This window comes from Sorex fumeus, unplaced genomic scaffold (genome assembly GCF_029834395.1).
Source record: "Sorex fumeus unplaced genomic scaffold, SorFum_2.1 ptg000054l, whole genome shotgun sequence".
NCBI classification, from domain to species: domain Eukaryota; kingdom Metazoa; phylum Chordata; class Mammalia; order Eulipotyphla; family Soricidae; genus Sorex; species Sorex fumeus.
The window spans coordinates 45449455-45521543 of NW_026606111.1; the positions used below are offsets into that span (position 1 = coordinate 45449455).

General features: G+C 39.3%; 2 pseudogenes; both read right to left on the reverse strand.

Annotated features, from left to right (window-relative positions):
* Positions 1-9448: 9448 nt before the first annotated feature.
* LOC130033796 (uncharacterized) lies at positions 9449-9545 on the reverse strand (annotated as a pseudogene).
* Positions 9546-67271: 57726 nt separating this feature from the next.
* Positions 67272-67365, reverse strand: LOC130033812 (uncharacterized; annotated as a pseudogene).
* Between the last annotated feature and the right edge of the window lie 4724 nt (positions 67366-72089).

Here is a 72089-nt window from a genome sequence, read left to right on the forward strand (position 1 = left end):
AGTTCTGAGCCTATTTTTTTGCATGTATCCGTACAGTGATGCCAACACATTTTATTAAAGAGGCTTTCCTTACTCCACTTCACATTACTTGCACCTTTATCAAAGATTAGATGAGCATATGATTGAGGAGAGATGTCAGTGTATTCAACCCTGTTCCATTGGTCTGCAGTTCTGCCTTTGTTCCAGTACCATGCTGTTTTAATTATTACTGCTTTGTAGTACAGTTTGAAGTTCGGGAGGTTGATTCCTCCCATTTTCTTTTTCCCAAGAATTGCTTTAGCTATTCGTGGGGGCTTATTGTTCCATATAAATTTCGAGAGTGTTTGCTCCATTTCTTTGAAGAATGTCATGGGTATCCTTATAGGGATTGCATTGAATTTATACAATGCTTTCGGTAGTATTGCCATTTTGACAATGTTAAGTCTCCCGACCCATGAGCAGGGGATATCTTTCCATTTCCTCATGTCCTCTTTTATTTCCTGAAGTAGCGTTTTGTAGTTTTCTTTGTACAGGTCCTTTACTTCCTTAGTTAAGCTGATTCCTAGGTACTTGATTTTCTGGGGCACAATTGTGAATGGGATTGTTTTTTTCATGTTGCTTTCTTCTCTCTCACTGTTTGCGTATAGGAAAGCCATGGACTTTTGGGTATTGATTTTATAACCTGCAACTTTACTATACGAGTCTATTGTTTCTAGGAGTTTTTTGGTGGAAGTTATTGGGTTCTCTAAGTAGAGTATCATATCATCTGCGAATAGTGAGAGCTTGATTTCTTCCTTTCCTACCTGAATGCCCTTAATATCTTTTTCCTGCCTAATCGCTATTGCAAGTACTTCCAGTACTATATTGAACAGCAGTGGAGAGAGTGGGCATCCCTGTCTCGTCCCTGATATTAGAGGGAAGGCTCTCAGTTTTTCGCCATTGAGGATGATGCTTGCTGTAGGCTTGTGGTAGATGGCTTTAATTATGTTGAGGAAGGTCCCCTCTATACCCATTTTGGCTAGGGTTTTCATCATAAAGGGGTGCTGGATCTTATCAAATGCTTTCTCTGCATCTATTGATATGATCATATGCTTTTTATCTTTTCTTTTGTTGATATGGTGGATTATGTTGATTGATTTCCGAATGTTAAACCATCCTTGCATCCCTGGGATGAATCCTACTTGGTCATGGTGTATGATCTTTTTGATGAGTAGATGGATTCTATTTGCTAGTAGTTTGTTGAGGATCTTTGCATCTGTGTTCATCAGGGATATTGGCCTGTAATTCTCTTTCTTTGTGGTATCTCTGTCTGCTTTTGGTATCAGTGTGATATTTGCTTCGTAGAAACTGTTCGGAAGTGTTTTTGATATTTCAATTTCGTGGAAAAGCTTAAAGAGCATCGGGAGTAAGTCCTCTTTAAAGATTTGGAAGAATTCACTAGTGAATCCATCCGGGCCAGGACTTTTGTGCTTGGGGAGACTTTTTATTACCATTTCAATTTCCTTGATGGTGATAGGTCTGTTCAGGTATTCCAGGTCTTCTTGATTCAGCCTTGGGAGTCTGTAGGAATCTAGGAATTTATCCATTTCCTCGAGGTTTTGATGTTCCGTGGCATAAAGCTTCTCAAAGTACTCCCTGAGGATCCTCTGAATTTCTGTGGTTTCTGTTGTAATGACCCCCTTTTCATTTCTGATTCGGTTTATTAGGGTTTTCTCTCTCACTTTCTTTGTGAGTTTTGCTAGAGGCTTATCGATCTTGTTAATTTTCTCGAAGAACCAGCTTTTGGTTTCATTGATCTTTTGGATTGTTTTTTGGGTTTCCATCTCGTTAATCTCTGCTCTAAGTTTTATTTCCTTTCTCCTGTTCGGGTTGTGCTCCTTTTTTTGGTCCTTCTCCAAGCTCTTAAGCTGTGAGGTTAGGTTACTTATGTGTGCTCGCTCCTCCTTCCTGAGGAATGCTTGTAGAGCTATAAACTTTCCTCTTAACACAGCCTTTGCTGTGTCCCATAAGTTTTGGTAACTCGTGTTCTCATTTTCATTCGTTTCTAGGAATCTTTTGATTTCCTCTTTGATTTCCTGTCTAATCCACTCGTTGTTCAATAGTGCGCTGTTTAATTTCCAGGTGTTTGATTTAGTTTTCTGTTTTTGTGTGTGATTTACTTCTAATTTCAGCGCATTATGGTCTGAGAAGATTGTTGATACAATCTCTACCTTCGTTATTTTATGGAGGCATGTTTTGTGGCTCAGCATGTGGTCTGTCTTGGAGAATGTTCCATGTACGCTTGAGAAGAATGTGTATTCAGCTTTTCGTGGATGAAGTGTCCTGTATATATCTACTAAGTCCCTTTCTTCCATTGTTTCCCTCAAATGAAGTATGTCCTTGCTAAGCTTGAGTCTGGTTGATCTATCAAGAGGTGACAAAGCAGTGTTGAAGTCTCCCACTAGTATTGTGTTGCTATTGATGTCTTTTTCCAAATCTATGAGTAGTTGTTTTAAGTACTTTGCTGGTCTCTCATTAGGTGCATATACATTTATTATTGTAAGTTCTTCCTGTTGTACAGATCCTCTGATCAATAAGAAATGGCCTTCACTGTCTCTTATGACCTTCCTCACTCTGAAATCGATGTGGTCTGATATAAGGATGGCTACCCCAGCTTTTTTATGGGATCTGTTTGCCTTAGGATTGTTTTCCAGCCTTTGACTCTGAGTCTGTGTTTGCTTTGACTATTGAGATGCGTTTCTTGCAGGCAGCAGAATGTTGGGTTCAATTTTCTAATCCATCCGGCCACTCTATGTCTTTTAATTGGTGCGTTTAGCCCATTGACATTGAGAGAGATTATTGTTATGGGATTTTGTCCCATTGTTCTGTTAAAGTTTGGTGTATTTGAGGGGCCTTTCTTGCCTTAAAGTAGCCCATTTAGTTGTTCTTGTAACCATGGTTTTGAGTCTATGAAGTTCCTGAGCTGTTGTTTGTCTGTGAAACTGTGTGTTGTTCCTTCTATTATGAATGAGAGTCTTGCTGGGAAAAGTATTTTTGGGGAGGCATTTATTTCATTGAGTTTTTTTACTATGTCCCACCACTGTTTTCGGGCCATGAGGGTTTCATCAGAAAAATCAGCTGTGAATTTTAAGGATGCTCCTTTGTAAGAGATTTCTTTCTTCGATCTTGCTGCTTTCAGAATTTTGTCTCTGTCTAAGGTTTTGGTCATTTTGATCAGAATGTGTGTTGGGGTATTTTTATTCGGATTTCTTCTAGCTGGTACCCTTCGGGCCTCCTGAATGTGGTCACAAGTTTTCTTCAGCTCTGGAAATGTTGTAGCAATGATTTCTTTGACAGTTTCTTCTTCATCGAGGTTTTCTTCCTTTCCCTCTGGGACTCCAATAATTCTTATGTTACCCCTCTTGGCTTCATCACGATCTTCTCTTGCCATCTGTTCCCGAATTGTGAGTCTCTTTTCCATTTTCTGCTCTTTTCTGGAGAGTCTCTGAACTTCATCTTCGAGCTCACTGATTCTGTTCTCAGCCGCTCTTACTCTGCTGCTGAGGCCTTCTACTGAGCTTTTCAATTCGCCTACGAGATTTTTCAGGTCTGACATTTCTGATTGCATTTTCTTCATTTCTGCCTTTAGATCCTCTTGTCTTCTATTGGCATTGTTTTCCATTGTTTCCTTTAATTCCCTAAGCATCCTAAGTAGCTCCCTTCTGAATTCCTTGTCAGAGAGGTTGTCTAACACTACAGTACTGTTGGTGTCATCTGGGCTCGACTCTTCAATATGAAAGTTTGGTGGGCTTTTGCGTTGCTTTACCATTGTGAGAGGTGTGGTTTAGTCCTTCACGTTCACTGTTACTATTCTGCTTGATATGCAGTGTGAGTTAAGATAGGCTTATGAGTTATTGGCTACTGTGTTTCTAGTGTCTGAGCTAAAATAGAGAAGTTTCCATCTAAGAAGTTAGCTTATGGTTCCTATGGCATATGTAGTGGGAAAATATTTCGCGGCCACGTCAGCGGCCGCGGCTCCGGAAAGAGTCCCTGGCACTGGGCGAGGAGTTGGGAAGGTCTCCTGTTTGGAATTGGAGCCGTTCAGCTTTGTTGTCCAGAGCTGGGCCTCTGTTTCCGTCCCACGCAGATCAGGGGTTGAAAAACGGCTGTCTAGGGGCTGTTTCTAGCTGCGCGTGCCCAGAAAGTGACCCAGGCCCATGGGGGCGGGCTGTACCTGTTGGAATTAGAGCCGTTCAGCTTTGTTGCCCAGAGCTGGGCCTCTGTGCCCGTCCCACGCAGATCAGGGGTTGAAAACCGGCTGTCTAGGGGCTGTTTCTAGCTGCGCATGCCCAGAAAGGGACCCAGGCCCTTGGGGGCAGGCTGTACCTGTTGGAATTGGAGCCGTTCAGCTTTGTTGCCCAGAGCTGGGCCTCTGTGCCCGTCCCACGCAGATCAGGGGTTGAAAACCGGCTGTCTAGGGGCTGTTTCTAGCTGCGCGTGCCCAGAAAGGGACCCAGGCCCTTGGGGGCGGGCTGTACCTGTTGGAATTGGAGCCTTTCAGCTTTGTTGCCCAGAGCTGGGCCTCTGTGCCCGTCCCACGCAGATCAGGGGTTGAAAACCGGCTGTCTAGGGGCTGTTTCTAGCTGTGCGTGCCCAGAAAGGGACCCAGGCCCTTGGGGGCAGTCTGTACCTGTTGGAATTGCAGCCGTTCAGCTTTGTTGCCCAGAGCTGGGCCTCTGTGCCCGTCAGGGTTTTTTTTTTTTTTTTTTGTATAGTTCCTTAACCTTTTTAGTTGATTCTATTATACTCTATTTTCTGAGGTATTATTGTGAATGGGATTGTTTTTCTCTATCTCTTTTTTCTCTTTCATTATTAATATATGGGAAAGCCATGTAGTACCAGATATTGATTTTGTAATATGCTACTTTACTAAACAAATCTATTGTTCCCAGGAGCTTTTTTGGAGATTCTTTGGGATTTTCTAAGTATAATATCATGTTATCTCCAAATAGTAAAAGCTTGAGTTCTTCCTTTTTTATATGGATGCCCTTGATATCTTTTTTTTTTTACCAAAATCATATGGCAAGTACTTCAAGTACTATGAAGAATAGGAGTGTTGAGAGTGGGTAACTTGTTTTGTGCCTGATTGTATTCTGGAATTCTATTTCATTGATTTCTGCTCCAAGCCTTTGGTTTTTCCCCGTTGAGAATAATACTTGCTGTGGGTTTGTGGTAATTTGCTTTGACTAGATTGAGGAAAGTACTTTCAACTCCCATTTTGTTGAGAGTTTTTCATCATGAATGGGTGCTGGATCTAATCAAATGCTTTATCTACATCTATTGATATGATCATATGATTTTTTATCTTTATTTTATTGAGATGGTGTATTCTGTTGATTGACTAGAGAATGTTAAGCCATCCTTGCATCCCCAAGCTAAACCTACTTGGTCATAGTGTGTGATCTTTTGTTGAGTTTCTAGATTCTCTTTGCTGGTATTTTCTTGAAAATTTTTGTATCTGTATTCACAAAGGAAAAAGGTGTGCAATTTTCTGTTTTTGTGGTGTCTCTGTCTATTTGAGTATTAGGGTGATCTTTGCCTCATAGAAACTATTTGGGAGTATTTATGTTTCTTCAATTTCCTGGAAAATCTTAAAAATGTTGGAAGCAGTTCCTCTTTAAAGGTTTGAAATAGTTCACTATTGAATCCATCTGGGCCCTGGATTCTGTTTGGGGGTATAATTTTGACCATCATTTCAATTTCCTTGGTAGTGATAGGTTCAAGTATTCCAAATCTTCTTGGTTCAGCCTTGGGAGGTAATTGGAATCCAATAATTTATCAATTTATTCAAGATTCTCTCATTTCCTGCTGCAAAGATTCTCAAAATAATCTCTGATGATCCTGTGGATTTCTGTACTTTCTATTAGGATACTCCCCTTTGCATTTCTGATTCGATTTATTAGAATTCTTTCTCTTTGTTTCTTTGAGAGGCTTCTCATGGTTTATTGATCTTATTTATTTTCTCAAAGAACCAGTTTTTGTTCTTATTGGTCTTCTGGATTGTATTTTGGGATTCTAGCTCATTGATGTCTGGTACAAGTTTTATTATTTCCTTCCTCCAGCCTAGTTTGGACTACTTTTGTTGGTTATTTTCCAAAATCTTTTTTTTTTATTTTTTTCATTTTTTTTTTATTTATTTATTGAATCACTGTGGGAAAGGTTACATAGCTTTCAGGTTTAGGTCTCAGTCATGCAAATATCAAACACATTTCCCTTTACCAATACTTATTTTTTACCATGAAGAACCCCAATAAAACCCCACCCTCCACCCCTCCCCGTCCCAGTGAGGCAGATGAATTCTAGTTAACACTCTATCTGCTTTGATTAGATTCATTGTTTCAATAAAAGATTCACCACTATTATTTAGAGTTTACACGCCCCCCCCAAATCAGACATGCTGAAAAAGCATTGTGAAGTGATTTGCTTTCTACAGCTGGGTTCAAGAATTAAATGTTGGTTTTGGATTTCTGCTATTTTACCTATTGACCCTGGAAGTATTTCTACTGAAAGTCAGATAGTTAAGAAATTGGTTTCTGTGTTCTGGAGTCGTGGCCGTGCTGGAGAGCCGCTCGCGGGGGGCAACCGGTGGCCTCGGTAGGGCGTGAAGGGCGGAGCGAAACGCCCCCCTTCCCATGAGGTTTTAGTCGCCCCCACACTCCCGGCTCATACCTGCTGTCCACAAGGCTCCCATGTGGCTGCCATCTTTCTTTCCAGAGAGGAGAGGGCGAATGGGGCAACACCCTTTCCCCTCCGGCAGACTTGATGGGCTGGATCAACGCATAGTCTGTTCACTTTTCTGCTCCAAGCTGCTGGGTTCTGCATTAAGTCCTTGTGCTTCTGGGGCCATGGCCGTGCTGGAGAGCCGCTCGCGGGGGGCGACTGGTGACCTCGGTAGGGCGTGAAGGACGGACCGGAACGCCCCCCGACCCATGAGGTTTTAGTCGCCCCCACTCCCCCGGCTCATACCTGCTGTCCACAAGGCTCCCATGTGGCCGCCATCTTTCTTTCCAGAGGGAGGAGGACGGAAGGGAGCAACACCCTTTCCTCTCTGGGCAGAAATGATTGCCTGGATTAACGCATAGTCCTTTCACTTTTCTGCTCCAAGCTGCTGGGTTCTGCATTAGGTCATTGTGCTTCTGGGGCTGTGGCTGTGCTGGAGAGCCGCTCGTGGGGGGCAACTGGTGGCCTCGGTAGGGAGTGAAGGGCGGACCGAAACGCCCCCCTTCCCATGAGGTTTTAGTCGCCCCCACACTCCCGGCTCATACCTGCTGTCCACAAGGCTCCCATGTGGCCGCCATCTTTCTTTCCAGAGAGGAGAGGGCGAATGGGGCAACACCCTTTCCCCTCCAGCAGACTTGATGGCCTGGATCAATGCATAGTCCGTTCACTTTTCTGCTCCAAGCGGCTGGGTTCTGCATTAAGTCCTTGTGCTTCTGGGGCCGTGGCTGTGCTGGAGAGCCGCTCGTGGGGGGCAACTGGTGACCTCAGTAGGGCGTGAAGGATGGACCGGAACGCCCCCCTTCCCATGAGGTTTTAGTCGCCCCCACACCCCCGGCTCATACCTGCTGTCCACAAGGCTCCCATGTGGCTGCCATCTTTCTTTCCAGAGGGAGGAGGGCGGAAGGAAGCAACACCCTTTCCCCTCTGGGCAGAAATGATTGCCTGGATTAACGCATAGTCCTTTCACTTTTCTGCTCCAAGCTGCTGGGTTCTGCATTAAGCCCTTGTGCTTCTGGGACTGTGGCCGTGCTGAGGAGCCGCTCGTTGGGGGAAACTGTTGACCTCGGTAGGGCGTGAAGGACGGACCGGAACGCCCCCCTTCTCGTGAGGTTTTAATCGCCCCCCCACACCCCCAGCTCATACCTGCTGTCCACAAGGCTCCCATGCGGCCGCCATCCTTCTTTCCTGAGAAGAGAGGGCGAATGGGGCAACACTCTTTCCCCTCTGGGCAGAAATGATGGCCTGGGTTAACTCATCGTCCGTTCACTTTTCTGCTCTAAGCTGCTGGGTTCTGCATTAAGTCCTTGTGTTTCTGGGGCTGTGGCCGTGCTCCAAACTTAACTCTGATTTTCAGGGAGAGAGATTGGGTGGTTTACTTCTCATTGATCACTTTGTATATAGAGAGATGTCCACGCGGCCGCGCGGTTTTGAGAAAAAGTCCTCGTTCCCGCATACTCGAGCTGTGTTTGTAGAGGCTTCTGGTCACCGGGGTTCCATCTGGGGGAGGCGGGATGCGGCACCTACTCCATCTGGAACTTGCCGGTGATCTCGGCTCTTTTTGGAGCCTGTTTTTTCTTTTTTTTTTTCCTCCGGGATCCCGCACCCTCCATGTGTTCCTTCTCTTATGCTGAACACTTCAAAGATGGCGCTGGGGGGCGGGCTGTTGGCGTGACTTCCGGGATCAGAGGTTACCTGGGAGGTGTAGTCCGGCAGATTTGAGGAAAAGTCCTCGTTCCCGCATACTCGAACTGTGTTTGTAGAGGATTCTGGTCACCGGGTTCCATCTTGGGGGGGGGGGGGGGGCGGGATGCGGCACCTACTCCATCTGGAACTTGCCGGTGATCTCGGCTCTTTTTGGAACCTGTTTTTTCTTTTTTTTTTTTCCTCCGGGATCCCGCACCCTCCATGTGTTCCTTCTCTTATGCTGAACCTATTTTCCAAAACCTTGAGCTCTAAATTATTCAGGTAGGCCCTTTCTTTCTTCCTGATGAAATCTGGCAGAGCTATAATCTTTCCTCTTAACACTGCTTTTGCTGTGTCCCACAAGTTATGGTAGCTCGTGTCCTCATTCTCATTTGTTTATGGAAACTTTTTATTTCCTCTTTGATTTCTTCCCTAAGCCAACGGTTGTTCATTACTTCCCTTAAAGAAAATATTTCCTTGCTGAGCTTCAGTCTGTTTGATCTATCGAGAAGTGACAAAGAAGTGTTGAAATCTACTACTAGTATTGTGTTGCTATCAATGTTTTTCTATAAGTTTATTAGAAGTTGTTTTAACGTATTTTGCTGGTCTGTCATTAGGATCATATACATTGAGGAAGGTGAGTTCTTTCTGATGTACATATCCCATGATCATTAAGAAATGACCTTCACTGTCTCTGATAACCTTTAGCCTGAAGTCCATGTGGTCTGATACTAGTATGGCCACTCCAGCTTTGTGGAGGTGATATTTTCTTGAAAACTTGTTTCCCAGCCTTTTACCTTTAGCCCATGGGTGCTTTGATTGTTCAGACATGTTTCTTGCAGGAAGCAGAATGTTGGGTTCAGTTTTCTAATTCATCTTCCTATTCTGTGCCTCTGAATTGGCACATTTAGTCCATTGACATTGAGAGAGATTGTTGTTTTGGGGATTTGTGCTCTCTTTATGTAGAATTTTTGTACTTCTGGGGATTGTCTTACCTTAAAGTAGACCTATTCATTCTTCTTTTAACAAAAATATGGAATGCTTTACAAGTTTGCATGTTATCTCTGTGCAAGGACCATGCTCATCATTGTATCATTTCAATTTTAGTATATGTGTTATCAAACCTAGTAGGAGTTAATTTTTCCATATTTTTCGCTTCTTATTACTTTGAGTGTTGTCCTTCCTCACTCCTATGGCAGACAATGATTCCTAATCAAGGAATGTATTTCAAAGCAGCATGAATAAATAGATTTAGAACTTTAATGTCCCAGAAATAAAAATATGGTTTTTACTATATTATCGTTTACCATACCCTAGGCATCAGTTTTACAAAATAATTCTTTTGGAAGATGGTATATGAGTTTGTTTAAGGTTGTTCCCTGAATCCTTCATTAAGAACATTAAAATAGAGCCTTTTGCTGTTCTCACCTCAGTCCTGTGTACATCTCCAGGAAAAGGTGGATGGTGTTGTCTGCACTTTGACCACCTTGAATGTATGTAGTATTTTTCTCCTGAAGGAAGAGGTGAGGATCATATTGATGATTTCATTCCACCTTATTACAAGTTCAACTTGAACGGAAGGTGAGACTCATGAGGCTCCTATAAAGGACAGAACAAAGGGTCTCAGTGAAGTTTAATGGCCAACTCACATTAACAACATAGATGACTCAAAGTAACCTGTGTGCATCTTTGTGTATAGTGAGTTTCATATCTACTGATAGTGATTCTCAGTCATGACACATGGGCAAAACAGACCTGTAATTAAAAATCTAGTTCTCTGAGCAGAGTGGGGTCTCTGAGGTGATTGAACAAGTGTGTAGTAATTTATTACTAAGCACATAAGTATTTTGAATGATGTGTACTTTTCGATCTAAAATTAATTCTAAATATGTCTAAAATGACAGTGTCCTGACCTCGCACATGGCTTTCCTCACCGAGGCCCCTTGGAGGTGCCGGGGTGAATTTCCCTCACCGACCTGATTAGAGCCCCGGCAGCTGAAGACCTCTGCAACAAGCCATAGGTACGCTTAAGACCACCCTTCCCAAGCTTGAAGGAGCCTCATGCATGAAGGAACTGAAAGAGGAACCCAGATGTGCGGGACTGGGGGATGAGAACTCCATGGCTGCTCAGATCAAGACTGTGCCCCCTCCTTTCAGATCCCCCATCTTCTAATAATTAAGTGCTACAACCACGAACTGCCCCTGGATCCATGTAATGCCATCAATGGCCAACATCCTGAGACTGGATCTTATTTAGAAAACAGCAACTCTGATTGTCCAGTTCTCACTCTCAGAGGACCTGGTAGGCTTCTGTGAGTATTTTGCCCGCATGGCGGAGTCTTTGTTTCTGGTCACTGTTTCTTTTGAGGTACAGAAGCTGCTTAATTTAAGATAGTCCCCTTTGTTTTTCTCTGTTTCCAGTTGCTTGGCAAGTGGCGTGTTATATTTGAAGATACCTTTAGTTTCAATGTCGTGGAGGGATTTGCCGACCTTGTCATCAATGAACCTGAGGGATTCTGGTCTGATGTTGAGGCCTTTGACCCATTTTTATCTGACTTTTGTGCATGGTGTTAGGTAGAGGTCTGAGCCATTTTTTTTGCATGTAGCTTTCCAGTTTTTTCTGCAACGTTTGTTCAGGAGGACTCTCTTGATCCACTTCACATTTCTTGCTCCCTTATCAAAGATTAGATGATTATATATTTGAGGGTGTGTGTCAGTATATTCAATCCTTTTCCATTGGTCTGGAGCTCTGCCTTTGTTTCAGTCCCATGCTGTTCTCATTATTATCGTTTGTAGTAGAGTTTGCGGTTGGGGAAGGTGATGCCTCCATTGTCTTTTCCCCAAGAATTGCTTTAGCTATTCGTGTGCGTTTGTTGTTCCATGTGAATTTCAGGAGTGCTTTGAAGAATGTCATGGGTATCTTTACAGGGATCAAGTTGAATTTTTACAATGCTTCGTGGAGAATTGCCATTTTGACAATGTTAAATCTCCCATTCCATATGCAGTATATATGTTTCCATTTCCTCGTGTCTTTTTTAATTTCCTGATGTATAGGTCCTTTACCTCTTTAGTTAAGCTGATTCCAAGGTTCTTGATTTTCTGCGGCACGATTGTGAATGGGATTGCTTTTTCATGTCACTTTCTTCTCTCTCATTACTTGCATATAAAAAAGGCATAGACTTTTGGGTATTGAGTTTATAGCCTGCAATTTTACTATAAATGTCTATTGTCTCTGGGAATTTTTCGTAGAGATTTTAGTATTCTCTGAATATAGTATGATATCTTCTGTGAATAGTGAGAGATGATTTCTAACTTTCAAACATGAAAAACCCTTAATATCTTTTTCTTATCTATTTTCTCTTCCAAGTACTTCCAGTACTACATTGAACAGAAGTGCCAAAATGAATTTTTACTTAGCACATTCTGTCTGTAAATTTCTATGCTAAGAACTGTGGAATAAACAGTGATATCTTAGTAATTTACAAGTAAATTATGAAGACAGATAATTTAAAAGAATTTCGTTGTATAAATTTCCAAAATGTGTAGTTTTTATTAAATATATTAAGAATAAATCGTAGGTCTTGATTATACCATGAAGATTATTTTCCTGTTAGAAGTTACCCTTCTAAAATGCAAGAAAGAGACACATTTTGAAAATGTTGATTATTCGTTCATTAATTCAAAGAATATTTGTTAGTCTGGTGGTGCAGTGCCTGCAGGAAGTCAACCTGTACCCTCAGGTGAGTACATCAACAGTCTGATGGTGTCTTCATGCTTCCTGATAACCTCAAATGGCCACTGTGCCTCTGGCTGGCTTCCAACAACTCAGGACTACGTTTCCCGAGAAATTAAACTCCCAAAAGATATGTGGGAGCCATGTTCACAAACCACCCCTGGCTCAGCTATACAAGCTAATGCATTGGTCTTGTTTCAGAGACCCATAGACAAATCTGGAACATATCAACAGCCACTGTTAACCTTGGACCTGCAAAAGGCTGAACACACTAGGGTAAATCGGAGGGAGGCAGGTTAGTTTGGTGCCCACCCAACCAGAACCCAGTGCAGCCACTTGCTCCCACAATCCAAAATCGCCACCATGCTCTCCTCTGGTTTCCATCGTCTCAGGATGGCTCTCACTGAAATATAAAAGCTGAAAATTCAGATATGCGGGTTTTGTGACTGAAATCTCCAGGCTTTCTCTGGGCAGAATGGGAATCCCACCCCCACTGCCCTGTACTTATGGAAGCCTCAGCATTCATTTCCATACCTCAAAGCTACTCCAGGCTTACCTTCCTGATAAAAATGCTAAATTCCTTGAACAAACATGATGACCTCTTAGTACCTGTACGAGACCCTTAATGCACAAAATAAAAAGGAGACAGAGAGAAAGAATTAAAGAGCCTGCCATAGAGACACACTGGGGGTGGGTGTAGGGTGTTGGGGGATGGTTTTAGGGAACCAGGAATATTGGTTTTGGGAAATGTACACTAGAGAAGGGACGGATGTTGGATCGTTGTATGACTGGAAGCAAATTATGAATAGATTTGCAATGGTCTATCTCACAGATATTGGATAAAATATTAAAAATATATATCCTTCATTTGTACCTCAGAATACTGATGGAACTTTAAAACCCAGCATATGTATTTTTGTGTTCTCTGTAGGAAAAAAAATGTTTCTCAGCTGTGTGCCAATAGCTTGTAGAAATCTAAACCCAAAGATATATCAATGACTGTGTTTGGCATGAATACTGTAATTGCAGCTATGTTATGTTTTAGAATCAGTTCATGCACAAGACCTCAAGAGGAGCAGTGGCAACGTGCACCAATGTTGAATGGATAATGTTTCAGGAGCTTACAAGGGAGATGGGAAGATTTGGCATGAGTAAAGGGAAGAAACAGAAGAGTGAAGTACTAATAAGTATCATGAGAAAAATGCAAGGGAGGACATTTCCTGGCAAGTGTCACACTCTGTTGAGCTTCTGGTGAGGATAAGTATTAGAAAGTATCTTTCACATTTAGTAGTAAAAAGGTATATTTGATGGTTGTATTTAAAATTTACTTTAACTATTAGAATTACCAAGAGATACAAAGTTACAAAGGTGCTCATAATTGAGTTTCAGTCATCTAATGTTCTAGAACCTTTCCAGTATATTGGGACATTTTTGAAGGAATATCCCTGGTGCGAAGACTAGGGCATCTGAATCTTAACACATTTCACCAAATATATGATCTGTACTCACATGATTTACACTGTCTCCCCTGCTCTTTGATTTATGTTTTCATGCAATATTTCCTTGTGAACCTCACCTCAAGTGAGGCTCCCTATTTAAGACAAGTACATGTTTCTGGGGCACTACATATTTTTTGGTTGCTGGGAGAGTCTGTAAAGCAATGCTCAGGAGGTGTGGGGGCCCCACAGACAATTTTCAGAAAACGTGGCTATGGTGCTTGGGGTCCTCTGAGGCTATACAGCCTTTGATACTCTGGCAATCAGGTGGTGCTGGGAGTCAAATTGAGTGCATGTGAGACAAGTTCCATAAGCACTACACTATCTCCTGCGGCCCTGGGTATTAGATTTATGTCAGCATTCTGAGGTCCTCCCTTTTGTCAGAAAGCAGGGACTTGTGCAGGAGAAAGTGGAAGAGACTTTAGGGTTTAGCTAGGTTGACTGAGTAGCTGGTGATACCATTAAGATTGGAACATAAAGTAAAAATAAAACAAGAGCCCCGTGCCTTTTCCCGCTGAACTCGACACCCTCCACAGGAGTACACCTGCGGGGAAAACCTGCAGCAGCTCCTTTGGACTATCCATCACCTTATCAGACCCTCCCCTCCAGGTGCGTAGAGGGAGCACCAGCCGGTTCACCACTCCTCCACTCCTCACCCCCAGCCCCCCGCCTTTTCCTGCAGAACTGGACACCCTCCAGCAGGGGAAACCTGAGGCAGCTACATGGGATTTTCCATTGCTCTTCCTACATTCCAGGATCCTGGGTGGGAGTGACCCTGGGATCAGAAAAGAGAGCCAAGAAAATACAAGAAGAAAAGAGAACAGAATTTTAAAAAGCTACAAAAAGAAGATTCACAAATAAAGGATTCAGTGGATGAAATTAAAAAGTTAGTAAGTGCCCTGAGCAATAGGATAAGTGCAGCTGACGAGAGGATCAGCGAGCTTGAAGATGAGCAACAGAAATCCCACTGGGAAGAACAAGCAATAGGAAAAGACCTTAAAATGGCTCTAAGTAGAATCAGAGACATAGTGGATGACGCCAAGAGGAACAACATTACAATCATTGGTTTACCAGAAGGACAGGGAAACAACCCCAATGAAAAAGCTAGAGTAAAAGAAACCATTGCTGAAAAGTTCCCAGATTTAAGGAAAGCAGACATCCAGATCCAAGGAGCCAGAAGGGTACCAGCTAAAAGAGACCCCAGAAAAAACACTCCAAGCATATCATAGTCAGAACGATGGATGCTGTGGACAGAGACACAATATTACAAGCAGCAAGGTCAAAGAAGGAAATTACATACAAAGGAGCACCCTTTAGATTCACAGCAGACCTATCAGTGGAAACCCTCAAAACCGAAGGCAATGGTTGTATATAGTGAAAAAATTCAAAGAAATGAACGCCTCACCGAGAATACTCTATCCAGCTAAACTCTCACTCAAATTCGATGGAACGATACACCACTTTTTAGATAAACACAAACTCAGGAACTTCATACACTCAAAACCAAATCTAAAAGAAGAACTAAAGGGGCTCCTGTAAGAAAAGAAGGAAAACACGTGTAAACACAATCAACTCCTACAGGAAGATGGCAGAAAACCCCATGACAATACTCTCCCTTAATGTCAATGTCTAAATGCACCAACCAAGAGACACAGAGGGGCAAAATGGATCCAGAAACTGAAACCAGCATTCTTCTATCTACAAGAAACTCATCTGAACAATCAGAGCAAACACAGACTCAAAGTGAAAGGATGGAAAACAATCCTGCAAGCAAACAGCTCCATCACAAAAGCTAGGATGGCCACACTAGTATCCGACAACATTAATGTCAGGCTGAAAAAGATTAGAAGGGACAGCCAAGGCCACTTTCTCTTCATCAAGTGATACATACAACAGGAAGAAATCATACTCTTATATGTATAAGTACCTAATGAAGGAACAGCTAGATACTTAAAACAACTGCTAACAGATTTTAAAGAGGAGAGTGCTAGCAACACAATAGTAGATGGAGACTTCAACATCGCCTTATCACCTCTGGATAGATCAACAAGAACAAAACTCAGCAAGGAAACATTGGCTTTGAATGAAGAAATAGAAGAGAAAGTACTTATAGACCTATACAGGGCTTTACACGCCCCAAAGAAAGAATACACATTCTTCTCCAGTGCTCCTGGAACAATTTCCAAAATCGGCTATGTGCTAGGCCACAAAACATACCTCAATAGAATCAGGAAGATACAAAGAGTATCAACAATCTTTTCAGACCATGATGCACTGAGGATAGATGTGAATCACACACAGACACGGACAACCAAATCGAACACCTGGAAAATAACCAAGTCACTGCTGAACAATGTGTGGGTCAAGAAGGACGTCAAGGAAGAAATCAAAAGATACCTGGAAACAAATGAGAACGAAGACACGAACTACCAGAGCTTATTGGATGCAGCTAAAGCCCTATTAAGGGAAAAATTCATAGCTCTGCAAGCATATCTATGGACGGAAGAAAAGATGCACATAAGCAACTTATTTCACAGCTCAAGATCTTATAAAAGGATCAAGAAAAGGAGCCTAAATCGGGCAGAAGGACAGAGATCATAAAACTTAGAGCAGAAATCAACGACATGGAAACCTAAGAAACAATCCAAAAGATCAATGAAACCAAGAGCTGGTTCTTTGAGAAAATAAACAAGATAGATAAACCACTAGCAACACTCACAAAGAAACAGAGAGAGAGAAAACTAATAAACCGAATCAGAAATAAAAATGGAGATATCACAATGGAAACCAAAGAAATTCAAAAGATCATCAGAGACTACTTTGAAAGTCTGTATGCCAAGAAAAAAGAGAAGTTAGAAGAAATGGATAAATTCCTGGATTCCAATAATCTCCCAAAAATGAGTCAAGAGGATATAAAATACTTGAATAGACCTAGTCATAAAAATGAAATTGAAACTGTAATCAAAATTCTTCCCAAAAACAAAAGCCCAGGTCCAGACGGATTCACTACCGAATTTTTCCAAACATTTAAAGAGGATCTACTGCCCGTCCTCCTCAAACATTTCCAGGAAATTGAAAAAACAGAAACTCTCCCAAACAGTTTCTATGAATCCCATATCTCTCTAATACCAAATGGAAACTAAGACACCACGAGAGAAGAAAACTACAGGCCGATATCACTGATGAACACGGATGAGAAAATTCTGAACAAAACACTAGCAAGGAGAACTCAGCAGCTCATCAAAAAGATCTTACACCATGACCAAGTGGGATTCATCCTGGGGATGCAAGGATGGTTTAACATTCAGAAATCAATCAACATAATCCATCATATCAACAAAAGATAAAAATCATATGATCATATCAATAGATGTAGAGAAAGCAATTGAGAAGATCCAGCATCCGTTTATGATGAAAACCCTCGCAAAATTGGGGATAGAGGGGACTTACCCCAATATAGTTAAAGCCAGCTACCACAAGCATACAGCAAGCATCATCCTCAATGGGGAAAATCTGAGAGCGGTCACCCTAAGATCAGCAATGAGATAAGGATTCTGACTCTCTCAACTGCTGTTGAACATATTACTGGAAATACTAGCAATAGCAATTAGGCAAGCAAAAGAGATTAAGGCCATCCAAATAGGAAAGGAAGAAATCAAGCTCTCACTATTCGCAAATGATATGATATTATACTTAAAGAACCCTAAAAACTCTACCAAGAAACTCCTAGAAATGATAGACTCGAGAGTAAAGTTAAAGGTATAAAATAAATACCTAAAATTCCATGGCTTTACTACACACAAATGCTGAGAGAGAAGAAAATGACAAGATGAAAACAATCCCATTCACATTTGTGTGCCAGAAAATCAACTACATAGGAATTAGTTTAACTAATGAAGTAGAGGAACTGTACAAAGAAAACTACAAAACGCTGCTTCCTAAAATAAAAGAGGAAGAGAGGAAATGGAAAAATATCCCCTGTTCATGGATCTGGAGAATTTATATTGTCAAAATGGCAATACATCCAAAAGCACTGTACAAATTCAATGCGATCCCTATTAGGTTATGGATGACATTCTTCAAAGAATTGGAGCAAACACTCCTGAAATTTATATGGAACAATAAGCCCCCACGAAGAGCTAAAGCAAGTCTTGGTTAAAAGAAAAAGGGAGGAATTAACCTCCCGAACCTCAAACTTTACTAAAAGTAGTAATAATTAAAAAAGCATGATACTGGAAAAAAGGTAGAGCTCCAGAGCTATGGAATGGGGTTGAATATACTGACATCTCCCCTCAAACATATGACCATCTAATCTTTGAAAAAGGGGCAAGAAATGTGAAGTGGAGTAAGGAAAGTCTTTTTAACAAATGGTGCTGGCAAAACTGGACGACTACGTGCAAACTACTGGGCTTCGATCTCTGCCTAACACAATGTACAAAAGTAAGATGAAAATGGATCAAAGACCTAAACATCAGACCGGAACCCATAAGGTACATTGAAGACAAAGTTGGCAAAACCCTCCAAGACATTGAAGCTAATGGTATCTTCATGGATGTCACATCACTGGCCAAGCAAGTGGGAATATCTTAAACTAAGAAGCTTCTGCACCTCAAAAGAAACAATGACTAAAATACAGAGAGAGTCTACAGAATGAGGAAGGATATTCTCCAAATACACATCTGAGAAGGGGTTGATATCAAATATATACAAAGTACTGATTGAACTCCACAAGAAGAAAACATCCAACCCCAACAAAAAATGGGGCAACGAAATGAACAGAGACTTAATCAAAGAAGAAATCCGAATGGCTAAAAGGCACATGAGAAAATGCTCTACATCTTTAATCATCAGGGAGATGCGGATCAAAACAACAATGAGATATCATTTCACACCACAGACACTGGCCCACATTCAAAAAAACAAAGGCAACCTTTGTTGGCACGATGTGGCGACAATTGGACCCTCCTTCACTGCTGGTGGTAATGCCGACTGGCTCAACCCTTTCGGAAAAAAGTAGAGATGATTCTCAAAAAATTAGAATTTCAGCTCCCATTTGACCCACCAATACCACTCCTGGGAATATACCTCGGAGAAGCAAAAAAGGATAGTCGAAGTGACCCCTGCACTTATTTTTTCATTGCAGTAAAGGTAAGGTAAAGGTAAAGGCCCTCCCGTTGATCGTCGATTTGCTCGAGCGGGCCCAGTAATGTCTCCATTGGAGACTTTGTTGTTACTGTGTCTGGCATATCGAATACACTCGGTAGCTTGCCGGGCTAGCTAGAATATGGAAAAAAACCCGATTGCCTGAGAATAGATGACTGGTTACAGAAACGTTGGTACATCTACACAGTGGAGTACTATGTGGCAGTTAGAAAAAAATGAAGTCATGAAATTTTCTTACAAGTGGTACTGCATGGAAAATATTATGCTAAGCGAAATGAGTCAGAAAGAGAGGGACACACATAGAAAGACTGCATTCAACTGGTTAACATAAAGTAGCAAACTAAGAGAATAACAACAAGAACAGCTGTGATAAATACCAGGTTCTTCACTCCATGGCTTAGATACCAGCCTCATACTCTAGGGGTAAAGGCAGCTCAGATAGAGAAGGGAGCACCAAAAAAAGGGTGCTGAGAAGATCCACCCAGAATGGGAGATGCATGCTGACAGCAGTCTATAGACAGAACATGATTGCCACCCAAAGTCTCTCCTACAGATTATAGCACCGAAAAGGAAAGATAGAAGAAAAGGGAGTGCCCTGCCACAAAGGCAGGGCAGGATGGGGGATAGGGGGTGTGAGTGATACTGGGAGTGGTAGGGGTGAAGGATGGGCTCTGGTGTTGGGGTGGGTACTCAATCATTGTATAACTGAAACCCAAGCACACAACTTGTAAGTCCACAACTGTAACTCATGGTGTTTAATAAAACAAAACAAAACAAAATAAAACAAGAGAAAGGTCTAACAATAGCAAACAGGATTGTAGTACCCAAAACATTTGGAAACAGGAACATTGGCAAGTATTTTTAAATAAGCATCCAGGAGAGGATGTAGCATTGTGAGTGAACAAATCTACTGTATGGATTCATCTCATCCTCGAAATGGAAAATGACAATGTGTTACAGTTACAAATTTTCAAATAAGATATATATACCATCAACTTTTTGCTGTGTTTCTATGCTTTGCCAAGTATGATTCTAATTTTTAAATTTACTTCAATAATTAAAACAGTATTGGCCTGCATTAATCATTTTAATTAATGTTTTATTGAAATGTTTTTAAAATTATTAAAAATGTTTTATTAAAATGTCATTTTAAAAAACAAACATATAGTCCAAACAGCTATTGCAGTATGTAGAGGGTGTGTACCTTGTATGCAGATAACCTGAGCTCAGTCCCCAGAACCCTGAGCATGCCAGGAGTGATCTCTGGCTACAGAGTGGGAAGTGAGCCCGGAGCACATCTAGGTGCACTCCCCTCCCCACAAAAAAGGAAGAAAAGAAAAGAAAAACATATAAATGATTCTTGAGTAACATAGAGAATAAGAGTGCTAACTCCTATATAACTTTTGAAAATCGTCAAATTTAAGAGATAGTCTGCTATTGGCCAAGAAGATGGTTTTTTAAAATACAAATTATCGACCATCTATCTTCACTCCCATTCCTTCCCATTCCAGTTGTCGCATGATGTTCTCAAGGGTGGTAATGAGGAGTTTCGGTGAAATGGTATCACCCTGCCGCACCCCTCTCTTGACATCAATGATCACTACTTTGTAGAATGGTGAGATCCTGGTAGTGAATCCGCAATACAGCTCACGGAGGATCCTGATGTATTGGGCTTGAATACCCTGATTGGCTAGGGCTTCAATGACCGCTTCCATCTCAACAGAAGCAAAAGCCGTCTTTAAATCAATGAACATTAAACAGCGGCCTCTTCAACTCCCGAGAAACCTCAATGAGCTTGGTTATCGTGTGGATATGGTCGATGGTGCTGAATCCTTTGCGGAACCCTGCTTGCTCGTATGGTTGTCCTTCATCTAGTGTTCTGCCAATCCTATTTAGGATGACTCGAGTGAACAACTTGTAGATGACAGACAATAGGCAGATCGGGTGATAGTTGCCAATGTCATGGATGTCTCCCTTCTTGAACAGTAGTACAGTCCTGCTGGTTTTCCATTGGGACGGAATCTTGCATTCAGACAGGTAGCAAGTGAAGAGCCAAGCCAGTGTATTGATGAGTACTGACTGCAGGTTCTTCAGGTGTTCAGGTCTGACCTTGTCTGGGCCGGGTGCTATTTCTTTCTTTACCGATGAAATGGAGTGTCGGATTTCGGAAGGGAGAACTTTGGGAACTACATATCCATCCTGTGGAATTTGGTATGTCGGCAAGTGGACATGGCTATCGAAGAGATTTGAGTAGAAGTCATGGATAATCTTCTCCATTGCCGTTCTGGAGGATGTGATGGATCCATCGGGACGTCGGAGGGCAGTCATCTTGGTCTTATAGTTGGCGAAGGACAGGCAGGCGTTACGAATACTTTTCCCGGCTTCTGCCGCATCTACCAGTACTTCTGCTCTTCTCTCTTTGAGGTCTTCTTTGTTCGCATCTCTGCACTGCTTTGCGAGCTTGAACATTAGCTTGCGGTTCCCTGAGGCATGCGCCAAACCACGCTGGCAAATTAGCTCAAGTGTTTTCGAAGATAGGCGATTTTTATTGGCTATCTCTCTCTTGGCGTTCCTCGCACATTCATGGAGGTGCTGAACCAGTCGATCGTATTCCTCGTCAATGTTGTCAACAATGGCATCTTCACATGTTGCCGCAATAGTAGCAAAGAGTTCCCAGTTGGTGGTCATTCTGGGAGTTCTCTTTTTGAACTTTTCAGCCCTTTCTCCCCGCTCTGTGAAGTAGAATTTTGCACGAAGGAGACGGTGGTCCGATGCCGTTCGAAATTTTGGGACAACAGCAACATCAGTCAGGCAAAACCATTGATTGAATATGATGTGATCTATTTCGTTGGGGAATCGTCCACCGGGGACTCCCATGTCCATCATTTAGATTCTGCCTTCTGGAACTGTGAGTTACCATGAATGGTCTTGGTCAACATGATGGATTCAGATAGTCTCTCACCCTGTTTGTTCCATTCTAGGCCATGGATCCCGATGTGAAGTTCTTCAGCTGATCTTCTCGGTCCTATCTTGGCATTAAAATCACCCACAATGATCTTGTAGAAGGTGTGGTCTTCTTTATAGAACTCCTCTAGCTCCATGTAGAACTTCTCTATTTCTCTTTCATCATAATGAGATGTTGGTGCGTAGACAACGAAGATAGTGTGGTCTGTAAACCTGTAAATTTGATACATTTAAAATTTATAATGGATTTTACAATAGTCTTTCAATTATGTATTTACATTAGTCCATATACAAGCATGATTTTTAAACAATAAATTTCAGTGACAATAAAATTTTGGAGTTTTTCATAATTGTAATGATTTACTGCTCAGTCTATATTGATGTGAACATTTTTATCTATTTGTCTAATTTTCTGATTGTTTATTTAATATCAGTAGTTAACAGCTAAATTACCGATGACTGATTATGTGGCTCAGGGCTAAAGCACTTGGGTTGCGTGTATGAAACTTTGGGTTGGCCTCCTGCAAGGCAAATGCCGTACCCACTGTGCTGCAAAAGTTATATAAAATATACTAATAATAAGACCTAATGATGTTGGTGAAGAGTGCAATATAAATGATTATTTAGTAATTTTCTTGATTTGTTAATGAAATGTGTAAGCTCTTGATTATAATGGGAGTATTTTTCTAACATAAGAGTCTGAGGAAGGTGAAACTTTTATAACTGTCCTGTAGGATTCCATCTCCATAGCCTGCTTCATTCTACCTCTCTCTCTATCCAATCCAGTCTTCTTCTTGGGAATCTGACCTCCTGATTGGCTAGCCTCTACCTTTCAACTGCCTACTTTATGACATCATTCTCCCACCCAACCAACCACCAACTGGTAGAATCTTGGGGTTGGTACCGCTTGACCTTGAGCCTGGAAGGTGGTGGCGGAAAGAGATGGTCCTAGGAGAGTTAATGGAGTGATGGATGGATGGGAAGGAAACCGGGAAGGGTAGGGAGTTGGACAGCTGGTGATCAGCATGGGAGATTTGGTAGATGTTTTCTAAATACTTTAACATGTTTTTCGTAAATGATATGCAAAACAAAAATACGAAAATAAGATAGGTTCCAAAGAAGAGGTTACATATAAGACCGAGAGAGCTGAAAGGGCTGGCATTCCTTCTGGAGCTTTCAATCATACCATTTACTAAAGATGATATTTTCACATCATTTAGCTGTGGAGAGGAATAGTGAGAAACAGAATGCCACCAGAAAAGCAATCTGGATGACCACCTTTCATAAATGCCAGGTGAAATGTGTTCACATGTATCCCAAGTGCAAGTGGATTAACTGGAACATATATTTCACTAAGTCTGCTTGGTACCAGTAACTTCTTTGGAGGACATGGAGGAAAACAAATGCAGTTTCTGACAGACCTGAGACTAAACTGCTAACAAATTTTCCCAGGAAAGGGTAGTTGACTGGCTGGGAACAGAAAAACTTGAAAAGTGTTTTGCTACATTTCATGTATGGCTTGAGGAAAATGATCCCAGTCATCTCTCAAAACAAACAAGCTTCAACTCCCTTCAAGGACAGTTGTATTCAGTGAGGAAAAAATGCAGGGAGAAAAGTCTGAAATGATGGGAAAAGAGACAGTAAGTGCAAAAGGAAGGACTTGAAATTTGGGTTCCTCTGAAAACAAAGCTTGAAACCACAAGATCTGGTGAGCACACGTTTTACTGGGAATGGGATCTGAGGAGGATAGGAATGATATCAGGGATGTGAACAAGGAACATCCAAGTTAAGGAAGACTTAGCTAGCTGATTACCCCATGGGCAACATGGTTCCAAGACTACCAGAACTTAGCAAGGAATTTACTTTAATTTTCTTTCTTTTATATGGTCACTTACAACATGTATTCTTTGACTTCTTCAACAGAATTTGCAAATGATTTTTAATTATTAAAAAAGTTTTATTAACATGTCTTTATTAAAAGGAAACATATAGGCCAAAGAGCTAGTGCAGTATGAAGAGGGTGTTTACCTTGTATGCAGCTAACCTGAGCTTAGTCCCCAGAACCCTGACCCTGCCAGTAGTGATCTCTGGATACAGAGTTAGAAGTGAGCCCAGAGCACATCTGGGTATGCTCCCCTCTCACAAAAAAGGAAGAAAAGAAAAGAAAAACATATAACTGATTCTTGAGTAACATAGAGGTTAAGGGTGCCAACTGCTATATAACTTTTGAAAACCCCCAAATTTAAGAGATAGTCTGCTGTTGACCAAGAAGATGATTTTTTAATAATATTTACTCACATTGTCTGCAAGTAATGCTATTTGTGGCCTGTAAATCTGTAAATTTTGATACATTTTAAAAAAATTATAATAGATTTTATAATGGACTTTATAATGAATTTGTATTTTAGAGTAATAAGTGATAAATTGTCTTTCTGTTTTTGTGGGGTATTTTGACCATAGTATGTGGTGCTTGGGACTTCTGACTCTGTGCTCAAGTGCCATTCCTGGTGATGCCAGCCATTAAGTTCAGTTGACTGTGTTCATGGTAAGTGCTTTAACCCCTCTACTAATTCTGGGGGCCCAATCAAATAAATTATCTGCATATATTTTATACATGCTTGGCATACTTTGTCTTAGATTTTTTGATATTTCGAGGATATATTGATCGTCTTTAATTATTTTACATCAATACCAATCTCCAAAAAAGTTTCAAAATATAATTATTGACAAAAAATCATATAGAGGTCCAAATTTGTATTGTTGATGGGATAACTATATTAAGAAGAAAATAGAACCACAATAAACATACAAGTAAAATGAAGGTACATTTCTTTGGAGTCTTTCAATTATGTATTTATATTTGTATATATACAAGTATAATCTTTGAAAAATAAATCTCAGATACTATAACATTTTATTGACTTTTTTTATAATTGCAATGTTTTATTGCTAAGATGATATTGTTGTGAACATTTATATCTATTTGTCTACTTTTCTGATTGTTAACTTAAGATCTGATATTAAAAGCTAACTTACTAGGGCTCGAGCCATAGCACAGCTGGTAGGATGTTTACCTTGCAAGCGGCCGACCTGGGTTCAATTCCCAGCATACCATGTTTCCCTGAGCACCGCAAGGGGTAATTCCTGAGTGCAGAGCCAGGAGTAATACCTGTGCATCGCGAGGTGTGACCCAAAAAGAAAAAAAAAGCTAACTTACTTATGACTGGGTATGTAGCTCAGGGCTAAAGCACTTGGCTTGCAAGTATGAAATTTTGGGTTCTATTCCTCACACTATAGAAAAAAAACCAAAATCACTGACTATGGTTGAAAACATATCTCAGTGGTAAAATATTTGCCTCACATTTGTGAGGTTATGGGTTTGATCCCTGAATTTCCATATACGCTCACAAAAGCTAATTTACTTAAAGAATATTAAACTGCTTAAACCCAAGTACATATTGCCGTACTATTATACAGATTTATTTCTCAATAAAATAACTTGAAAAGGTCTATTTTTAGCATCTTTGCTAGGAAAAGATGTTACCCGATTTTTAAATGTTTGTAATTTGGGGACACATTTTAATTTGTCATTTTATTTTTTGCTCTTTGTCTACTAGTGAGCTTGAAAATTGCTCTTGTGTTTACGAGGAATTTACACTTCTTTCAATAGAGATTATATGATCATGGTTTATGCTTATTTTTTCTATACAAGTTTAATAGGTAAATATTGATTTATTTCACAGCAGTAATTTATTAAAAACATTCATCATTTGCCTATCATATTAATTGCCATTAGTTGTTTGTTTTGCTTGTTTTTTGATCACTTAGTTTACATTTTATCTTTTCTTTCAGATTGTAAGATTTTCACACAAATGAGCATATGTTTTTCTTTATATTCTACAGTTTTAGATTGAGAACAACTGTTTGTTTTGTAAAATAAGATACTTGTGCATTTACAATTTCTTCTCATTATTTTTACATTTTAACACATCTCGATTCATCTACAATTTGTCATAGTAAGTGTTGTCATATTGAAAGAAACCATCATTATTTTCAATCATAGCACTGTAGCACTATCCTCCCGTGGTTCGTCCATTTGCTCGAGTGGGCACCAGTAACTTCTTACAACAGATTGTGAGACTTGTTGTTACTGGTTTTGGCCTATTGAATACGTCATGGGTAGCTTGCCAGGCTTTTGCTATGAGGGCAAAATATTCTGGGTATCTGGGTATCTTGCCGGGCAGAGGAATAGGAATCAGGTTTGGCCTCCTGCAAGGCAAATGCCCTACCCGCTGGATGTAAACGTTATATAAAAATACTAGGAATACCGAATGTTGTTTCTTTAACAGTGCAATAAAAATGATTATTTAGTAATTTTCTTGATTTATTAAAGAAATATGTAAGCTCTTGATTATAATGGGAGTAGTTTTCTAACACAATAGTCTGAGGAATTTGAAACTGTTATAACTGTTTTGTAGGATTCCATCTCCCTAGCCTGCTTCATTCTACCCCTCTCTCTTATCCAATCCGGTCTTTTTCTTGGGAATCGGACCTCCTGATTGGCCAGCCTCTACCTTTCAACTGCCTACTTTATGACATCATTCTCCCACCAAACCAACCACCAACTGGTAGAACCTTGGGGTTCCCATGCGGTTGTTTGTAAAAAATTCGAATCATCCTGGCAAGTGACCAGTGACCAATGACCAATCACCATTGACCAGTCATCTGTACTGGACACTTGTGGTCATAAGCCGCTGCAGTTTACTGACTTACTCTCATACTGTCTCCTCGTCTCGTCTACCTTTCATCGTTATTTCCTCTTCTCTGACCATGTCAGGTAAGGAATAATACTTTTCAAAGATTTTCATTAGATTTATCATCCCTAAACTTAGCAGTCTAGTAAAAACAACATGTTCTAGTGAAAGAAAGTATTCAAGTTGAATTTTATAAGGCTCATTTTAGTTGACTTTGACATTTGCTGTGTGATTTTATACATTGGCTTTCTTTCTCTCACATACAAACTGTTTTTCCTCATTGATTACTTTATATTTTTGACATATTTATGAGCTCAAATACAAACATATATATATGTTGATTCTCTGTGTTTCTTTTTACTTTTAATCGTGTATTTTACATAATATCCTTTGAAAAAAGCAAATCAGAGAGAATATTTTTACAGAAAAAGAAAATGTAGATGCTGTGGAATCCTGCTGAAATATACTCGCATGTTTTCTCTGTAATGGTCTCTCCTCATGTATTTGTACCTCAGTATTTTAAATATAGTACTATTACACAGTAATAATCATTTATCTTTGAATTTTCTATTTAAACCAGGTAATAAGAAAATTTGGGGCATGGGGAAGGTGTGGAGTGCTGAGCGATAGGGAGGCAAGCCCTCAAAGGTAAGAAAGTTTGGGATCACTTTCATCAAACATTGACCAATCTAAACCAAGACGATATGAGGGAGAATAAAATAGGAAAGAAAGAATGAAAGAATATGGATGGCAATTATCAAGGAAGGGGAAACTGTCTGGATTGAATGTTGAAGAAAACCAAGGATTTAAAATCAAAAAAGAAAGAATATATGTTAAATATGCTGAGGTAAATACACTGAGAGCAAGTCAAAGCAATTTACTTCAATAAATGCTAGGACTAGAAAGTATTCTGTTCCTTGAGTAGGGTACCAGAAGGAAAACCAGTATATCAGAAAGGCATCCTTGGTGACTTTTTCCCTTATTATCTCTTTGAACACAGTACTTGGTACTTGACAATTTGGAATATAAACATGCATCAGAAATGATGAATCCCATAAATAGCTAATAGTGGTTATCTAGGTGGGTGGAAGAAATAGAATCTTCAATGTTTTATGACATTCTGGTTTTTAAGTACATGTACGCGTTGCCTGTTGAAATTTAAAAAATGATATTTTCTAACTTGATTCAGGAGATTTGATTCATTTTTGTGGTAATTAGGTTCCAGGTTTAAGCTGCTTGTCATCTTTACAAATATTATTTCATGTGATTTTTTCTACCTAACATGAGAGTAGTTTGATAATAGTCAACTTCTGTTTTAGATCCTAAGAGGAAATAGGAAAATCAAGCCTCACATGTAGAATTACACATTTTTGTCATATTTGTTAATTTTGATTGTTCCTACATTAAAAATATTTAATGGGATTTTGGTGCTCATTTATTAAACATTGAGAAGAACGTTTTCCAGGTTAATAAAGTTAATTCTACTCTAGGTTTTGAAAGTAAATTTGCAATATTTTGTGATCATTTTTTATATGGTCTTTTATGTTGTTTGTGTGAAAAACTGAAATCATATGCTATGTTTAAAACGTGTTGTTTGGTGGATAATATTCAGAGGTATTGATGAGAATAATTTTTGTAATTACAAAGTTTCTCTATTTTACTCATTTAAAACATTTCTTACCTATAAATACAATCACGTTTATTCCTATTTTCTTTTTGTTATGTAGTTACTGCTAAATCCTTTCTCTTTAATGGACTGGTAAGTTGTGTACTCAAAAATCAACTTCTATTCCGTTTTTTGGCTAGCAGTTTTTTCAAAAATAGAATACACTCTTCATATTGTATATGTGGAATAATTTATTAATAACCTTATTGGACTGTTTTATTTGGTTTTGTTTGAGACCACATCCACAGTTATTAAGGCTTTACTCTTGGGTCTGCTCTCCATAACTTACTGTACTATGCTGCTTGCTATAGAGTCCAGATTTCATTGATATCTATATACATCTTTTTCAGCTCTGTGGTACATATTTTTCACGATGTTTTCTTTATACTTCCTCCTATGTAAACCACATGACTTGGAAAAATTATATTTATGTATGCATAATTATTCTTAGAGTTATTAGTAACTACATTGTAGATAAACAATTTAAGACACAGAATTTAAATAAAGTTTTCCTTCCAAAACATTTCTTGGGAAAAACTCAAGTAGTCATTTTTGAAGTGGATCAAAAATCAGGGTAACCTTCTATGCATCAACAAGATTAAGTCATATGTGAACCGTAACTAACAGATCTTCATTGCACAAGTCAAAGGGAAACCTGTTGATTACAATGGTAAGAGTTGTAAAGACTCCAAATGCCTATATTAATGTAAGGTATCTTTCTAACCATTTCTGCATTGTAGTGACAATGCAGAGTCCTGGAAAAAAGTCCACATGCTTAGGTTCCCTAACTTGGAAATTCATAAGGGGAAGAGAGATAGTACTGTAGGGGATAAGGCACTTGCCTTGTACACAGCCAATCTGCTTGGATCTCTGTTACTGCATACACTCTTCTGAATGTTACAAGGGGTCACTCCAGAGTGCAGAGTCAGAAAGAACCCAAGATCACTGTCAGTTATTGGTCAAAACTATACTCCTTAAAATGCCCAATAAAAATTATTGGAAAACATGAAGTCTCTTTGTCATTTCTGGCCCTCAGGTTTCTTCTTGTCCAGAGAATGTTACCCACTCTTAGACTTCCTAGTTTAGAAAAGCTTGCCTTATAAGAAATAACATATGAGTCAATAGGAGAACAAGCTACAGGCATTGCTAGTGTAAGGAGAAACTATCTGTAAGCAAGAAATCCAAGAACAGACATGATCACCTGGTTCTTCTACAGTTCTGTGTTCACTTTGGGAGCACGATACCAAATACACAAATTGCCAAAAGGTTCCAAGCTTTGAATCACACTAAATTGTTATAACTTTGGAAACTCAGTTGACTGTTGGTACTAGAAGCATCTCGATGGCTTAAATTTTAAGTTCATATTGTTCCTCTCATCGTTGAAGGAGATTATAAGTCTCACAGATTTTTTTCATCACCCTCTTGTTCCTTACAGTAAATTTTTCAAAATCCTTCTGTATTGGGAACTGCCCATACTCTGCAGCTTTCCCTTCCCGTTGTGAATGATGCAGCTTCCCTAACAGGAAGTGTCTGCAACTACTCCAGAATATCTGCTCCTGCTGGTAGTTCTGCTTGGCTCCTGCCCTCAGCCTCTGGCACCTCTTTCCAAACAATGATGGGTAGTGCCTATCATTACCAACATTTCAGCACAACAATGCTATCTGGAGTGTTTCACCAGAGTTATATATCCATCTCAGCTCCTTCCTACCCGAGTGTTTTGGAATGGGATATTGCAGGAAGGGCTGAAGAGAAGTCTTCCATGGGACACTTTTCTGTGACTGTCCTTGACCAAGACACTGCTGTCTCTTCCATGTCTAAGGCAGCTCGTTGTAAGAGTACACTGGACACGTACAACACGGTATCTGTGTACCCATCACTTTCTGCCAGTCTTGTTGAGAGAAGACCATCTCCGGTTCCACATCAGAGTCAAAGCCTGTCACTTCCCTAACAGGAACGAACCCAGGTGTATTACAATCATCAAGGCACTCTGGGAACTGTCCTTTCTGGCCTGCAGTCCTATGACTCCATGTCATACATAGAGCAAAGTGGCTCTGCCCCCCAAGCTTACAGCAACTCATCTAGAGAAATGGTTATTGTTCTGAAGGAGGTCCAGCCCCCAAAATTACTAACCACCAACTTCCTCCTCTGGAATCCACTTCTCTGTGTCTGCTCAACCCCTCACAGAATCGAGATATCAAGGTGAGTTAAACTGAGAGAAGGGAAAGAAAACACAAAAATTGGGGTCAAAAAGAGGAAAACTGTCCATAGACAGGTGGTATTTAAATACATTGAGATTTTTAAGTTTATGAAATGAAGTTAACTAAGTTCATGTTTACACCCCTCACTCATTATACAGCATGTTATTTTTGCACTCAACATAAGAGCTCCTAATGGACATTGGAACATGTGATAGTATAATGGACAACTAGGTTTCATATTATGAAGTTCAGGAGCACACAAAAGAATGCCACATTTTTTCCCTAGTTATTTCAATTATTTTTTAATTTTTATTAGTTAAACATCATGAGGCACAGTTGTAGACTTACAAATTATTGTGCTTGGATTTCATTTATACAATGATGGAGTACCTATCCCTCCACCAGTGCCCATTCTCCACCATCACGGATCCCAGTATTCCGCCGACCACCTATACCCCATCCCACCCAGCCTCTGGGGCAGGGAATGCCACATTTTTCACTGTTCTATGTCAGAAGTCCTCCAGAATTACGACACTAAATGCAAAATACATGTTTTAAACTAGTATTTTGTTATTTTCTTAAGAAGTTTCAGAACTCCTATTGTAATGGTACCACTTTAACTTTCCCTTCCATTAATGAACAGCAAGGTTCTGAATATACTTGTGTTTCAGAGATTTTATCTCAAATCTTCAAATCTAGAATCTGCACTTCAGCACAAATATCATGCTGAAGGAGTGCTTCATTCATACTCTTATTCTATGATATTAACGTCCTTTTATTTTTCTATGAAAGTGACTAAATTGAGAGTAAAACACATTACAATGCTAATTTCTCTATGGAACTTATTAGTTTAAAAATCTTTATTTTTTTTTTTAAAAAAAGCTTTTGTTTGGAGGACATTGAATCTGCGTCATAGCACGAAGTGCTCAGGAATTACTCCTGGGTCTGTGCTAGAGATCACTGCTGAATGTGCTTAGGAGATCATACGTGATATGAAAGATCAAATGGAGGTCAGCTCTTCGCAGGGCCAGTGCCTTACCAAATGGACTATCCCTCTGTCCAAGTCTCTTATTTTTTAAGTTAGTTTATACAGAAACTCTTTCAAATACAAAGAAAACCAAAAAACAACAGCACCACATGACAAACAGTAAGAACTACAACAGTTACCTAAAATCTTCTAGCACAGGGCCTTGCCATGATCCGTAGAAGAGCCAGTAACAATTCCTTGTCTATTGATGGTAGGTGCACAGTTGTTGCAGCAGTAGTTTTGTGCAGGGAATATCTCATTTTGCAGGGACTGATTTCTTCCTCGGTTCCTTTTTAGTGATGAATTTCCTGGAGATGGAGACTTCCGTGGCATCGAACTTCAGGTCAGACATTTGGTCTGACAAAAATTTCCGAATTGCCCACATATTGCAGTAGAAGGATTCAAAGACTTGAGAGGAATCCACCACCTGACTTGGGAAAGTTTCCATAATATCTCCAACCCAAATTAACCTGTCGCTGACCCAACTCCAACTCAGGAAAAAAAAGTTATAAATTTTGATCAGATGAAATCTGGGCTTTCAAAAGCTCTGGAGACGTACCAGATCCCAGTAGACCTAGATCAATGAAAAGATCTTCAGGTAATGAACACCACTGAGACCATCACTCTGAAGCAGGTGCAAGAAAATTCAAGTAGCACTAAGGGGACCTCCCATGCGAAACAGAAGAACAAAAAGGAGGCTTCTGAACCTCTTGAGGGAGAACCAAAGGCCAAAATCCAGACAAAAGTCCAAGAATGCTTGCTATGGGGAGCAGGGATTGTTCGTAATGCTGCAGTCAGTGATAGGTGTCCTGTGACCACAGCCAAAACTAACAGCAAACCTCAAAAAGCTGCCTCCAGCAGCATCAGCAAGACAAAGAGGCATGGGCAGGAGAAGATGAAAAACACCAGAGAAAACTCTAAGAAAGCTAAGAAGTGTAAGCAGCCAGGGAACAAGGTCAAGGCAGAAGAAAAGCCCACCATTGGCAAGATGACACACAAGAAAAGTCAACCTGAGCTTTGCCAAGAGGCTGTTAAAAAGTCCCGTCACTACCTAGGCATACAGATGCTGAATTTTGTCAAAGTTTTTCATGCTCTGGGGAAGAAGAGTAATCCAAAAACTGGAATCTATTCCTTCCAGGTCCTGGGTAGCTCAAAGAGGCCTGAAGATGTCAAGCCACCCTCAGCTGTCAAGCCATGCCTAGGTGCTACATGGGATGGAAAAGTCCTTGAGAAAACTCAGGTCAAAACAAAGTACAGAAACCAAGTAACAGTGCCGAAAAACGCTCATATCCATCCCAGTCTGAGCTGCCACCTCCTGGGAAGGTCAAATTGGTACCTTTGACTTTTCTTACCATGGAGAGGCCGCAAGCTCGACCTGTTTCTCCAGACGACAATCTGTGGCCTCACATCGTCCTGCTGCAGCTTACCCTGCCAAGCCTGGCTCTACCAATGCAGCTCAGGCAACTGCTGCCAATTCTTCCCGGTCAACCACTGCATTTTTGTCTGGTTCTGCCAAACCTGCTCAGTCCATTTCAACCAACCCATCTCGACCAGGTTTGCTGAACCCTAGTAGCCGGTGTATTCTTCGTCCTGCAGCTTCTACACCTACTCCATACAAGACAGCAGCTGGCACTTCTCTACATCGGGAGCCTTCTCCTGTATCTGTGAAGAAGCGACTCTCGCCACCCATACATCAGAATCAGTTTCTCCTCCAAGACTTCCGTTTCCAACCGATTCCATGGAGAAAGCCCAATGTTCCCAGCCAGTCATGTCAAAGCCCATCACCAAAGAGCAGAGACCAAAGCGTGAGGCTATGAAAAGGAAGGCTCAGCAGGAGCTTGAGAACGATGCCAAACACACCTCTTTGGGGAAAGTGCAGTTCTTTATTGAGAGTGAAAAAGAGATGGACATCTCTCTCTAATATGGCTATGTAATGTGAGTAGCTGGAATGGTAGGTTCCACTTGAGGTACCAGATGGTTGCCTTAGACAAACACTGAAATGCCATACACAGTTTATTAATTCTAATACCTTTTTAACAAATTGATGAGATGCATCTTAGTTAATTGGTTGCTAATAAAGTTTCTGAAGTTTGAGATGCTTTCAATTGTGGTTGTTTTTGGGAGGGGCAGGGGTTGAAGGATGGCATGGGAAATAATGGGAAGGTATAGAGAGGACAAAGGGGGAATAGACAAGACTATGAGAAAGAGAAACTTGGTCCAGGGTTCTAAAGCCCATCAGAGGAGAAACTGCATGGGCCTGATGAAGAGTGGGGAGCTCAAATTATATTACCTTGAGGGGGTTCTCTGTGGTCTTCCATGGTACCAGGTGCCTGTAGCCTTCTCTAAACATCGCTATTAACTGCAGCTCACACAAGAACCAACGTTATCAGTGTCGTTGGGGCTGCGTTGGGGGATGTACCGGACTAAGACATGCGCACTAGGTCACCACCCCCAAAGCAGCCGGTACCGCTTGACCTTGAGCCTGGAAGGTGATGGCAGAAAGAGATGGTCCTAGGAGAGTTAATGGGGTGAGGAACGGATGGCAGGGAAACCGGGAAGGGAAGATAACTGGACAGCTGGTGATCATCATAGGAGAGTTGGTGGATGTTTTTTTAAATTACGTTAACATGCTTTTCGTAATTGATAAGCAAAACAATAATACGAAAATAAGATAGGTTCTAAAGAACAGGTTACATATAAGACCGAGAGAGCTGAAAGGACTGGCATTCCTTCTGGAGCTTTCAATCATACAATTTACTAAAGATGGTATTTTCACATCACTTAGCTGCGGAGAGACATAGTGAGAAACAGAATGCCACCAGAAAAGCAAACTGGATGACCACGGTTCATAAAAGCCAGGTGGAAGGTGTTCACATGGATCCCAAGTGCCGGTGGGTTAACAGGAACATATATTTCACTAAGTCTGCTTGGTACCAGTAACTACTTTGGTAGAAATGGATGAACACGGATGCAGTTTCTGACAGACCTGAGACTAAACTGCTAACAAATTTTCCCAGGCAACGGTCGTTGACTGGCTGGGAACAGAACAATTTAAAAAGTGTTTTGCTACCTTTCATGTATGGCTAGACGAAAATGATCCCAGTAAAATCTCAAAACTAACAAGTTTCAACGCCCTTGAAGGAAAGTTGTATTCACTGAGGAAAAAATGCTGGGATAAAAGTCTGAAATGATGGGAAAAGAGACAATAAGTGCAAAAGGAAGGACTTGAAATTTGGCGAAAACAAAGCTTGAAACAACAAGATCTGGTGAGCACATGATTTACTGGGAATGGGTTCTGAGGAGGAAAAGAGCGATATCAGGGATGTGAACAAGGAACATCCAAGTGAAGGAAGACTTTTAGCTAGCTGATTACCCCATGGGCAACATGGTTGCAAGACTACCAGAACTTACCAAGGAATTGACTTTAAGTTTCTTTCTTTTATATGGTCACTTACAACATGTATTCTTTGCCTTCTTCAACGACAATTTGGAGTGTTCGTTTCTTTCTCAATATTCTGTTCACTTGTGTAAGCATCTTTAACAACTGCTGGATAACACAAGTATTTGATCAGACTTATTTTGTACTATCATCTTTAGTTGAGATTACTGACAACTAGGTCTAAAGTGAAGTTTGCTTTGATTGGTAGAAGTAGAGTAGCGAGGACTAGGGATGGAATCAGAGATTATAGGGTACCACATTCAGTTCCTAATAAAACAAGTCAAGGACAGTGTCCCAAATAGACTCTTGAAAAAGACACCCATCTCTGTTTAACATGTAAATTCAGCATATTATATATTAAATTAAAAATGAATGAATATTCCTGTATTTAGTCTTTTAAAGACATTCAAGGTTGGTTCAGGAAACAAACACTGCCTATGAAATAATAACAACTTAATCATAAAAACCTGATTACTACTTGAGTTTCCAAGAATGTCAGTGCTAAGAATGATTTCCCTTGATCTCCCTAGTGCATATGATAGGCATATGAATACATCTGTGTGAATAAATAATTGGTATCAAATTTCGAGTCTCACCATACATGGTTGTGGGTATTGTGAAATAGTTTTATATATTTTCGTAATTTTGCAATAAGATCTCTGGGTGTCAATCCTTGAATCATAAATACCTTTTCGTATGCTCCAGCACCACCTCCTCCCACCTTGATTACTATATATATGACCTCCTAAGGAGTCATTTGCTTTGTCCACTTTGTTTTAGTCCTTCTCTCTCTCTCTCTTTTCAAAGGTGAGTTATCTGTTTCAAATCAAGGTGCATGTATTTTGTGTGGCAGTTTTAATCTTTATGAGTGATTTAAAATTTCTTCATTTATTTTTTAATTGAATCACCATGAGATGGGCCATTGCAAAGCTATTTAGTGCAATTTAATTTTTAATCCTTTCAGTGAAGCCAAGTAAAATCTCTTACACGTGAAATTCAGAATTTCCATATTTCATGTGAATCAAAACTGATTGTTCTTGTGTGTTTTTTTTTATATTTTTATTATTTTTATTGATAGAAAAGGTATCACCAAATAATGGGTGTTGGGAGGATCCTCCCAGGATGGGAGATGCATGCTGAAACTAGACTCTAGACCGAACATGATTGCCACTCAATACCTCTTTTGGTATGTTTTTTAGATAATTCTTCCCCTTCTCTGTTTGCTTAGGACCAGGAATTTGCCTCTCCCCTCCCTGTTCTTTCAGGAAGCCAGAGAGACATCTTCAGGCAGGAAGAGCATGAAATTTACATAGAAGTGGTACTTCATGTTAAGCGAAATGAGTCAGAAAGAGAGGGACAGACAGAGCAAGATTGCATTCACCTGTAGAACATAAAATAACAAAATAGGAGACGAACTCCCAAGAGTGGCCGAGATTAGTGTCAGGAATTTTTCTTCATTGCTTGGAGACCAACCACACACGCTAGCAGAAAAGGCAGCTCAGATAGAGAATGGAGCACCAAATAAAGGGTGTTGGGAGGATCCTCCCAGGATGGGAGAGAGTGCGGAACATAGACTAGAGACCAAGCATGATTGTCACTCAATGCCTCTTTTGCAAACCACAACACCTAAAAGGAGAGAGAGAGAACAAAGGGGAATGCCCTCCCACAGAGTCAGGGTGGGATGAGGGGATGGGGGGTGGGAGGCATACTGGGATCCCTGGTGGTGGGAAATGGACACTGGTGGAGGGATGGGTATTTGATCATTGTATAAATGAAACCCACGCACAAAAATTCATATGTCTACAACCGTACCTCATGGTGTCTCACTAATAAAAATTTAAAAATTAAAAATAAAAAAATTGGAACATAAAGTAAAAATACAACAAGAGAAAGATCTAACAATAGCAAAGAGTGCTATAGTACTCAAACGTTGAGAAACAGGCACATTGGCAAGTATTTTTAAATACACATCCAGGAGAGAATATAGCATTGTTCGTGAACAAATGTACTCTATGGATTCATCTCATCCTTGAAATGGAAAAGGACAATGTGTTACAGTTTCCAATTTGCAAATAAGATCTATAACATCTATTTTTTGCTATGTTTCTATGCTTTATTGAGTATTATCCTGATTTTTAAATTTACTTTAAGGATTAAAACAGTATTTGCCTGCATTAAACTTTTTTTTTTTCCCCTTTATTTTATTTTATTTTTTTTAAAGTTGTAGATTTACAATTTTTTGTGCTTTGGTTTCAATTATACAATGATCAGATACCCATCCCTCCACCAGTGCCCATTTTCCACCACCATGGATAATATCCCTCCCACCCCCATCCCCCCATCCCCCCGTCTCTGTGGCAGGGCAATCCCCTGTGTTCTCTCTCTCCTTTTGGGTGTTGTGGTCTGCAAAAGAGGCATTGAGTGGCAAACATGTTCAGTCCATAGTCTACTTTCGACATGCATCTCCCCTCCTGGGAGGATCCTCCAAACATCCTTTATTTGGTGCTCCCTTCTCTATCTGAATAGCCCTTTCCTCTAGGATACCCGGCTGGCCTCTAAGTTATGGAGTAATCCTCCTGGTGCTGATCTCAGCTATTCTTGGGTATTAATCTCATACTTTGTTACTTTATATCCCCCAGATGAATGCAATCTTTCTATGTCTATCCCTCTCTTTCTGACTCATTTCGCTTAGCATGATACTTTCCATATTGTACCACTTGTATGTAAATTTCATGACTTCATCTTTTCTAAGAGCTACATAGTACTCCATTGTGTAGATGTACCAAAGTTTCTTTAACCAGTCATCTGTTCTTGGGCATTCAGGTTTCTTCCAGTTTCTGGCTATTGTAAAGAGGGCTGCAATGAACAAACAAGTGCAGATGTCACTTCGACTATACATTTTTGCCTCTCTGGGATATATTCCCAGGAGTGGTATTGCTGGGTCAAATGGGAGCTCAATTTCTAATTTTTTGAGAATCGTCCATACTGTTTTCCAGAAGGGCTGAACCAGTGGACATTCCCACCAACAGTGAAGGAGTGTCCCTTTCTCGCCACATCCACGCCAGCATCGGTTGCTTTTGTTCTTTTTGATGTGGGCCAGTCTCTGAGGTGTGAGATGGTATCTCATTGTGGTTTTGATCTGCATCTCCCTGATGATTAATGATGTAGAGCATTTTCTCATGTGCTTTTTTGCCATTCGGATTTCTTCTTTGAGAAAGTTTCTGTTCATGAAATGGAAAAGGACAATGTGTTACAGTTTCCAATTTGCAAATAAGATCTATAACATCTATTTTTTGCTATGTTTCTATGCTTTATCGAGTATTATCCTGATTTTTACTTTAAGGATTAAAACAGTATTTGCCTGCATTAAACTTTTTAATTAAATGTTTTATTAGAAATGATTTTTAATGATTAAGAATGTTTTATTCACATGTCCTTTTCAAAAAGAAACATATAGGCCAAAGAGCTAGTGCAGCATGTAGAGGGTGTTTACCTTGTATGCAGCTAACCTGAGTTCAATTCCCAGAACCCTGAGCTTGCTAGGGGTGATCTCTGGATACAGGGTCTGAAGTGAGCCCGGAGCACATCTGGGTGCGCTCCCCTCCAGACATACAAGGAAGAAAAGAAAAGAAAAACATATAACTGATTCTTGAGTAACATAGACGTTAAGGGTGCTAACTCCTCTATAACTTTTGAAAACCCCCAAATTTAATAGATAGTCTGCACTTGACCAAGAAGATGGTTTTCTAATAGTATTTAATTCCATTGTCTGCAATTAGTACTATGTGTGGCCTGTCAATCTGTAAATTTTGATACATTTAAAAACTTTTATGGATTTTATAATAGACTTTATAATACATTTGTATTTTAAGGTAGTAAGTGATAATTTATATTTCTATTTGTGTGGGGTATTTGGGCCATAGTATGTGGTGCTTGGGACTTCAGACTCTGTGCTCAAGGGTCATTCCTGGTGGTGCCAGCCATTAATTTGGGTTGACAGTGTGCATGGTAAGTGCTTGAACCCCTATACAAAGTCTGGGGTCCAACCAAATCAGTTATCTGCATATATTTTATACATGCATGGCATACTTTTCCTTATATTTTTTTATATTTCTAGGATATATTGATTATCTTTAATTACTTCACATCCCTACCAATGTCCAAAAGTTTTCAAAATACAATTAATGAAAAATATCATATAGAAGTCCAAATTTGTATTGTTCATGGAATAACTATATTACGAAGAAAGTAGAACCACAATAAACATGCAAGTAAAATGCAGGTACATTTCTTTGGAGTCTTTCAATTATGCATTTATATTAGTCTCTATACAAGTATGATTTTTAAATAATCAATTTCAATTACTATACAATGTTTATTGAGACTTTATAATTGTAATGTTTTACTGCTAAGATGACATTGATGTGAACATTTATATCTATTTGTCTACTTTTCTAATTGTTTACATGAGATCAATTCTTTTTTTTTTAAATTTATTTATTTTATTTTTGTTTTTTACAGTTGTAGATTTACAATGTTCTGTGCTTGGGTTTGAATTATACAATGATCAGATACCCATCCCACCACCAGTGCCCGTTTTTCACCACCATGGATAATATCCCTCCCACCCCCATCCCCCCATCCCCCCCTGCCTCTGTGGCAGGGCAATCCCCTGTGTTCTCTCTCTCCGTTTGGGTGTTGTGGTCTGCAAAAGAGGCATTGAGTGGCAAACATGTTCAGTCCATAGTCTACTTTCGACATGCATCTCCCCTCCTGGGAGGATCCTCCAAACATCCTTTATTTGGTGCTCCCTTCTCTATCTGAACTGCCCTTTCCTCTAGGATACCCGGCTGGCCTCTAAGTCATGGAGTAATCAACCTGGTGCTGAAATGAGATCAATTCTTAACAGCTAACTTACTTGTGACCAGATATGTAGCTCAGGAAAAAAGAACTTGGACTGCGTGTATGAAACTTTGGTTTCTGTTCTTCGCACTATAGAAACAAAAGCAAAACCATTAACTGTGGTTGGAAATAGGCCTCGGTGGTAAAATATTTGCCTCACATTTCTGAGGTTCTGGGTTTGATCCCTGAATTTCCATCTACACACACAAAAGCTAACTTACAACTAAGTCTCACACTGGAGACCTAACTGGGCCCCTCAAGAAAATCGATGAACAATGGGAGGAGAGTGACAGTGACACTGACTTAATGAACATTAAACTGCTTTAAGCTATATATTGCCTAACTATTAAAAGGATTTAATTCTCAATAAAATAGCTTGGAAAGGTCTTTTTTCTAGCACCTCTGCTAGGGAAAGATAGCACCTGATTTTTCAATATTTGTAATTTGGGGGGACATTTTAATTTCTCATTTTAATTTGTGCTCTTTGTCTACTAGTGAGCTTGAAAATTGCTTTTGTATGGTACTACATGGAAAATATTATGCTATGGGAAATGAGTCAGAAAGAGAGGGACAGACATAGAAAGACCGCATGCATCTGGGTAACATAAAGTAACAAAACAAGAGACTAACACCCAAGAACAGCTGTGTTAAATACCAGGTTGTTCACTCCATGGCTTAGAAGCCAGGTGAACTGTCTAGGGGTAAAGGCAGCGCAGATAGAGAAGGGAGCACCCAATAAAGGGTGCTGGGAAGATCTGCCCAGGATGGGAGGTGCCTGCTGAAAGTGGTCTATGGACCGAACAGGATTACCACCCAATGTCTCTTCTGCAGACCACAGCACCCAAAAGGAGAGATAGAACAAAAGGGAGTGCCCTACCAAAGAGGCAGGGTGGGATGGGGGATGGGGCTGGTGGTGGGATGGGCACTCCATCACTGTATAACTGAAACCCAAGCGCAACAACCTGTAAGTCTACAACTGTACCTCATGGTGTTTCACTACTAAAACAAAACAGAACAAAACAAAAATTAAAAAAAAATGCTCTTGTGTTTACTAGTCATTTACACTTCTTTCAATAGAGATTATGTGATCATGGTTTATGCTTATTTTTTCTATTCAAGTGTAATAGCTCAATACTGATTTATTTCACAGCACTAATTTTTTAAAACCATTCATCCTTGGCCTATCATATTAATTGCCAGTATTTGTTGGTTTTGCTTGTTTTTTGATCACTTAATTTGGTTTTTGTTCTTTTCTTACATATTGTAAAATTTTGACACAAATGAGCATATGTTTTTCTTTATCTTCTACAGTTTTAAACTGAGAACAACTGTTTGTTTTGTACAAATAAGATACCTGTGCATTTACTATTTCTTCTCATTTTATTTACGTTTTAACACATCCTGATTCATCTACAACTTATCCTAGTAAGTGTTGTCATATTGGAAGAAACCACCAATTTTTTCAATCATAGCACTGTAGCACTGTCCTCCCGCGGTTCATCCATTTGCTCGAGCGGGAACCAGTAACATCTTACAACAAATTGTGAGACTTGTTGTCACTGGCTTTGGCCTATCGAATACGTCATGGGTATCTTGCCAGGCTCTTGCTATGTGGACGAGATACTCTGGGTAGCTTGCCGGGCAGAGGAATCGGAATCAGGGTTGGGCTCCTGCAAGGCAAATGCCCTAACCGCTGTGCTGTAAACGTTATCTAAAATATACTAGTAATACCAAATGTTGTTTCTTTAACAGTGCAATATAAAGGATTATTTCGTAATTTTCTTGATGTGTTAATGAAATAGCTAAGCTCTTGAGTATCATGGGAGTATTTTTCTAACACAAGAGTCTGACGAAGGAGAAACTGTTATAACCGTCTTGTAGGATTCCATCTCCCTAGCCTGCTTCATTCTACCCCGCTCTCTATCCAATCCGGTCTTCTTCTTGGGATTCTGACCTCCTGATTGGCTAGCCTCTACCTTTCAACTGCCTACTTTATGACATCATTCTCCCACCAAACCAACCACCAACTGGTAGAATCTTGGGGGTCCTATGTAGTTGCTTGTAAACAAATTTGAATCATCATGGCAAGTGACGAGTGACCAATGACCAATCACCAGTGAGCAGTTGTCTGTACTGAACACTTGCGGTCTTAAGCCGCTTCAGTGTTCAGACGTACTCTCGTACCTTCTCTTCTTCTCGTCTACCTTTCATCGGTATATCCTCTTCTCTGACCATGTCAGGTAAGGAATCATACTTTTCAAAGCTTTTCATTAGATTTATCATCCCTAAACTTAGCAGTCAAGGAAAAACAGCACGTAGTAATGAAAGAAAGTATTCAAGTAGAATTTTATAAGCCTCATTTTAGCTTGACTTTGACATTTGCTGTGTGATTTTAGACACTGGATTACTTTCTCTCCATTACAAAGTGTTTTTCCTCATTGATTACATTATATTTTAGACATACTTAGGAGCTCAAATACACACACACACACACATATAAATATATATGAGTGTTGATTCTCTGTGTTTCCTTTTTCCTTTTAATAGTGAATTTTACATGATATCCATTGAAAACAAGTAAATCAGAGACAGTAATTTTACAGAAACAGAAAATATAGATGCTGCGGAAAACTGTTCATATATTCTAGCGTGTGTTCTCTCTAATGGTCTCTCCACTTGTATGTATACTTCAGTATTTTAAATATAGTGATATTACAAAGTAATAATCATTGATCTTTGAGATTTCTATTTAAACCAGGTAATAAGAAAATATGGGGCATGAGGAAGGTGTGCAGTGCTGAGTGGCAGGAAGGGCTTACCAAACCCTCAAAGGTAAGAAAGTTTGGGATCACTTTCATCAAACATTGACCAATTGAAACCAAGACGATATGAGGGAGAAATAAATAGGAAAGAAAGAACGATCGAAAGAAAGAAAGATAGAAAGATAGAGAGAAGAAAGAAAGAAAGAATAGGGACGTCGATTACAAGGAAGGGGAAAACGTTTGGACAGAATGTTGAAGAGAACCAAAGGTTTAAAATCAAAAAAGAAAGAATATATATTAAATATGCTCATCTAAATACACTGAGAGCAAGTCAAAGCAATTTACTTCAATAAATGCCAGGACTAGAAAGTATACTATGCCTTGAATAGGGTTCCAGTAGGAAAAGCAGTTTATCAGAAAGCCATCCTTGCTGGCTTTTTTCCTGATTATCTCTTAGAACACGGTACTTGGTTCTTAACAGTTTGGAGTATATACACGCTTCAGAAATGATGCTTCCCATAAATCGCTAATAGTGCTTATCTAGGGCGGTGGAAGACACAGAATCTTCAATGTTTTTATTACGTTCTGGTTTTTAAGTACATGTACGTGCTGCCTGTTAAAATAAAAAAAAATTGTATATTCTAACTTGAATCAGGAGATTTGATTCATTTGTGTGGTAAGTAGGTTCCAGGTTAAAGCTGCTTGTAATCTTTACAAATATTATTTCATATGATTTTTTCTTCCTAACATCAGAGTATTTTGATAATAGTCAACATCTGTTTTTAGATCCTAAGAGGAAATAGAAAAACCAAACCTCACATGTCTAATTACACATTTTTGTCATATTTGTGAATTATGATTTTTCCTACATTAAAGATAATTTATAGGATTTTGTTGCTCATTTATTAAACATTGAGAAGAACGGTTTCCTGGTTGATAAATATAATTCTAATGTAGGGGTTGAACGTAAATTTGCAATATTTTGTGATCACTTTTTAAATGGTCTTTTCTGTTTCTTGTGTGATAAAGTGAAATCCTATGCTATGTTGAACACGTGTTGTTTTCTGGTTAATATTCAAATGTACTGATGAGAATAATATTTTGTACTTTCGAAGTTTCTGTATTTTACTCATTTAAAACTTTTCTTGTCTATGAAATACAATCACGTTTACTCGTATTTTCTTTTTGTTATGTAGTTACTGGTAAATCCTTTCTCTTTAATCGAGTGGTAAAGTGTGCACTCAAAAATCACCTTCTATTCCATTTTTTGGCTAGCAGTTTTTTTCTAAAATAGAATTCTGTCTTCATATTGTATATGTGGAACAATTTATTAATAATCTTATTGTACTGTTTTATTTGGTTTTGTTTGGAATCACATACACTGTTTTTTTCAGGGCTTACTCTTGGGTCTTCTCTAACATAACTTACTGTACTATGCTGCTTGCTACAGAGACCAGATTTCATTAATGTCTATATACTTATTTTTCAGTTCTGTGATACATACTTTTCATGATGTTTTCTTTACAGTTCCTCCTATATAAATCACATGAAATAGAAAAATTATATTCATGTATGCATTATTATTCTCAGAATTATTAGTAACTACATTGTAGATAAACAACGTATGGCACAGAGTTTAAATAAAGTTTTCCATCCAAAAACATTTCTTGGGAAAAACTCAACTAGTCATTTTTGAAGTGGATCAAAAATGAGGGTAACCTTCAGTGCATCAACAAGATTAAGTCGTATATGAACCGAAAGTAACAGGTACTCATGGCACAAGTCAAATGGAAACCTAATGATTACAATGGTAATAGTTGTAAAGAACCCAAATGCTGATATTAATGTAAGGTATCTTTCTTCCGGTTTCTGGCCTTGTAGTGATCATGCAGTGTCCTGGCCAAAAGTCCACATGCTTTAGGTTGTGCAACCTGGAAATTCTTAAGGGACAGAGAGAGATAGTACGGGAGGGGATAAGGCACTTGCCTTGTACACAGCCAATCCAATTGAATCTCTTTCATGGCATACACATTACCGAATGTTCTAAGGGGTCACTCCAGAGTGCAGAGCCAGGAAGAACCCAAGATCACTGTCAGTTGTTGGTCCAAACTCTACACCACCCCACACCCGGCCCTGTAAAAATTATTGGAATATAGGAAATCTCTTTGCCATCTCTGGGCCTCAGGTTTCTTCTTGTCCAGAGAATGTTTCCCATTCTCTTAGACTTCCTAGTTTGAAAAAGCTTCCATTATCGGAAATAGCATAGGAGTCAATAGGATAGCAAGCTACAGGCAATTCTAGGATAAGGAGAAACTATCTGTAAGCAAGAAATCCAGGTACAGACACGATCACCTGGTTCTTCTACAGTTCTTTGTTCACTGTGGGAGCACGATACCAAATACACAAAGTGCCAAAAGGTTCCCATCTTTGAATCACCCCAAATTGTTGGAATTTTGGAAATTCAGTTGACTGTTGGTACTAGAAGCATCTCGATGGCTTAAATTTTAAGTTCATATTGTTCCTCTCAGCGTTGAAGGAGATTATTAGTCTCACAGATTTTTTTCATCACCCTCTTGTTCCTTACAGTAAATTTTCAAAATCCATCTGTATTGGGAACTGCACATACTCTGCAACTTTCCCTTCCCATGGTGAATGATGCAGCTTCCGTACTAGGAAGTGTCTGCAAATACTCCAGTGTATCTGCTCCAGCTGGTAGTTCTACTTGGCTCCTGTCCTCAGCCTCTGGCACCTCTTTCCAAACACTGATTTGTAGTGCCTATCTTTACCAACATTTCAGCACAACAATGCTATCCGGAGTGTTTCACCAGAGTCATATATCCACCTCAGCTACTTCCGACTGGAGTGTTTTGGAATGGGATATTGCAGGAAGTGCTGAAGAGAGGTCTTTGATGGGAGACTTTTCTGTGACTGTCCTTGAGCAAGACACCGCTGTCTCTTCCATGTCTATGGCGGCTCGCTATGAGAAAATCCTAGATACCAACAACACGGTGTCTGTGTACCCATCACTTTCTGCCAGTCTTGTTGAGAGAACACCATCTCTGGTTCCACATCAGAGACGAAGCCTGTCACTTCCCTACCAGGAACGAAGTCAGGTGTATTACAATTATCAAGGCACTCTGGTAACTCTCCTTTCTGGCCTGCAGTCTTATGACACCATGTCATACATAGGTCAAAATGGCTCTGCCCCCCAAGCTTACAGCAACTCATCTAGAGAAATATTTACGGTTCTGAAGGAGGTCCAGCCGCCAAATAACCAAATACCCGCCTCTTCTCCTGGAATCGACTTCACTCTGTCTGCTCAACCCATCACAGAATCGAGTTATCAAGGTTAGTAGAACTGAGAGAAGGGAAAGAAAATTCAAAAATTGGGGTCAAAAAAGAGGAAAACTGTCCGTAGACAGGTGGTATTCATATACACTGAGATTTTTAAGTTTATGAAAAGAACTTAACTAAACTCAGTTTATGTTTACTCCCCTCACTCATTTTACAGCATGTTATTTTCACAGTCAACATAAGAGCTCCTAATGGAGATTGGAAGGTATGATAGTAAACGGACATCTAGGTTTCATATAATGAAACTTCAGGAGCACACAAAAGAATGCCACATTTTTCCCTAGTTATTTCATTTATTTTTTAATTTTTATTAGTTAAACATAAGGAGGGACAGATGTAGAATTAAAATTATTGTGCTTGGTTTCATTTATACAATGATGGAGTACCTATCCCTCCACCAGTGCCCATTCTCCAGCACCACGGTTCCCAGTATTTCTCCCACCACCCATACCCCCATCCCAATCTGCCTCTGTGGCAGGGAATGCCACATTTTTCACTGTTCTATTTGAGCAGTACTCAAGAATTACCACACTAAAAGTAAAATACATGTCTTAAACTAGTATTTTTTTATTTTCTTAAGAAGTTTCAGAACTCTTATTGTAATGGTACCACTTTAACTTTCCCTTCCATTAAGAACTGCAAGGTTCTGAATACACTTGTGGTTCAGAGATTCTGACTCAAATCATGAAACCTAGAATCTGTACTTCAGCACAAATATCATGCTGAAGTAGTGCCTCATTCATACTCTTATTCTATGATATTAACGTCCTTTTATTTTTCCATGAAAGTGAATAAATTGAGAGTACAATACATTACAATGCTACGCTCTGTATGGCATTTATTAGTTTGAAAATCTATAATTTTTTAAAAAAAAAACATTTTGTTTGGAGGACGTTGATTCTGTCTCATAGACCGAAGTGCTCAGGGATTACTCCTGGATCTGTGCTGGGGATCACTGCTGAAGACGCTTAGGAGATCATAGGTGATACGAAAGATCAAACTGAGGTCAGCTGTGTGCAGGGCCATTGCCTTACCAAATGTACTTTCCCTCTGTCCCAAGTCTCTTATTTTTCAATTCAATTTACACAGAAACTCTCTCAAATACAAAGAAAACCAAAAATCAAGAGCTCCACATGACAAACAGTAAGAACTACAACATTTACCTCCAATCTTCGAGCACAGGGCCTTGTCCATTTTCCTTAGAATAGCCAGTAACAATGCCTTGCCTATTGCTGGTAGGTGCATGGTTGTTGCACCACTAGTTTTGTGGAGTGAATATCTAATTTCGCAGGCACTGATTTCTTCCATGGTTCTTTTAAGTGTTGAATTTCCTGGGGAGGAAGACTTCCCAGGCATCACAACCTTCAGGGAAGACATTTGGTCTGCAACAAATTTCCGAATTGCCCCCATGTTGCAGTACCAGGATTCAAAGACCTGAGAGTAGTCCAGCACCTGAGCTTCGGGAAGTTCCCATAGTATCTGCAGCCAAAGTAACCTGGCGCTGACCCCAACTCCAACTTAGGAACAAAATGTTAAGAATTTTGATTAGATGAAAACTGGGCTTTCAAAACCTCTGGAGACCTACCAGATCCCAGTAGACTTAGATCAATGCAAAGATCTACAGGTAATGAACACCAATGACACCATCACTCTGAAGCAGGTGCAAGAAAACTCAGGTGGAACTTAGGGGACCTCCCATGAAAACAGAACAACAAAAAGGAGGTTTCTGAACCTCTGGAAGGAGAACCCAAGGCCAAAATCCAGCCAAACGTCTGAGAATGCATGCTAAGCGGAGTGGGGATTTTTCGTAATGCTGCAGTCAGTGATAGGTGTCCTGTGGCCACAGCCAAAACTAACAGCAAACCTCTCAAAGCTGCCTCCAGCAGTATCAGCAAGACAAAGAGCCATGGCCAGGAGAAGATAAAAAACACTAGAGAAAACTCTAAGAAAGCTAAGGAGTGTAAGCAGCCAGGGAACTAGGTCAAGGCAGAAGAAAACCCCACCATTGGCAAGATGAAACGCAAGGAAACTCAACCTGAGCATTGCCAAGAGGCAGTTAAAAAGCCCCGCTGCTACCTAGGCATACACATGCTGGATTCTGTACAAGTGTTTCATGCTCTGGGGAAGGAGAGTGATCCAAAACTTGGAATCTCTTCCTCCCAGGTCCTGAGTACTCAAAGATGCCTAAAGATGTCAAGCCATCCTCAGCTGTCAAGCTATGGCTAGGTGCTACACAGGATGGCTACGTGCTACACAGGCGTTGAGAAAACTCAGGTCAAAGACAACAAACCAAGTAACAGTGCTGAAAAACGCTCATCTCGAGCAAAGTGTGAGCTGCACATCCTGGGAAGGTCAAATTGGTACCTTTGCCTTTTCTTACCATGGAGAATCCGCAAGCTCGACCTGTTCCTCTGAGAAGACAATCTGTGTCCTCACATGGTCCTGCTGCAGCTTACCATGCCAAGCCTGGCTCTACCAATGCAGAACAGCCAACTACTGCCAATTCTTCCCAGTCAACCACTGCATTTTTCTCGGGTTCTGCCAAACCTGCTAAGTCCATTTCAACCAACCCATCTCGACCAGGTTTGCAGAACCCTAGTAGCCGACTTATTCGTCACCACACAGCTTCTAGACCTGCTCCCTACAATAGCAGCTGGCACTTCTCTCCAGCGTGAACCTCCTCCAGTCTCTGTGAACAAGCGACAGTTGCCACCCAAATGTCAGAGTCAGTTTCTTCTCCAAGACTTCTGTTTCCAACTGATTCCATGGAGAAAGCCCAGTGTTCCTGAGCCACACATGTCAAAGCCCTTCACCAAAGAGCAGAGACCAGAGCGTGAGGCTATGAAAAGGAAGGCTCTGCAGGAGCGTGAGAAGCCTGCCAAACACACCTCTTTGGGGGAAAGTGCAGTACTTTATTGAGAGGGAAAAGAGATGGACATCTCTCTCTACTATGGCTACGTAATGGGAGTAGCTGGAATGGTATGTTCCACTTGAGGTACCAGATGTTTTTCCTAGGCAAACACTGACATGCCATACACCTTTTATTTATTCTAATATATTTTTTCAAAGTAAAGAGATGCATCACAGTTAATTGGTTGTTAATAAAAGTTCTGAATTTTGAGATGCTGCCAACAGTGGTTGTTTTTGAGAGTGGCTGGGGGTTGAAGGATGGAATGGGAAAGAACGGGAAGTTAGAGACATGAAAAAGGGTGAATAGACAAGACTCTCCAAAATACAAACTTGGTCCAGGTTTATAAAGCCCATCAGAGGAGAAATTGCATGGGCCTGATGAAGAGTGGGCTAGGGTCAGAGGAAGAGTATAGCTGACAGGGCATTTGCTCTGCAAACAAGAAGGACTCAGTTCATTTCTTGCAGTCTTTTATGTTCCCCAGAGACCCACTTGATGTGAAATTTTAGCACAGAGCCTGGAGTAAGACCAGAGCACAGTCAAGTATGACTATCCCTGGTGTCCTCAGAAAAAAATGGGAGAAATGGCACAGTCTGCGGTTTTCGGTTAAAAGAATAAATTTGGAATAGGCTGAGAAAGTAAGATGAGTCTAAGATGACCAGAAGGAAAGTAAAATTTCTTCCATGGAGGCTGTGTTTACGCCTCATGGCCACCTTTGGAAAATAACCAAATTTGAGACACATCACTAAAAGATTTGTGTGGTCTATCAATAAATGATGGCTGGGGGATGCAAACACAAACACTGGGGAATAAACCTACCAGATGAGTGATCAACGCCCTCAGAGTCATTCAAGTATTACTCTTAACAGGGACAAAGCCAAGAGAACAGTTGCAGCTTTAAGCCTGAATATCAACTCCTGGGAAATGCAAAGGTAAGTCACCATGTCCTCAGGCCCTCTGTTCAGCACCCCTAGCTGCACCATTTCACTTATTCCCAAAAACATTCAGAGTTGCTATCATGGTGAGACTTTATTAGGGAGTTTTAACAATGCGGTCCATTGCCTTTGTAAGTCTTTGAATTTGTAAACTCCCCAAGGTAGCCAAGCCAGCTTTCAGGAAATTTCTGGTGGGGGGAGCTCAAATTATATTAGCTTGAGGGGCTGGTCTTTGGTCTTCCATGGTCCCTGGTGCCTGTAGCTTTCTCTAAACATCGCTTTTAACTGCAGCTCACACAAGAATCAACTTTATAAATGGCATTGTGGCTGCATTGCGGTAGGTACCATACTAAGACATGCGTCCTAGGTCACCACTCTGAAAGCAGTTGGTATCGGTTGACCTTGAGCCTGGAAGTTTGTGGTGGAAAGAGATGGTCCTAGGAGAGTTAATGGGGTGATGGATGGATGGAAAGGAAACTGGGAAGGGTAGGGAAGTGGAAATCTGGTGATCATCATGGAATAGTTGGTGGATGTTTTTCAAATAAGTTAAAATATTTTTTGTAAATGAGATTCAAGACAAAAATACGAAAATAAGATAGGTTCCAAAGAACAGGTTACATATAAGACCGATAGAGCTGAAAGGGCTGGCATTACTTCTGGAGCTTTCAATCATACCATTTACTAAAGATGGTATTTTCATATCACATAGCTGTGGAGAGGAATAGTGAGAAACAAAATGCCACCAGAAAAGCAATCTGGGTGACCACCTTCAATATAAGCCAGGTGGAAGGTGTTCACATGGATCCCAAGTGAAAACATATGTTAACAGGAACTCATATTTAACTAACTCTGCTTGGTACCAGTAACTACTTTGTTGAAAATGGGGGGAAATGAATGCAGTTTCTGATTGACCTGAGACAAACCAGTTAATAGATTTTTCCCAGAAAAGGGTAGTTGACTGGCTGTGAACAGAAAACGTGAAAAGTGTTTTGCTACCTTTAATGTATGGCTGGAGGGAATTGATCCCAGTAATCTCTTAAAACTAACAAGCTTCAACTCTCTTGAAGGAATGTTGTATTCACTGAGGAAAAAATGTTGGGAGAAAAGTCTGAACTGATGGGAAAAGAGACAATAAGTGTAAAAGGAGGGCTTGAAATTTGGGTTCCTCTGAAAACAAAGCTTGAAACAAGAAGATCTGTGGGTAACATGATCTACTGGAAATGGGATCTGAGGAGGAAAAGAGTGATATCAGGGATGTGAACAAGGGAAATCCAAGTTAAGGAAGACTTAGTTAGCTGACTACCCCATGGTCAACATGGTTCCAAGACTACCAGAAATTACCAAGAAATTTACTTTAATTTTCTTTGTTTTATATGGGCAATTACAACATGTATTCTGTGCCTTCTTCAAACAGAGTTTTTCTTTCTCAATATTCTGTTCATTTGTGTAAGCATCTTAAACAACTGCTGGATAACAGAATTATTTGAGCAGACTTATTTTTTACTTTAATGTTTAGTTACTGTGTCTGGCATATCGAATACTCTCGGTAGCTTGCCGGGCTCTCCGAGAAGGGCGGAGGACTCGAACTCGGGTCGGCCATGTTGGCTGTGTGCAAGGCAGACGCCCTACCCACTGTGCTATCGCTCCAGCAAATGTTTAGTTGAGATTACTGAAAACTGGGCCTAAATTGAAGTTTGTCTTGATTGGTACAAGTAGAGAAGGAGATCTAGGCATGGAATTAGAGATCATAGGTTACCACATTCAGTTCCTAATAAAACAAGTAAAGGACAGTGTCCCAAATAGATTATTGAAAAAGATATTCATCTCTATTTAACCTGTAAATTCAGCATTTTCTATATTAAATTAAAAATGTAAGAATGTTCCTATATTTGGTCTTTTAAAGACATTCCACGTTGGTTAAGGAAACAAACACTGCCTATGAAATCATAACAACTTAATCATAAAAACCTGATTACTACTTAGATTTACAAGAATGTCAGTGCTAAGAATTATTTCCCTGGATCTCACTAGTGTACATGATATTCATATGAATACATCTGTGTGGAAACATCGCTGGTATCTAATTTAGAGAATAGATATATAGAGATTAGATCACATAGCTGAGTGGGATCTCAACATTTCTAGACACTCCCCTACCCCACACACACCCAAAGACTTGTACTAATCCTTATGGATCCATGACTTTTCCTCCTCCCCTCTCCCAGAATCTTTTAAAATTTCTTTTCAAGTACTAATGTAATGCGCTTTAGAAAATATTGAGTTAAACTTAATTGTTGTCATTTAGCTTTTAGAGAACCGAGAAAATCTTATTAAAAGTGTATTTTTGTATTCTTTGAAAATGGTAATAAGAACATTATCATTGAGTCGCTGAATATACATTATATAAAGAATTTTCTGAGAAATTCCCTGTACAAATCAATACTCGAAGAAATAAATGACTTCTCTGAATGAGAATGAACTGGGACATTTCAAAGTATCAATCAGTGAATCAAAGATGAATCAAGCATCCTATAGATAAAAATGATCTTGATGTAATCTAGTCAACACCATTACATTTTTTTCTTATACCAGCTGATAGCACTTTTAATTTTTTAGTTTTTATTTATTTATTTTTATTAGTGAAACACCATGAGGTACAGTTGTAGACTTACATACCTTTGTGCTTGGGTTTCAGTTATACAAGTATCAAGTAACCATCCCTCCACCAGTGCCCATTCTCCACCGCCAAGGAACCCAGTGACCCTCCCACCCCCCATCTCCCCAAATCCGCCCCGCCTCAGGGCATTCCCTTTTGGTATTTCTTTGCTTTGGGGTGTTGTGGTTTGCAATTGAGGTCAATACCATTACATTTTCAAAGAAGAAAATAGGCCCCAAGATGTTCAAGACACTGCTAGTGTCCTGGGCTTCTTCCCAGCATGTACCCTGCTCCAAGCCCGCCCTTTGGAAATATGCTGGGAAGGAAAACTGGATGTTCCTTTCCTCACACTGACCTGAAAGACTCTTCCTGATTCTCAGCCAGATCAACTATTTCATTTGTTGCCTGATATCACCTCCTGTCCTTTATTTAAAAAAAAAAAAAACATTTGATTTGTTTCTGGAATATAAAGAAAAAAACTGAATGGAGTAATAAAACAAAAGCAAAATTAAACCTTTACACTCTGACATCAGAATAGTCCTTACAAGAGGGGAAGTAAATGACTGAAATGGGTAGGGGACTGCTGTTAGTTGGTTGTGCACAGTAGCTGGATATTTGAAAGTGCATGGAGTATGAATACACAGTTGCTGAGATGAGGAAGTCTGTATTTGAAGGGAATACAGTTTGTTAACTAGTCATCACAATTACATGATTGCCACTCAATGCCTCTTTTCGTATGTTTTTTAGATAATTCTTCCCCTCCTCTGTTTGCTTAGGACCGCACATTGTCTCTCCCCTCGTGTTCTTTCAGGAAGCCAGAGAGAAGTCTTCAGGCAGGAAGAGCATGAAATTTACATAGGAGTGGTACTACCTGGACTGTATCATGTTCAGCGAAATGAGTCAGAAAGAGAGGGACAGAAAGAACAAGATTGCATTCACCCGGAGAACATAAAATAACAAAACAGGAGACTAACTCCCAAGAGTGGCCGAGATTAGTGTCAGGAATTTTTCCTCATAGCTTGGAGACCAACCACACACGCTAGCAGAAAAGGCATCTCAGATAGAGAATGGAGCACCAAATAAAGGGTGTTGGGAGGATCCTCCCAGGATGGGAGAGCATGCTGAACATAGACTATAGACCAAACATGATTGTCACTCAATGCCTCTTTTGCAAACCACAACATCTAAAAGGAGAGAGAGAACAAAGGGGAATGCCCTGCCACAGAGTCAGGGTGGGATGAGGGGATGGGTGGTGGGAGGCATACTGGGATCCCTGGTGGTGGGAAATGGGCACTGGTGGAGGGATGGGTATTTGATCATTGTATAAATGAAACTCACGCACAAAAATTCATATGTCTACAACCGTACCTCATGGTGTCTCACTAATAAAAATTTGAAAATTAAAAATAAAAAAATTGGAACATAAAGTAAAAATAAAACAAGAGAAAGATCTAACAATAGCAAAGAGGCCTATAGTACTCAAAATGTTGAGAAATAGGCACTTTGGCAAGTATTTTTAAATACGCATTCAGGAGAGAATATAGCATTTTTTGTGAACAAATCTACGCTATGGATTCATCTTATCCTTGAAAAGGAAAAGGACAATGTGTTCCAGTTACCAACTTTCAAAAAAGATATATATCATCTATTTTTTGCTATGTTTCTATGCTTTACCAAATAGTATTCTAATTTTTAAATTGACTTTAATGATTAAAACAGTATTTGCCTGCATTAAACTTTTTAATTAAATGTTTTAATAGAAGTGATTTTTAATTATTAAAATGTTTTATTCACATGTAATTTTCTAAAAGAAACATATAGGCCAAAGAGCTAGTGCAGCCTGTAGAGGGTGTTTACCCTGTATGCAGCTAACCTGAATTCAATCCCCAGAACCCTGAGCCTGCCAGGGGTGATCTCTGGATACAGAGTCAGAAGGGAGCCCGGAGCACATCTGGGTGCACTGCACTCCCCACATAAAGGGAAGAATAGAAAAGAAAAACACATAACTGATTCTTGAGTAACATAGAGCTTAACTATGCTAACTCCTCTATAATGTTTGAAAACCCCCAAATTTAATAGATAGTCTGCTATTAACCAAGAACATGGTTTTCTAATTGTATTTAATTCCATTGTCTGCATCTAGTGCTATGTGTGGCCTGTCCATCTGTAAATTTTGGTATACTTCAAAACTTTAATCGATTTTATAATAGACTATATAATACATCTGTATTTGATTTTATTAAGTGATAATTTATATTTCTATTTTTGTGAGGTATTTGGGCCATAGTATGTGGTAAATGGGACTTCAGAATCTGTGCTTATGGTTTATTCCTGGTAGTGCCAACCATTAATTTGGGTTGACTGTATGCATGGTAAGTGCTTTAACCCCTATATTAAGTCTGGGGTCCAATCAAATCAATTATCTGCATATATTTTATACATGCATGCATGGCATACTTTTTCTTAGATTTTTTTTATATTTCTAGGATATATTGATCATCTTTAATTATTTCACATACATATCAACGTCCAAAAATTCTCAAAATATAATTATTGAAAAATATAATATAGAAGTCCAAATTTGTATTGCTAATGGGATAACTATATTAAGAAGAAAATAGAACCACAATAAGCATACAATTAAAATGGACATACATTTCTTTGGAGTCTTTCAATTATGCATTTATATTAGTCTATATACAAGTATGATTTTTAAATAGACAATTTCTGTTACTATAAAATGTTTATTGAGATTTTATAATTGTATTGTTTTCCAGCTAAGATGACATTGATGTGAACATTTATATCTATTTGTCTACTTTTCTAATTGTTTCCTTAATATCAATTCTTAATAACTAACTTACTTATGACCCGATATGTAGCTCAGGACAAAAGAACTTGGCTTTCATGTATGAAATTTTGGTTTCTATTCTTCGCACTATAGAAGCAAAAGCAAAATCATTAACTGTGGTTGGAAAAATAGCTCGGTGGTAAAATATTTGCCTCACATTTCGGAGGTTTTGGGTTTGATCCCTGAATTTCCATATACACACACAAAAGCTAACTTACAACAAAGTCTCACACTCGATACCTAACTGGAACCTCTCCAGAAATTCGATGAACAACGGGAGGACAGTGACAGTGACAGTGACTTAATGAACATTAAACTGCTTTAAGATATATATTGCCTAAATATTATACAGATTTAACTCTCAATAAAATAACTTGAAAAGATCTATTTTCTAGCATCTTTGCTAGGGAAAGATAGCACCTGATTTTTCAATATTTGTTATTTGGGGGGAAATTTTAATTTCTCTTTTTAATTTGTGCTCTTTGTCTACTAGTGAGCTTGAAAATTGCTCTTGTGTGGTACTACATGGAAAATATTATGCTATGGGGAATGAGTCAGAAAGAGAGGAACAGATATAGAAAGATTGCATTCATCTGGGTAACATAAAGGAACAAAATAAGAAATTAACACACAAGAACAGCTATGATAAATACCAGGTTGTTCACTCCATGGCGTAGAGGTCAGCTGCACTGTCTAGGGGTAAAGGCAGCGCAGATAGAGAAGGGAGCACCCAATAAAGGGTGCTGGGAAGATCTGCCCAGGATGGGAGATGCCTGCTGAAAGTAGTCTAAGGACCGAACAGGATTGCCACCCAATGTCCCTTCTGCAGACCATAGCACCCAAAAGGAGAGATAGAACAAAAGGTAGTGCCCTACCAAAGAGGCAGGTGAGATGGGGGATGGGGAGTAGGAGGGATACTTGGATTGTTGGGAGTGGAGATTGGTCACTGGTGGTGGAATGGGTACTCGATCACTGTATAATTCAAAACCAAGTGCAACAACTTGTAAGTCTACAACTGTACCTCATGGTGTTTCACTAATAAAACAAAACAAAACAAAACAAAAATTCAAAAAAAAGAAAATTGCTCTTGTGTTTACTAGTCATTTACACTTCTTTCAATAGACATTATATGATCATGTTTTATGCTTATTTTTTCTATTCAAATTTAATAGAAAAATACTGATTTATTTCACAGCACTAATTTTTTAAAACCTTTCATCCTTGGCCTATCATATTAATTGCCACTATTTGTTGGTGTTGCTTGTTTTTTGATCACTTAATTTGGTTTTTGACCTTTTCTTTCAGATTGTAAAATTTTGCACCAATGAGCATATGTTTTTCTTTATTTTCTACAGTTTTAAATTGAGAACAACTGTTAGTTTTGTACAAATAAGATACCTGTGCATTTACTATTTCTTCTCATTTTATTTATTTTAACACATCTCGATTCATCTACAACTTATCCTAGTAAGTGTTGTCATATTGAAAGAAACCACAATTTTTTTCAATCATAGCACTGTAGCACTGTCCTCCCGCGGTTCATCCATTTGCTCGAGCGGGAACCAGTAACATCTTAAACCAAATTGTGAGACATGTTGACACTGGTTTTGGCCTATCGAATAGGTCATGGGGAGCTTGCCAGGCTTTTGCTATGTGGATGAGATACACTGGGTAGTTTGCCGGGCAGAGGAATCGGAATCAGGGTTGGCCTCCTGCAAGGCAAATGCCCTACCTGCTGTGCTGTAAACGTTATCTAAAATATACTAGTAATACCAAATGTTGTTTCTTTAACAGTGCAATATAAACGATTATTTAGTAATTTTTTTGATTTGTTAATGAAATATGTAAGCTCTTGAGTATAATGAGAATATTTTTCTAACACAAGAGTCTGACGAAGATGAACCTGTTATAACTGTCTTGTAGGATTCCATCTCCGTAGCCTGCTTCATTCTACCATGCTCTCTATCCAATCCGGTGGTCTTCTTGGGATTCTGACCTCCTGATTGGCTAGGCTCTAACTTTCAACTGCCTACTTTATGACATCATTCTCCCACCAAACAAACCTCCAACTGGTAGAATCTTGGGGGGTCCCATGTAGTAGTTTGTAAACAAATTTGAAACATCATGGCAAGTGACGAGTGACCAATGACCAATCACGTGTGAGCACTCATTTGTACTGAACACTTGTGGTCTTAAGCCTCTTCAGTGTTCAGACGTACTCTCCTACCATCTCCTCTTCTCGTCTACCTTTCATTGGTATTTCCTCTTCTCTGACCATGTGAGGTAAGGAATAATACTTTTCAAAGCTTTTCATTAGATTTATTATCCATAAACTTAGCAGTCAAGTAAAAACAGCACGGAGTAATGAAGGTAAGTATTCAAGTAGAATTTTATAAGCCTCATTTTAGCTTGACTTTGACATTTGCTGTGTGATTTTAGACATTGGCTTACTTTCTCTCACATACAAAGTGTTTTTCCTCATTGATTACATTATATTTTAGACATACTTAGGAGCTCAAATAAAGACATTTGAGTAATCCACCACCTGAGCTTATGGACTAATAAAACAAAAGTAAAATAAAACCTTTACACTCTGACATCAAAATCGTCCTTATAGGAGGGGAAGTAAATGACTGAAATGGGTAGGGGATTGTTGTTAGTTAGTTGTGGACAGTAGCTGGATATTTGACGGTGCATGGAGTATGAATACACAGTTCCAGAGATCAGGAACTCTGTACTTGAAGCGAATACCATTTGTAAACTTGTCATCACAATTATATGTCCATATGAAATTTATCTACATATGCTTTGTGCCTTCCTTGCATGTATGTGTTATGCATTCCTTTATCATGGCCTCAGAAATGCATCTGAGGGGACTCGGAAAATTAGTTGAGCCCCAAGTATGGGGAGAGAAGTAGTAAAGAATTGGAGGAGGAAAAAAAATGAGTTGGAGCTTAAGAGCCGTGTAAGAGGAATATATCAATATGTATGTGTCTGTAAATACACATATATATGTATAAATATATATATGGGCTGGAGCCATAGCACAGTGAGTAAGACGTTTGCCTTACACATGGCCAACCTGGGTTCGATTGCTCTCCTCCTCTCAGAGAGCCCAGCAAGCTACTGAGAGTAACCCTCCCTCATGGCAAAGCCTGGCAAGCTACCTGTGAAGTATTCGACATGCCAAGAACAGTAACAACAAGTCTCACCATAGGGACGTTTCTGGTGCCTGGTCGAGCAAATCAGTGAACAATGGGAGGACAGTGCTACAGTGCTCTGGTTAATTCAAACGTTGTTTATGTAAAATATGAAAGAATCAAATAAATATTCTATAAAGCTGATTACACCTATTAAATTAATATAACTTTAAATAGTGTTTAGAAATTAAGTTGAAGAATTTTAAGGCTATCGAAAGATATTGACAATACATCAAGAAACACATGGATTTTTGAGGAGCAAGAACACGTACCTGTTGTCCTTTCTTAAGGTTATATTTTTTCGCTTTTATAGAATATGTTTTCCCTGAATTTTTGTTAATAGCTTCCCTTTTTTAGAAAGCATCATAATAAATTATATTTTTTAAAAAAATTAAAAAAAGCTCTGTTAGTGAGTGGATTCTGTATGTTTGGAACGTGGGAAGTATTTTCCTATGTAATTTACATTAAACAAGATATTTACAACAGAAATACCATCTGCAGTACCATTCACAATAGCCAGAAGAAACTATGGTATACCTACACAATTGAATACGACGCAGTTGGCAGGAAACTGACATCATGAAATTGGCTTACAAATGGATGTACAGGGAAGAATATCATGCTCAATGAAATCAGTCAGAAGGAAAGGGGTATACTGATTGGACTACCCCATTTTTTGGATATAAAAAAACAGAATGTGAGACTAATACCCAAGGATAGCAGAAACACCGGCCAGGAGAATTGGTCAATGGTTGGACGCTTGCCACAAGTGCTGAAGGCGAGCATTTGGAATAAAGAAGGGACTGCTATGTTTTCTTCTTGTGGAGTTTAACCAGTATTTTGTATATCCTGGATATCAACCCTTTCTCAGATGTGTATTCGGTGAATATCCTTTCCCATTCTGTAGACTGTCTTTGTATTTTGGTCACTGTTTCTTTGGAGGTGCAGAAGCTTCTTAGTTTAAGATAGTCCCATTTATCTATCTCTGTTTTCACTTGCTCGGCCAGTGGCGTGGCATCTTTGAAGATACCATTAGCTTCAATGTCATGGAGGGTTTTGCCAACTTTATCTTCAATGTACCTTATGGTTTCTGGTCTGATGTTGAGGTCTTTAATCCATTTTGATCTTACTTTTGTACATGGTGTTAGGCAGAGTTCTGAGCCTATGTTTTTGCATGTAGCCGAAGAAGGGACCGCTATGACAATGATAGTTGGAAGTGATTACTCTGGGTGAGAACTGAATCCTGAAAGTAGGTAAAGGAATAAACGTGAGAACTTCTCCCTCTCTGTATTACAATCCATAATGCCCAAAGTATGTGAGAGAGAGAGAGAGAGAGAGGTGCCTGCCATAGTGTAGAGACAGCAGGCTGTCAGGTGGGGTTTGGGGTTGGGAGAGGGAGTGGTGGGAGAGAAACTGGGGACATTAGCAATGGAAATGTATACTAGTGGAGGTTAGGTGTTAAAATATCCTATGATTGAAACTGAATCATGAAAAGGTTTGTAATATGTGTCTCCTGCATATTCAATACAAAAATATGATATTTAGATTCTACCACCATGACTAACCTATGAATTTGCTGAAATTTATTTTTATCACCTTGGCTGGGCTCATTGCATGGATGTCTGTGTGGTAAAACTTTTTCATTTTATGCGGACTGAAGAGACAAAAATCATAGGGTTGGGACTTCTGGTGGAAGGAGAGAAGAGCACAAAACACCCTGTTGAACACATCTCAGCAGGGTCACCTAAGTTGCGTGATGACAGACCTCCTTCACTGATTTCTTCTTTTGTAATGTGGAAAAATGAAAAGACTTTGCAGGCTGACAAGGGGTTGTCTCCTCCAGTTCTCACTATTTTCTTTTCGATCAGAACTGTTTAAAGATTATTAGAAAAATTTGGAGCTTAATGATTTGTTCTCATATATTTCCCCTACATGGTGTCAGTGGGCATTGATCCAGTAAGGCCAGCATGAAAAAGTTGAGGTTTATGTCTTAACCACCAATGCCAACACTACTGTATGTATCAACCCAAAGTACAATAGTAAAACTTCAAAATGTGTTTGTCAAGGAAATCGGTGGGAATGCAGGGAAAAATGGGTAATTTGTTGGTGGAGGGATGCAGACACTGGTGGTGTGATTAGAATTGGAATATTGTATGACAAATCTCCAATATAAATGACTTTGAAAATCAAAATTGCCTAAATTTAAAAAAAAGGAGAAGTCAACTTATGTCTACATTTCAAGAAGGCTTGTCTTGGCAAATTTTGGCAGGGAGACCATAGTTGGTAGAGAGAGGGAGAAAGAAAGGGAGAGTTGACAGTTCAGAAGAGAAGCCTGGATATCATGGAAGAGATGAAAGCTGATCTTAGAAGATTTGGAGCCATCAGAGTTTAGAGAGCTAAATGGTCTGAACATTGCAGTTTAGATACTTGAATAGTGAGATTGGTTTCAGTCATCAGCACTGCATATATATAAAGAGTTCAAAGACCTCACAGATATTCAGGCTATAATAACTAACAAGGGAAGCGTTTTTTTCCTGAAGCATTATGTAAGGATAATATATTGCCAGGAAGAATGATAAGAAGTTGGTTCTCTTTTTCACAGATTAATACATTAGAGATGAAAACTTTTATACAAAGGAATCTATGATCTTGTCCTGTTGCTCTGTTTTCTTGTCATCATTCCATTCTCCCCCATGACCCTACCTAATCAGGGCTCTCGACATTTCTCAGCAGTGTCACCACATAGCCTCAGAGCATGTGTTAACTGCAGGTAGCTCACAGCTCTCATGTTTGCCCCCAATCCAAGCCAGAGCCATCCTTCTGAAACCAAGGATATTTGCTGAAGGCCCGTTCTTCCTTGAAGTGGCAGTCATGGTTTACCTCTTCTTAATCATTTTGTTTACAAATTTAGATGTATGTCACTATACTAGTGACAGGGATTTTCCAAACTATGGAAAGCATAAACATTTCCATTTCCCCCACGAATTTTGGGCTAGTTATTTTCTATCCACTGCTAATAATTTGTGATAATTAGGAAATAGAACTGAAGTAAAAACAGGGGCATTTGTCAATTTGGTGCCATAACTAATCAGTCTTAGTATAAGTATATATTTCTAGAAAAAAAAATGCAGAAGAAAATGAGTTGGTTGCTAGCAAAGAATGCCAAACCTCTGCCAAGAAATACTTTGAAAATAAAAATTCTGACTATGGACTGAACATGATTGCAATTTAATGCCTCTTTTGCAGACCACAACACCCAAAAAGAGAGAGAGAAAAAAAAGGGAATGCCCTGCCACAGAGGCAGGGTGGGATGTGGGGGGGGGATTGGTGTGGGAGGGATACTGGAATACATGGTGGTGGAAAATGGGCACTGGCGGAAGAATGGGCATTTGATCATTGTATAATCAAAACCCATGCACAAAAATGTGTAAATGTACAACTGTATATCATGGTGTTTCACTAATAAAAATTTTAAAAAAATAAAATAAAATAAAAATTGTTTCGTCTGCCAGAGATCAGCAGATGGGAACCTGAGTGAAGGCAAAAGATTAAATTGGTTGACTTTTATTTTTCCTTGAGTATATTAATTTGATTTTGGAGTCAATTTATATGAGAGTTCATCAAGACACAGAAATTTTTAGCGCTTCTCTTGTTTAAAAGTATAGTGATACACCATATCTCTATCTAACATTCTTTTTATTTCTGATAGTTTGACACAAATGATACGTCATAATCATAGATAAATGTAAATTACTTAAATACTTTTTTGATTATTTAAAATTACCTCATAGAATTACATTATAGAATTTCATAAATTTTAGGATTATGCAGAATCAACTTGCATGTATCACATTACACTCACTACTGAAAGGCCTACTCTGTCATTCACCATTGTTTAGTTTTCCCACTTTGATTATACTTTTCGATCTGGTAACTAAATAGTCTCATAGTTCTAAAGTTTGTTTTTATTGCTTTGAAAAGATCAAAATTATGTAATTTTCAACATTGGATGAAACTAGAGGATATCATGCATGTAAAGTTAGCCTTAAGGAAAGGAACAGATACAGAGAGATTTTTCTCATATGTGGGATGTAAAGACACACAGCAAGGTAGCAACAAATGTTCAAGAGCAATGTAAGGGGAGAACTGATCCACACAATTGGGTCAGGGGATTAGGAGGGAGGGATTCTGGGGGATTGGGGGAGAGGGAGGGTTTGTTCTTTGAGAGAATGAGGAGTGTCTTGTTGGAATTATGTGTATGAGAAACCATTGTTAATTGAATTATAAATAATAGAATATAAATAATGTTTTAGACGTTTGTCTGTCTCATTTTATTCTTTTAATTTGTTTTCTCCATATGCCACATAGGCATGAACTTGTAGGATGCCTATCTTTCTCTGCCTTGTTTTTGTCACTAAACATAATTTCCTCATGTTATACATTTTATATACAAATAATAAGAAGATTTCACTTCATACAACTGAGTAGTATTCCATTGCTTTACCACCTTTCATTTTCAAAATTTGTGGTTTAAAAGATACAAATACTGGTTTTAACAATGCTCTGGTGTTTTCAAAGTTTTAGTTTAGTGAAACAAAATATATTTTATTGAAAAACTCTTAGAAAATTGTGAAATAGTTGTAGGGTGGAATGGAATATATGTTCAAGCGAGAACAGTCATTTAACAAAACAAGCAAAGAGAGACATAGAGAAAGGAAGCACGGTATTTCTTCAAGGGAGAACACAAGCTTGAGGAACAAGCCCACTCTGGTAGTTTAGGAATAAGAACTTGGATTGGTATGAACTTGTACACTTTAGGGGAGAACCTGAGTGAAACTATTATAAGTACGTTCAGGATCATGATACACTGGAGTCTGCACTTGGAGTGAGGAGGGTAGAGAGTTCTTTGGGGAGACCGAACTATAGATAACAGTAATATTATAACACGAATGATAGTATCTTACCGTGGGATTCCAAAAAAAATATTTAAGAGTGGCGTCAGAAATGATAACATTCTTAGGTATTTGGGTTTCCTGTGGAAACAACGGGAAGCTGAGTTTATGCTCTGGATGCATCCACCTGAAACAAGGTCAACAAGTCATGAATGAAAAATTTCAAGTTAGATGGATCAAGGATTCTGATCCCAGTGGAAGGCTAGCTTTCGGGTGGACAATTTCTACTGATGGCCTGATGTAGGTTCTGATCCTGGGATATGTAACAGAAAGGAGATAGTGACCGGTATCCTCAGAAGTGAAGCCTCTGAGACAGAAGTCATTCATGCCAACTTATGGGTTATCAATGTTTGCTCATGGCTGCTACCATTATAACATGCCGTTCAATGGTTCTGTGGTTTCAATTTACTGTGTCAATGTAAAGATGAAGTTTCCAAATGGAAGGTAAAAATCTGAGGCCCTCAAGATGATGAATCACAGGGAGGGGGGGAGCTGGAGCTATAGTACAGCAGGTAGGGCATTTGCCTTGCACACGGCATACCCAGGTTAGATTCCCAGCATCCTGTATGGTCCCCCCAAGTACCGTGAGGAGTAATTCCTGAGTGCAAAGCCAGGAGTAACCACTGTGCATCGCCACGTGTGACCCATAAACGCAAAGAATGATGATCTGGGATTGATCCTTAGCATTGCAAACGGCATTATTTTTTAATTTTTAAATTTTTTCTTGCTTGCTTGCTTGCTTGCTTTTTTGTTTTTTGGGTCGCACCTGGCTATGTATAGGGGTTATTTTTTATTTTTAAAAAAACTTATAATTTTTCCTTTTTACCTGTGGTTTAAAAGTGTATCTAAAATATTTTAGAGTAAATATATGTGAAGAAGAATAAAATTCACAGGAACTATTTAGTGTTCTTAATGATACAGGAGTCAGAATTTTGAGGTTAATTGTATGGGTATTGCATAATTAATTTTTCCACATTATGTGGGCTGTCTTTCGATCATGGTCACCATTTTTTCTGAGTTGCAGAAACTTCTTAGTTTAATCTAGTCTCATTTGTTTATCTTCACTTCCTCTTCCTTGGTCAGTGGTGTTTCATTCTAGAAGTTTCCCTTAGCTTTAATGTCATGAAGGGATCTTCCCACATTTTTCTCCATATATCTTAAGAATTCAGGTATGATAGTGAGGTCTTTAATACATTTGATCTGACTTTGTGCCTGGCACTATAAAGAGGTCTGAGTTCATTTTTTTTGCATATTGCTTTCCAGTTTTCCCAGCACCAGTTGCTGAAGAGACTTCCTAGCTCAACTTCATATTCTTGAGCCTTTAAGAAAGATTAGGTAATAATAATCTGAGGGCCAGCGTCAGGATATTTGACTATATTCCATTGATCTGAGACCTGTCTTTATCTGAATATCATGGTATTTTGATTACTAAAACTTTGTAGTAGGGTTTGAAGTTGGGGAAGGTGTTCCCTTCTTCTTTTTACCAAAGATTGCTTTAGCTCTTCATGGGAGTTTATGGTTTTGTATGAGTTTAAGAGTGATTAATCTATTTCTTTGAAAAATGTTATGGGTATCCTTATAGAAAGTGCATTAAATCTTTATAGAGCTTTGGGGTGGATTGCCATTTTGACAGTGTTAAACCTCTCAATCCATGAGCATGGGATGTGATTCCATTTCCTCATATACTCTCTTATTTCGTGAAGTAGTGTTTTGTAGGTTTTTTTTTTTTGGTATAGTTCCTTAACCTTTTTAGTTAATTCTATTATACTCTATTTTCTGAGGTATTATTGTGAATGGGATTGTTTTTCTCTATCTCTTTTTTCTCTTTCATTATTAATATATGGGAAAGCCATGGAGTACCAGATATTGATTTTGTAATATGCTACTTTACTAAACAAATCTATTGTTCCCAGGAGCTTTTTTGTAGATTCTTTGGGATTTTATAAGTATAGTATCATGTCATCTCCAAATAGTAAAAGCTTGAGTTCTTCCTTTTTTATCTGGATGCCCTTGATATTTTTTTTTTTTTTACCGAAATCATATGGCAAGTACTTTAAGTACTATGGTGAATAGGAGGTGTGAGAGTGGGTAACTTGTTTTGTGCCTGATTGTATTCTGGGATTCTAGTTCATTGATTTCTGCTCCAAGTCTTTGGTTTTTCCCCCTTGAGAATAATGCTTGCCGTGGGTTTGTGGTAATTTGCTTTGACTAGATTGAGGAAAGTACTTTCAAATCCAATTTTGTTGAGAGTTTTTCATCATGAAGGGGTGCTGGATCTTATCAAATGCTTTATCTACATCTATTGATATGATCATATGACTTTTATCTTTATTTTATTGAGATGGTGTATTCTGTTGATTGACTAGAGAATGTTAAGCCATCCTTGCATCCCCAAGCTAAACCTATTTGGTCATAGTGTGTGATCTTTTGTTGAGTTTCTGGATTCTCTTTGCTGGTATTTTCTTGAAAATCTTTGTATCTGTATTCATCAAGGAAATAGGTCTGTAATTTTCTTTTTTTGTGGTGTCTCTATCGATTTGAGTATTAGGGTGATCTTTGCCTCATAGAAACTATTTGGGAGTATTTCTGTTTCTTCAATTCCTGGAAAATCTTAAAAATGTTGGAAGCAGTTCCTCTTTAAAGGTTTGAAATAGTTCACTATTGAATCCATCTGGGCCATGGATTCTGTTTGCAGGGATACTTTTGACCATCATTTCAATTTCCTTGTTAGTGATAGGTTCAAGTATTCCAAATCTTCTTGGTTCAGCCTTGGGAGGTAATTGGAATCCAATAATTTATCAATTTATTCAAAATTCTCTCATTTCCTGCTGCAAAGATTCTCAATATAATCTCTGATGATCCTGTGTATTTCTGTAGTTTCTATTAGGATAACCCCCTTTGCATTTCTGATTTGATTTATTAGAATTCTTTCTCTTTGTTTTTTTGAGAGGCTTCTCATGGTTTATTGATCTTATTTATTTTCTCAAAGAACCAGCTTTTGCTTTTATTGGTCTTTTGGATTGTATTTTGGGATTGTAGCTCATTGATATCTGGTACAAGTTTTATTATTTCCTTCCTCCAGCCTATTTTGGACTACTTTTGTTGGTCATTTTACAAAATCTTGACCTCTAATTTATTCATGTAGGCCCTTTCTTTCTTCCTAATGAATTCTGGCAGATCTATAATCTTTCCTCTTAACACTGCTTTTGCTGTGTCCCACAAGTTATGGTAGCTCGTGTCCTCATTCTCATTTGTTTCTGGAAATTTTTTATTTCCTCTTTGATTTCTTCCCTAAGCCAATGGTTGTTCATTACTCCCCTTAAAGAAAATATTTCCTTGCTGAGCTTCAGTCTGTTTGATCTATGGAGAAGTGTCAAAGAAGTTTTGAAATCTCCTTCTAGTATTGTGTTGCTATCGATGTTTTTCTATAAGTCAATTAGAAGTTGTTTTTAAGTATTTTCCTGGTCTGTCATTAGGATCATATACATTGAGGAGGGTGAGTTCTTTCTGATGTACATATCCCATGATCATTAAGAAATGACCTTCACTGTCTCTGATAATCTTTAGCCTGAAGTCCATGTGGTCTGACACTAGTATTGCCACTCCAGCTTTGTGGAGGTGATATTTTCTTGAAAACTTGTTTCCCAGACTTTTACTTTTAGCCCATGGGTGCTTTGATTGTTCAGACGTGTTTCTTGCAGGCAGCAGAATGAATGTTGGTTTCAGTTTTCTAATTCATCTTCCCATTCTGTGCCTCTGAATTGGCACATTTAGTCCATTGACATTGAGAGAGATTGTTGTGGTGTGGATTTGTGCTCTCTTTATGTAGAATTTTTGTACTTGTGGGGATTGTCTTAGCTTAAAGTAGACCTGTTCATTCTTCTTGCAACAAAAATATGGAATGCTTTACAAGTTTGCATATCATCTCTGTGCAAGGACCATGCTCATCATTTTATCATTTCAATTTTAGTATATGTGTTAAACTTAGTAGGAGTTAATTTTTCCATATTTTTCTCTTCTTATTACTTTGAGTGTTGTCCTTCCTCACTCCTATGGCAGACAATGATTCCTAATCAAGGAATGTATTTCAAAGCAGCATGAATAAATAGATTTAGAAATTTAATGTCCCAGAAAGAAAAATATGGTTTTTACCATATTATCTTTTACCATACCCTAGGCATCAGTTTTACAAAATAATTCTTTTGGAAGATGGTATATGAGGTTGTTTAATGTCGTTCCCTGAAACCTTAATTAAGACCATTAAACTAGAGCCTTTTGCTGTTTTCACCTCAGTCCCGTGTACTTCTCCAGGAAAAGGTGGATGGTGTTGTCTGCACTTTGACCACCTTGAATGTATGTAGGATTTTTCTCCTGAAGGATGAGGTGAGAAGCATATTGATGATTTCATTCCACCTTATTACAAGTTCAACTTGAACGGAAGGTGAGACTCATATGGCTCCTATAATGGACAGAACAAAGGGTCTCAGTGAAGTTTAATGGCCAACTCACATTAACAACATAGATGACTCATAGTAACCTGTGTGCATCTTTGTGTATAGTGAGTTTCATATCTACTGATAGAGATTCTCAGTCATGACACATGGGCAAAACGGATCTGTAATTAAAATCTAGTTCTCTGAGCAGAGTGGGGTCTCTGAGGTGATTGAACAAGTTTGTAGTAATTTGTTACTAAGGACATAAGTATTTTCAATGATGCGTACTTTTCGATCTAAAATTAATTCCAAATATGTCTAAAACAACAGTCTCCTGACCTTGCACCTGGCTTTCCTCACTGGGGCCCCTTGGAGATGGCGGGGTGAGATTCCCTCACCGCCCTGAGCATAGACCCGGCAGCTGAAGACCTCTGCAAGCAGCCATAGGTACGCTTAAGACCACTCTTCCCAAGCTTGAAGGAGCCTCATGCATGAAGGAACTGGAAGAGGAACCCAAATGTGCGGGACCGGGCGGATGAGATCTCCATGGCTGCTCAGATCAAGACTGTGCCCCCTCCTTCCAGATCCTCCATCTTCTAGTAATTAAGTGTTAAAACCACGATCTACCCCTGGATCCATGTAATGCCATCAATAGCCAACATCCAGAGACTGGATCTTATTTAGAAGAGAGTAACTCTGATTGTCCAGTTCTCACTCTCAGAGAACCTGGTAGGCTTCTGCGAGTATCTTGCCCGCATGGCGGAGTCTTTGTTTCTGGTCACTGTTTCTTTTGAGGTACAGAAGCTGCTTAATTTAAGATAGTTCCCTTTGTTTATCTCTGTTTCCAGTTGCTTGGCAAGTTGCATGTTATATTTGAAGATACCTTTAGCTTCAATGTCGTGGAGGGATTTGCCGACCTTGTCATCACTGTACCTGAGGGATTCTGGTGTGATGTTGATGACTTTGACCTATTTTTATCTGACTTTTGTGCATGGCGTTAGGTAGAGGTTTGAGCCATTTTTTTTTTTTTTTGCATATAGCTGTCCAGTTTTTTCTGCACCGTTTGTTTAGAAGGACTCTCTTGAACCACTTCACATTTCTTGCTCCCTTATCAAAGATTAGATGATTATATATTTGAGGGTGTGTGTCAGTATATTCAATCCTTTTCCATTGGTCTGCAGCTGAGCCTTTGTTTCAGTCCCATGCTGTTCTCATTATTATCGTTTGTAGTAGAGTTTGAGGTTGGGGAAGGTGATGCCTCCATCGTCTTTTCCCCAAGAATTGCTTTAGCTATTCGTGTGCGTTTGTTGTTCCATGTGAATTTCAGGAGTGCTTGATCAATTTCTTTGAAGAATGTCATGGGTATCTTTATAGGGATCAAGTTGAATTTTTACAATGCTTCTTGGAGAATTGCCATTTTGACAATGTTAATTCTCCCATTCCATAAGCAGGAGATATGTTTCCATTTCCTCGTGTCATTTTTTAATTTCTTCTTGTATAGGTCCTTTACCTCCTTAGTTAAGCTGATTCCAAGGTTCTTGATTTTCTGAGGCACGATTGTGAGTGGGATTGCTTTTTCATGTCACTTTCTTCTCTCTCATTATTTGCATATAAATAAGCCATAGACTTTTGGGTATTGAGTTTATAGCCTGCAATTTTACTATAAAAGTCTATTGCCTCTAGGAGTTTTTTCGTAGAGATTTTAGTATTCTCTAAATATAGTATGATATCTTCTGTGAATAGTGAGAGATTATTTCTACCTTTCATACATGAAAAACCCTAAATATCTTTTTCTTATCTATTTTCTATTCCAAGTACTTCCAGTACTACATTGAACAGAAGTGCCAAAATGAATTTTTACTTAGCACATTCTGTCTGTAAATTTCTGTGCTAAGAACAGTGGAAGAAACAGTGATATCTTAGTAATTTACAAGTAAATTATGAAGACAGATAATTTAAAAGAATTTCTTTGTATAAATTTCCAAAATGTTTAGCTTTTATTAAATATATTAAGAAGAAATCATAGGTCTTGATTATACCGTGAAGATTATTTTCCTGTTAGAATTTACCCTTCTAAAATGCAAGAAAGAGACACATTTTGAAAATGTTGATTATTCGTTCATTTATTCAATGAATGTTTGTAGTCTGGTTGTGTAGTGCCTGCAGAAAGTCAACCTGTACCCTCAGGTGAGTGCATCAACAGTCTGATGGTGTCTTCATGCTTCCCGATAACCTCAAATGGCCACTGTGCCACTGGCTGGCTCCCAACAACTCAGGACTACATTTCCCGAGAAATTAAACTCCCGAAAGATATGTGGGAGCCATGTTAACAAACCACCCCTGGCTCAGCTATACAAGCTAATGGATTGGTCTTGTTTCAGAGACCCATAGACAAATCTGGAAGATATCAACAGTCACAGTTAACCTTGGAACTGCAAAAGGCTGAAGACACTAGGGTAAATCGGAGGGAGGCAGGTTAGTTTGGTGCCCACCCAACCAGAACCCAGTGCAGCCACTTTCTCCCACAATCCAAAATCGCCACCATGCCCTCCTCTGGTTTCCACCGTCTCAGGATGGCTCTCACTGAAACATAACAGCTGAAAATTCGGATATGTGTGTTTTGTGACTGAAATCTCAAGGCTTTCTCTGGGCAGGATGGGCATCCTACACTCACTGCCCTGTACTTATGGAAGCCTCAGCAGTCATTTCCATACCTCAAAGCTACTCCAACCTTACCTTCCTGATAAAAATGCTCAATTCCTTGAACAAAGATGATGACCTCTTAGTACCTGTATGAGACCCTTAATGCACAAAATAAAAAGGAGACAAAGAGAAAGAATCAAAGATCCTGCCATAGAGACAGGCTGGGGGTGGGGGTAGTTTGTTGGGGGATGGTTTTAGGGAACCAGGAATATTGGTTTTGGGAAATGTACACTAGAGGAAGGATGGAAGTTGGATCGTTGTATGACTGGAAGCAAATTATGAATAGATTTGTAATGGTCTATATCACAGATATTCAATAAAACATTAAAAATACTGATGGAACTTTAAAACCCAGCATAACTATTTTTGTGTTCTCTGTAGGAAAAAAAATGTTACTCACCTGTGTGCCAATAGCTTGTAGAAAACTAAATCCAAAGATATATCAATGACTGTCTTTGGCATGAATACTGTAATTGCAGCTATGTTATGTTTTAGAATCAGTTCGTGGACAAGACGCCAAGAGGAGCAGTGGCAAAGTGCATCAATGTTGAATGGATAATGTTTCAGGAGCTTGCAAGGGAGATGCGAAGCTTTGGCATGAGAAAAGGGAAGAAACAGAAGAGTGAAGTACTAATAAGTATCATGAGAAAAATGCAAGGGAGAATATTTCCTGGCAAGTGTCACACTCTGTTGAGCTTTTCGTGAGGATAAGTATTAGAAAGTATCTTTCCCATTTAGTGCTAAAAAGGTTACTTTGATGGGTATATTTAAAATTTACTTTATCGATTAGAATCACTAAGAGATACACAGTTACAAAGTTGCTCATAACTGAGTTTCAGTCATCTAATGTTCTAGAACCTTTCCAGTATATTGGGGCATTTTTGAAGGAATAACCCTGGTGCGAGGACTAGGGCATCTGAATCTTAACTCATTTCACCAAATATATGATCTGTACTCACATGTTTTACACTGTCTCCCCTGCTCTTTGATTTATGTTTTCATGCAATATTTCCTTGTGAACCTCACTTCAAGTGAGGCTCCCTATTTAAGACAAGTACATGTTTCTGGGACATTACATATTTTTTGGTTGCTGGGAGAGTCTCTAAAGCAATGCTCAGGAGGTGTGGGGGCCCTACAGACAATTCTCAGAAAACGTGGCCATGGTGCTTGGGGTCCTCCTATGCTATACAGCCTTTGATACTCTGGCAATCATGTGGTGCTGGGAGTCAAATTGAGTGCATGTGACACAAGTTCCATAACCACTACACTATCTCCTGCAGCCCTTGGTATTAGATTTATGTCAGCATTCTGAGGTCCTCCCTTTTGTCAGAAAGCAGAGACTTGTGCAGGAGAAAGTGGAAGAGACATTAGGGTTTAGCTAGGTTCACTGAGTAGCTGGTGATACCATTAAGATTGGAACATAAAGTAAAAATAAAACAAGAGCCCCATGCCTTTTCCCGCTGAACTCGACACCCTCCACAGGGGGACACCTGCGGGGAACACCTGCAGCAGCTCCTTGGGACTGTCCATCACCAAATCAGCGCCTCCCCTCCAGGTGGGTAGGGGGAGCAC